Raw genomic sequence first — 72,089 nt, 5'->3', positions numbered from 1 at the left:
GTCCTTATTTCTTTAAATATCTACCCTGTTTCCCCAAAAATAAGACAGTGTCTTATATTAAGGTTTGCTCCCAAAGATGCACTAGGTCTTATTTTCAGGGGACATCTTATCTTCCCTGTAAGTAGGTCTTATTTTCGGAGAATGTCTTATTTTCGAGGAAACAGGGTACTTCATAAGAACATAAGCGCCTTGCAGGCAAGGACCATGTTATAAATCTTTCTATGTCCTGGACTTAGCCTAATGCCAGGCCCAGAGGATGACTTTCTCATACATGATTTAAAAGTTGTACCTGGAGAAGAGAAAGGTCCTTGTGAATTTACTATGCATGCCAAGTAAATAAAAGACCAAGAAACAAGAAAGATTGATTCTTACTTTGTGAAGCGCACAAGAAGAGCCAAGCTTGAAATTGCAGCAAGAGGGAGTCCAGTGAGACTTAAGAAAGAACTTCCTGACACAGATGCTGTAAATCCTGAGAGTGGAAAAACAGAGATAATAGTGCCCCTCTTGTTTGTTCACAGGTGCCTCCCCTTTGGGGACAGAACCTAATACGCCAAAATGAAGGCCTCAGGGACAAAAGTTTTTCTCTGAACTTCTGTTTTCTTTCTGTCTCTCGGTCTCATTGTCCCCTGAGGCTAGAAACTAATCTCAGTCCCACTCTCCCCTGAGCTGTAGAAACTAATCTCTATTCCCCAAGGTAGGTCTTAGAAACCAAACCCCCATTCCTCAAAGCCATCCGTAAAACCTCAACGGGCCACTCTAACTTTCCCTCTGCTCTATCTGTGTGCAAACTGGCTGGCAAGAAATTATCCGACCCATCTTGTTTGACTGTAGGTGATAAGACCCCCATTCCAGAGATGGCCCTGCCCTTTACCAAGAAGGGAGGAATGCTGCTCAGAGAGGCCAAGAAGAATCCAGACAGACAGGCCCTGCTGGGTTTCCCCACTCATCTCTTAGCATTAAGTCACATCCTCCTCACCTAGTCCTATTTCTAGATGGCTGTTCATACTTTGTTTAACTTAAGCATAAAACTGGACAATTTCCACTGTATCTTTGGGTCTTCTTTCTGGAGGCTCCGTGTATACACATTAAATACATTTGCACACCTTTCCCCCCAATTAATTTGCCTTTTGTGAGTTGGATTCTTCAGCAAAACTGCAGAGGCTGACCTTCAAGCTCCTGTCAACTCCCTTTGAGACTAAATGTGTTTTCCTCACTTACTGCAAATCATTGCTGTTATTTTCTCTTCTGGTGAAAGCCTTGATAATTTTTTTGTTTTTAGTAGATTTCAAAGCATTTCGTAGACTGTCTTCATGATCATGGCTTGGTGTGCATTTCTGTATGGTAGAAACCCCAGAAGCTCTAGAGTAGAGGCTGAGCAAAGGGTTCAGCTTTCCTGGTGATTCCGAGACTGAGCAAGCTGGGACACTCCTCACAATCCGGGAGCTGTGCTCTTTCAAAGATCATATGAGTGTTATAAACGAAACAAACAAAGAAAACTTGTTTTGCTCTGAAGGAAAAAAAACAAAAAACAAAATAAATCCAAACCAACAGCAACTTAGCCTGACCTTTCCAGCCCCTGTAAGCCTCAGAGCTGTTGGCTGTACCTTATAACAATTCTGATCTTTCCACTAACAAAGAATGCGATCAGCCCAGCTTTGCTAACCTCCATTTGTTATCCTGTTGCTAAGTGATTGCTAATGATTAGAGAGATCATAGGTGAATGGAAATTTCTACTCTGTGCTTTTGTTTGGAAAAGTAGTTTAGGGCATTTGAAGAAAGAAACTACGCCTTTGGCTCTTGAACTGGTTTTTGTTTTGTTCTGTTTTATTGAGACAGAGTCTTTCTCTGTCACCTGGGCTAGAGTTCCATGGCTTCAGCCTAGCTCATGGCAACCTTTAACTCCTGGCTTCAAGCTATGCTCCTGTCTCAGCCTCCTGAGTAGCTGGGACTATAGGCTTCACTACCATGTCTGGCTTATTTTTCCTATTTTTAATAGTCACGGGGTCTCACTCTTGCTCAGACTGTTCTTGAAAGCCTGGCCTTAAGTGATCCTCCTTCCTTGGGCTCCCGGAGTGCTAGGATTACAGGTGTGAGCCACCATGTCCAGCTGCTTGAATTATTTTTAAAGAGCCTTTTTGTGTCCCAACGAATGTGAAGAGGCAACAAACATGGTTTTCTGAGGTTCCCAAGCGCTCTCAACCTTGGCTTCTTTCTTGTTCTTATCATCATTTCTTCAGCTGGGGATAATAACTGTCCACTGATGCAAGAGCCCTGAGACAAACCAAAAGCTTCATCTGCTCCTTTACTTCTCTAATCCTCACTCATTCATCCATAAAATAGGGCAAAACAATAGGATTGATCCCTAGGATTGGTGTGAGAATGAGATCAGACATTAGTATGAGCCGTGCTCAGCGGATACTATTCTTGCTAGTGTTACCACTACCACGGTGACTAGGCATCAGATTCCCTGTACGCGTCAGAGTATTACCATTCCGAAGGGAATCGTCCATTGCCTTTCCTCTCTTCGTGACTGCCTGCGGCATAATACTTTTGGTCAGGGTGAGACCCTGAGTGACCTGTCCACTGTGCCTGAGAGCTTTTCCTGCGCACACGTGTGTTAGAGCCCATGAGCATCACCTTCGATCTGCTGAGAGCTTTTCCTGCGCACACGTGTGCTACAGCCCATGAGCATCACCTTTGGTTTGCTCATCTGAAATGTGGGCCAATAAGCCTTGAAAATGACACACAGTGTTACCAAGGTCAGATGGAGTCGTGGTAGAGCTATTCCATGTGGCACTGAATTTATCCCTGAAATTACCAAAAGTAGTGTGAGAATATCTCTGTCTTGTAACTTTAACGTGCAGAGCTGATTTTAAATGAACTCTATCGATAAGCTGCTGTTTACAATTTTTACGTATCACTTAATAAGTATCCTTACACAGACATGTTTTCATAACTGTAAGACTATCTATCTCCTGAGGTAAAATCTAGAAGCTGGGCTAAAGATTTAGAGTGACCAGAGTGGCCAGGCATGGTGCCTGTAATCCTAGCCCTCGGGGAGGCCTAGGTGGAAGGATCACTTGAGCTCAGGATTTTGAGATCTGCCTGAATAAGAGTGAGACCCTGTCTGTACACAAAGTAGAAAAATTAGCTGGGCATGGTGGCGCCAGCAGTCCCAACTACGCAGGAGGCTGAGGGAGGAGGATCGATTAAGCTCCGGAGTTTGAGGTTTCCTTGAGCTATACTGACTAGTCCTCTAGTCTGGAGCAACATTGTGAGACTCTGTATAAAATAAAATAAATAAATAAAAATAAAATAAATAGAATAGGCTCGGTGCCTGTGGCTCAAGCGGCTAAGGCGCCAGCCACATACATCTGAGCTGGCGGGTTCGAATCCAGCCTGGCCCGCCAAACAACAAACTGGAGACAGCCACAGTGTCTGTCAAAACGACAATGGACAAGTAACCACTGACAGAAAGAGATTACTAGTACACACAACCCAAATGAATGTCAAAAGCATGTGAGTGAAAGAAGCCCTATCCCAGAGTCCACACTATATGACTGCATTTATACCAAGTTCCAGGAAAGGCAAAACTGAAAAAAGTTTTAAAAATGAAAAATGTTTTGCAAAAAAAAGAAAAAGAAAAATGTTTTGCCTGTGGGGAGTGAGAGTAAAAGCTTGAACAGGAAGACACATTAGTATTTTCTGGAGTCAAGGTAATTTCCATATCTTGTGAGGGCTTTGGGTTATACAAACATTTGTCAAAACTTAGCAAATGTACACTTAAAATTGATGCATTTCATGGTATGTAATTTTACCTCTGAAGAAAAAAAATGTAGACAGATCTTGAACTCTGATTAATGACATGCATACTGATGTATTTAGGGAGGTGTATACTTATGGCTATAAAATTAATTTGAAATTCATCAAGAGAAATGAGATGGATTGATTGATGGATAACGACATAGACAGATGAATAGATACATAATAAAACAAGAATAGAAAGATGTTAATGGTGTAATCTTTGTGCTAGGAATATAAGTGTTTACTAAAAAGTATTTCAAATTTGCTGTGTGTATTAAAAGTTTCCCAATAGAATGTTGGGGAAAATGTCTATTGATGCAAGGTATGCTCTTCAATCAATTTTAATGCTATTCAGTTTAACTTTATTTCAACAAATAATAATTAACAAATAATTGTGCACCTGCCACATATAAAGCATTGTTTTATGTATGGAGGATGCAAGAATGAATAAAAACAAAGTTCTTGGCTCAGAGAACTCACAATTTCATAAAAGAGACTAGAGTGACACCCAATTATTTTGGGAACAAACATGTCAAGAGTTTTCTAGAATAGTCTAATTTCAAGTACTTTACTTTTAAATGTAAGGGAGTCATTAAGTAAATGACTCCATTTTATTTCAATTACTTTGTAAGAATTTTCACAAGTCAGGGGAAAAAAATCTTTTTGTCAAATGCTGTCTTCCAATTAGGTGTGGTGAAATGTTTTTGCCATAATCATATCTTACCTCTCTGCTGGTTCTGTGAACTTGTTGACATAACATTTAAAATGTACTTTATAGCAAGGAAAAAGGCACCAAGACCACATGGAAAAATCAATGAAAGTCAGAGGGGGAAAAAAAGAGGTTAATATGTAACGCTGGCATTGGTTGGAATTATCTTCAATTTTCCCCAACCCCTTTCTTTCAGAATCTCCTAGCTTCAGCTGGGGGTTCTTTCTAAAACCTGGCTCTAAGATTGCTCTGGTCAGAATGTTCTGTGGCTCTCTACTGCATAGTGTGGTCCCATGGCTTTAGCCTCTGTTCCAAGTCTTTCACAGGACGGTCCACCCCTACACCTTCACCCACACCTTCTGCAGCGCTCACCACCCTCCCCTGTGTGAGGTGAGCCTCCAGTCTAGCTGATCGCTCTGTTTACTAATCTACAATTTTTACTAAAAGCCCACCTTTCTCAGAAGACCTGCTAGGTATTCCCTCTCCCCTATAACTGGGAGGAATTGGGAATGATGAGGAATTAATCAAGAGATGAATTAATCTCTCCAATCAAGCTTGGCATTTTATTTCTATCTTTGATGCCTTGTTGATTACCGAATAAGCTATGTAACTACTTCCTCCACTACATTGTGAGCCCCTGGAGGGCAAGGGCTGGGTCTTGCTCATGTTTGAATAAATTTAAAGCCATTCAACAGTGTTCTGCATATAGTGAGAATTCAGCTAATGTTTGTTTAACTGAATCTGTTTTGCAGAAAAAGTCAACATCTATTCTTAAGATTAGCCCACACCAGGCTCAGTGTGTTATTTGTAAATCCACTGACCAGCGCCGTTTCCTCCAAACTGCAGCACTTTTAACCACAGGCTCAAGAATGACCTTCAAGAAAGGCATCTTGTATTTCGCCACCAAAGAGCAGTACAGGTTTTGTTGGATTTGCATAATCTGGGCCTCGTTTTCCAGGCCACCCTGAAGCATATCACATTTTGTCTGGGATGGGGACAGTTGGTGAAACAGTAGGTGAGGGCCAAGGATACATATTGGCCTTTGTGAGTTTGCATTGCTCATAAACTAAGTTACTTAATTTTTTTCCTTCTGGCTTTGATACTGGTTGACTTTGCCTAATATTCTGCATGCATAGTGCCATCTTGTGGCTATGGAGCGTATAACACCCACATTTACTCTAACGCTGCTGAGGCAATGGTCTTTCCGGTGTGCACAGGATTAGATAATTGGACTGCTGCTATTCCATCTGATTTGTGTATTCCAGAGGACCTCCACCAGAGAAACATGAATCATTACTAGGTGAATGTACACAGAGTGCACTGCTAAGCCAACTCAACCTGGGTTTCACCCAGCTGGGGTGGACCTAGAGGCATTTATGATGCTTGCATTTTGTGCATTTATCAACTTCTTTCTTTGCAGTAGCCTAGGGACTGTTTTCCCCTCCCCAACTCAGTGGTTTTTATTTGAGAAAGAAGCCGTGTAAAATACAGCATTGGTAGAAGTGGTTCTTGGAGGGCTGAGAGTGACAAAACCCGAGATTATTTCTGAAGGGTCCAACTCAGGAGGGATTGCAAGGCCAGGTGGAATGGTTCGCACCTATAATCCTAGCACTCTGGGAGGCCGAGGTGGAAGGATCCCTGGAGGTGAGGAGTTCCAGACCAGCCTGAGCAATAGTGGGACTGTCTCTACTAAAAATAGAAAAATTAGTCTGGCTTTGTGACAGATGCCTGTAGTCCCAGCGTCTCAGGAGGCTGAGGCAGGAGGATTGCTTGTTTCAGGAGTTTGAGGTTGCTGTGAGCTAGGTTGATGCCATGGCACTCTAGCCTGGGCAACAGAGTGACACTCTGTGTCAAAGAATAAATAAATAAATAAATAGGGATTGCAGGGCGGCGCCTGTGGCTCAGTGAGCAGAGCTCTGGCCCCATATACCGAGGGTGGCGGGTTCGAACCCGGCCCCGGCCAAACTGCAACAAAAAAAATAGCCAGGTGTTGTGGCGGGCGCCACAGCTACTCGGGAGGCTGAGGCAGGAGAATCGCCTAAGCCCAGGAGTTAGAGGTTGCTGTGCGCTGTGTGACGCCATGGCACTCTACTGAGGGCAATAAAGTGAAACTCTGTCTCTACAAAAAAAAAAAAAAGAGGATCACTTAAGGCTGGGAGTGTGAATCCCCAGTGAGGTATGATGGTGACACTGCACTCCAGCCTGGGCAACAGAGTAAGACCCTATGTCTCAAAAAAAAAGAAAGGGAGGGAGGGAGAGAAGGAAATAAAAATAAAAAAATCAATAAATAGGGATTGCAGAACCAAACCATCCGCTAAAAGAAACAGAAGACAGTAGGTGAGGGGCGAGGAAACATTTGGGCTACATCTCAATGTACAGCTTCAGGTAAAAGAATAAAACAAATCTTTAAATCCTTCCTACCGTCAGCATAATCTCTGACAATCCAAGTATAGGCAGTCCCTGGGTCACAAACCTGACATGTTGTTAAGTTGAACTTGTATGTAGGTTGGAACAGGTACATTTATGTTTTAGCTGTAGTAGCCTCCATCTGTAAGTATGAATCATGTGTCAGTATGATGTTTGTAACTCGGGGACTGCCTGTAACCGGAATATAGAAATTATGAAACAGAAAAGATTTTGAGCCATTGCAATGGCACCAAAAACCTCTAGGGTTTTCTTCATATCAGAGCCCCTGAAATCAGGGTGGTGCCTGTGGCTCAAGGAGTAGGGCTCCAGCCCCATATACTGTGGGTGGTGGGTTCAAGCCCGGCCCTGGACAAAACTGCAATAAAAAAAAAGAACCCCTGAAATCCTTCAGAGTCCACCGGTTTAAGACTTTACAAAGAGAACTAACTGGAATTTGGGATATGCCAGATTGAATGCTGCAAATTAAACGAATCACGTACAAGTTTAGAAAATCCACTTTGAAAATTTCATCTGGTTTTCAAAATTCACAGAAAACAAAAGCCCTCTTCCTCCTAGATAAGCTAAATCTCCCACCTCTTTCTTCCTATGACTGGCCATTTATTCCTTCAGTCAACCAACTACTTCCTTTATTGGGTGACTTTAATACCGTGAGCATAATCTCTGATAATCCAAGTACAGGCAGTCCCCAGGTTACAAACTCAACATGTTCTGTACCTTTGTTCTTTTTTTTGTGTGTGTGTGTTTTTGGTTTTTTTTTTGGCCGGGGCTGGGTTTGAACCCGCCACCTCTGGCATGTGGGACCGGCGCCCTACTCCTTGAGCCACAGGCACCACCCTGTAGCTTTGTTCTTGAGTTGAACACGCTTACTCCCTGACCTGAGTAATGAGATTACGAAGATCATAAAGACCCCTTCCTACCTTTAGTTATCTCAATACTTACTGAAGGCGTGGATAAGAAATAAGAACAGTATACAGTAACACACTGCATAATGACATTTTGGTCACCCACAGACTGTGTATACCACAGGGGTCCCATAAGCTTATAAGAAAGCTGAAAAATTCCTATTGCACACATACCATTGTGTACCATCCACTATTCAGCACAAGAACACTCTGTATAGATTTGTAGCTCAGGAGTAAGGAATAGGCTCCACCACACAGCCTGGGTGTGTTGTGAGCTTCACCATCTGGGTTTGTGTAAGTAAACTCCATGATGTTCGCACATGACGAGATCACCTAGGACACATTTCTCAGAATGTACCTCCGTCATTAAGCAACAGATACATGAAAAATTAGGGAAATACATAAAATAGTTTGATTTTTCTTATTTAATCTCTACTTTGTCTTTTTCTAATAAAGTACATGTAGCAAAATAAAATATTTTGGTAAAGTAATACTTTAAAAGTGAGGAAATTGCAGTGAAACAAAGAAAGGGCTGAAGCAGACAGTGTATCTTCTTAGAAAATCAATTCAACAGACATTGAAGGACAAGAGAATAAGTTTCCTAAGACAATTTGGCAATTTGACCACAATGACAACTTAAATTAAAAAAAAAAAAATCGATAGTTTCTGCAAGAGATAGCTGGGGGTTATGCTTGTGCTTTATGACAAAGCAAGCATTAATCCAATTCCATAAAAGGCACAAATATTTATTAGCAGACAGATGCAAAAACAGTCACAGCGTGATTTTTTTTTTTTTTAACTCAAGACATTTCTATTCTCGTCTCTAATTCTTTCTGATTAGCAGTTGATGAGGTAAAAGATGGGATGACCCAGCGTTGTAGATGGTCAGATGGCAGGATTCTTCATGATGTGGGATGTCATAAAGTGGGCACAGCCTGGCAGGACTCTAGACTTCCAATGCTTCACTGGAGCTATTAGACCCGCGGCTGCCATATTGTCAAGGTTCATTCCTGGATATGCATTGGGGGCTGTACCCATATGCCTAACCAATCACCAGTCTCAAAAACACTCATTTGGCTAATCAGATATTCCTTCTATATTATCCTTCATGCTGACTGGCAAGCCTGCTGATAGGGACTTTGATAATGATATTTGAGGGGCTATGTAACCACACCTGGAGTGTCGATTTCTGATTAGAATTTTTCAAATGCTAAAACTCCTAGGGGATAAAAAAGAATTAACTGATACACATTTTTTTTTAATCACATTTCTTACATGGAAGTAATTTTAAGGGGAATTATGTCACAGACATTATAATAGAAGTCATAAGGAAGAAAATTACCAACAGGCCAGTAAGGTGGTTGGATCATGCCTGTAATCCCAGGACTCTGGGAGGCCAAGGCCTGTGGATTGCTTGAGGTCATGAGTTTGAGATGAGTCTGAGCAAGAGGGAGAGGTGTTGTGTCTGGTGCCTGTAGTCCCAGCTACTTGGGAGGCTGAGGCCAGAGGATCACTTGAGCCCAAGAGTTTGAGGTTGCTGTGAGCTATGACACCACAGCACTCTACCAAGGGTGAAAAAGTGAGACTCTGTCTCAAAAAAAAAAAAAAAAGAGGAGGGAGACAAGATGGCGGACTGAAGCCAGCTTTCAACAGAGGCTCCCGTCCAGAAGGAGAGTTAAGGGACAGGAATTTAGTAAGTATCCTGGTGGACTTGAGCCTCACCAAGAGAGAAGGTTGAAGAACGCACATCAACACCGCTGAGGCAAGTTGTGATCACAAGGACGCAAACAAAAGGTACAAAATCCACCACCAAGCGGACGGGAGTCCCCCTCCCCCATGAGACCGACTCAAGAGCCCCACAATTAAACAAGCGGCAGAAATTAAAGGCCCTCCCACTACACTCCACGGGAGAGACCTTCTAAAAACTGGACCTACCTCCCCTACTGGGGTGTCGTGGTGTTCTCCTGCCAGGCATAAAACTGAATAAAACTTTGGGAATCCTTCGCCGGCAACCCTTCTGGCGCTCCCCTCCCGCCCACTGAGGTCTGGAGGCCTGTCCCCCAGGAGTTTGGATCCTTCGGTGATTTCTCAAGGGGAGTGGACAGTCCCCGAGTTGCGACTGGTCAGCCTTGACTCTGAGGCGCGCAAGTGAGGAGAGGGCACTGGGCTGAGGGGGAGTCACGCCTCGCGGCACTTCCCTGTGGTGCAGTCAGCAACCCTGCCCGGGCAACATTATGGGGCACAAGACTGAATAAGACTCTAGCTTCCCTGATGAGAGCTGAGAGCCCCTACTCTCACTCGGGGTCTGAGGGTCTATCCCCCAGGAGTTCGGATCCTTGGGTGATTTCTCAAGGGGAGTGCACAGTGCCTGAGCTGCGTCAGGTCAGCGCTGACTCTGGGACACGTGAGCGAGGAGAGGGCACTCTGCTGAGGGGAAATCAAGCCTTGGCGGCACTTCCCTGCGGTGCAGTGCAGGAGCCCTCCCCGGGCCGTAGTGTTGCGTAGAACTGAATGGAACTCTAGCTTCCCCCACCCCGCACTCCCAATTGGGGTCTGGGGGCCCATCCCCCAAGAGTTCTGATTCTTGGGGGATCTCTTGAGGGGTGTGGACCCAGCACAAACTGCGGCCGCTCAGTGCTGACTCTGGGGCGCGGGACAGAGGAGAAAAGGGTCGCCTGAGCGCCCACACCAGAGCAACAGTTCCCTGGAGGTAGATCAACAGCCATTTTTTCTTTAACGGCAGAACGCTCACTTCTGGATATTCTGAGGCCACACCCCCTGTCGCCCTGGGCAACCAGAGGAGGCCACCGGTGAGCGGGGGATTTCCTGACACCGCTCACAAACCCGGGAAGCTTCCAGGGTGGGGCCAACCCAGAGAGGTGTTCGGACGCAAATCTCCAGCAGCAAAGACGTTTGAACTCAAAATAGCCCGTCTTCTGTAGGCAATTTCGACAGGAACAGAGACAGAACCCCGCAAAGTTGTCTGTTCTGTTCTGTTCTGTTAGCAGCATCCATCAGGGACGGGGCTAAGCCTGAGTGAACACCTCCTTCCCATCACCTGCATCAAACACTCAAAGATGTCAGGCCCCATCTCCTCCTGCTAGATAGCGGCAGTCTGCGGGGGCCTGGCAGACTTCCTTGCGATTCAAGCAGGTGCAAACCCCTGGAGTGTCTGTTCACTGCAGGCAACTGGGTTAGCCATCTGCAGAGATACCAGTGACTTGGTCCGACGGAGGGGCAAAGTGGGGAAGGAGACGTCAACCTTCCTAGACTGCTCTGTTTGCTGGGTGGCTCCTCCTGACTCCACGCTGCACTGGGGTGAGCCGTGTCAGAGGAGTTACCAGGCCCCTGTGATCCAGTTCCCAGAGACCTCTTGAACTCTCCCACCTGAGACAAGTGCCGATTGAGACAGTTGATTTGGACCTTTTGAACTGGGCTAATAGACTGAGGACTTTTCAGGCGGTGCCCTGGGTGTGCGATTGTAGGAAGGTTTGATTCTCCTTTTCCAACTGGGGCCAGAGGTGGGCAGGCGGGGTGACTTAATTGCTGATTTTTCCACACAGCTGAGACTTCAAGCCAGAGTAGAAGTTGCAATAGGATCGAACAGAAACCAGCTGAAAACAAGACAGAACCACTTTGCTCCACCACACCAGACAGGGCCCCAGTTTCTCAGGCCACAACACTGTATGGGCCCTCGATAAAACCCCAGGGGAAAAACCAAAGGGAGTAAAATAACCATGGGGCGGAATCAGCGGAAAAACTCTGGTAACATGAATAACCAGAATAGATCAACCCCCCCAAGAAAAGATATGGCAGATGTGATTGAAGATCCCATTCATAAACAGCTGGCTGAGATGTCAGAAATCGAATTCAGAATTTGGATTGCAGACAAGATTAATAAAATGGAATTAGGAATTCCATTTGAATTTGAATTTGAATTTCGAGGAGAAATTCAAAAATTGTCTCAAGAATTTAACGAATTTAAAGACAAAACCACCAAAAACTTAGACACACTGAAGCAAGAACTTACAGCCCTCAAAGATATGAAAAATACAGTAGAATCCCTCAGTAACAGAATGGAGCAAGCAGAAGAAAGGATTTCTGACATTGAAGATAAAGTCTTTGAACGCTCCCAATCTCTCAAAGAGGAAGAGAAATGGAGAGCAAAAACGGATCACTCACTCAGAGAACTCTCAGATAATTCAAAAAAAAGCAACATAAGGATTATAGGAATTTCTGAGAACGATGAAGTGGCCTCCAAGGGCACAGAGGCCCTTCTGCATGAAATTATGAAAGAAAATTTTCCAGACATGCCTAGAGAATCTGAAATTCAGATAGCAGACAGCTTCAGAACCCCAGCACAATTCAACCCCAATAAGTCATCCCGCAGACATATCATAATTAGCTTCACTAAAGTTAACATGAAAGAGAAGATTCTCAAAGCAGCCCGGCGAAAGAAAACTATCACGTACAAAGGTAAGAATATTAGAATAACTGCAGATCTCTCTGCTGAAACTTTTCAAGCCAGAAGAGGCTGGTCATCAACTTTTAATCTCCTAAAGCAAAAAAACTTTCAACCCAGGATCTTGTATCCAGCTAAACTGAGTTTCATCTATGATGGAGAAATTAAGTACTTCAATGACATTCATATGTTGAAAAAATTTGCCATAAGTAAACCAGCTCTTCAGGATGTTCTCAGACCTATCCTCCACAATGACCAACCCAATCCTATACCACAAAAGTAAACTCACTCAGAACCTTCGGATCAAACTCCAACTTCCACACTGGTGAAAGGATTAAAAATGTCCACTGGACCTTTGAAAAACTTGATACCCAAAATTCCACCAGACTTATCAATACTCTCCATCAATGTGAATGGCTTAAACTGTCCTCTAAAAAGACATAGGTTAGCTGACTGGATACAAAAACTCAAGCCAGATATTTGTTGCATACAAGAGTCACATCTCAACTTAAAAGACAAATACAGACTCAGGGTGAAAGGATGGTCATCCATATTTCAGGCAAATGGTAATCAGAAAAAAGCAGGTGTTGCAATTTTATTTGCAGATACACTAGGCTTTAAACCATCAAAAGTAAGGAAGGACAAGAATGGTCACTTCATATTTGTTAAGGGTAATACTCAATATGATGAGATCTCAATTATTAATATCTATGCACCCAACCAGAATGCACCTCAATTTATAAGAGAAACTCTAACAGACATGAGTAACTTGATTTCCTCCAGCTCCATAATCGTTGGAGATTTCTACACTCCTTTGGCAGTGTTGGATCGATCCTCCAGAAAGAAGCTGAGCACAGAAATCTTAGATTTAAACCTAACCATCCAATATTTAGATTTAGCAGACATCTACAGAACATTTCATCCCAACAAAACTGAATACACATACTTCTCATCAGCCCACGGAACTTACTCCAAAATTGACCACATTTTAGGTCACAAGTCTAACCTCAGCAAATTTAAAGGAATAGAAATTATGCCATGCATCTTCTCGGACCATCATGGAATAAAACTTGAATTGAGTAACAACAGGAATCTGCATACCCATACAAAAACATGGAAGTTAAATAACCTTATGCTGAATGATAGCTGGGTCAGAGATGAGATTAAGAAAGAAATTGCCAATTTTTTGGACAAAACGACAATGAAGACACAAACTATCAGTACCTCTGGGACACTGCAAAGGCAGTTCTAAGAGGGAAATTTATAGCACTGCAAGCCTTCCTCAAGAGAACGGAAAGAGAGGAAGTTAACAACTTAATGGGACATCTCACGCAACTGGAAAAGGAAGAACATTCCAACCCCAAACCCAGTAGAAGAAAAGAAATAACCAAAATTAGAGCAGAATTAAATGAAATTGAAAACAAAAGAATAATACAACAGATCAATAAATCAAAAAGCTGTTTTTTTGAAAAGGTCAATAAAATAGATAAACCTCTGGCCAACCTAATCAGGAAAAAAAGAGTAAAATCTCTAATATCATCAATCAGAAACAACAAAGATGAAATAACCACAGACTCATCAGAAATAAAAAAAATCCTTAATGAATATTACAAGAAACTTTATTCTCAGAAATATGAAAATCTGAAGGAAATAGACCGATACTTGGAAGCACGTCACCTTCCAAGACTTAACCAGAATCAAGTGGAAATGTTGAACAGACCCATATCAAGTTCAGAAATAGCATCAACTATACAAAACCTCCCTAAAAAGAAAAGCCCGGGACCAGATGGTTTCACGTCAGAATTCTACCAAACCTTTAAAGAGGAATTAGTACCTATATTACTCAACCTGTTCCAAAATGTAGAAAAAGAAGGAAGACTACCCAACACGTTCTATGAAGCAAACATCACCCTGATCCCCAAACCAGGAAAAGACCCAACAAGAAAAGAAAATTATAGACCAATATCACTAATGAATATAGATGCAAAAATATTCAACAAGATCCTAACAAACAGAATCCAGCAACACATCAAACAAATTATACATCATGACCAAGTTGGTTTTATCCCAGGGTCTCAAGGCTGGTTCAATATACGTAAATCTATAAATGTAATTCAGCACATAAACAAATTAAAAAACAAAGACCATATGATTCTCTCAATTGATGCAGAAAAAGCTTTTGATAATATCCAGCATCATTTCATGATCAGAACACTCAAGAAAATTGGTCTAGAAGGGACTTTTCTTAAACTGATAGAGGCTATCTACAGCAAACCCACAGCCAATATCATATTGAATGGAGTTAAATTGGAATCATTTCCACTCAGATCAGGAACCAGACAAGGCTGCCCATTGTCTCCATTGCTTTCAACATTGTAATGGAAGTTTTAGCCACTGCAATTAGGGAAGAAAAGGCGATCAAGGGTATCCATATAGGGTCAGAAGAGATCAAACTCTCGCTCTTCGCAGATGATATGATTGTGTATCTGGAAAACACTAGGGACTCTACTACAAAACTCCTAGAAGTGATCAAGGAATACAGCAGCGTCTCAGGTTACAAAATCAACATTCATAAATTGGTAGCCTTTATATACACCAACAACAGTCAAATTGAAAAAGCAGTTAAGGACTCTATCCCATTCACAGTAGTGCCAAAGAAGATGAAATATTTGGGAATTTACCTAACAAAAGACGTGAAAGATCTCTATAAAGAGAACTATGAAACTCTAAGAAAAGAAATAGCTGAAAATGTTAACAAATGGAAAAACATACCATGCTCATGGCTGGGAAGAATCAACATTATCAAAACGTCCATACTACCCAAAGCAATATATAATTTCAATGCACTCCCTATTAAAGCTCCACTGTCATATTTTAAAGATCTTGAAAAAACTTTACTTCGTTTTATATGGAATCAGAAAAAACCTCGAATAGCCAAGACATTACTCAGAAATAAAAACAAAACAGGAGGAATCACACTACCAGACCTCAGACTTTACTACAAATCGATAGTGATCAAAACAGCATGGTATTGGCACAAAAACAGAGAAGTAGATATCTGGAACAGAATAGAGAACCAAGAGATGAATCCAGCTACTTACCACTACTTGATTTTTGACAAGCCAATTAAAAACATTCAGTGGGGAAAAGATTCCCTATTTAACAAATGGTGCTGGGTGAACTGGCTGGCAACCTACAGAAGACTGAAATTGGACCCACACCTTTCACCATTAACTAAGATAGACTCTCATTGGATTAAAGATTTAAACTTAAGACATGAAACTATAAAAATACTAGAGGAGAATGCAGGGAAAACCCTTGAAGAAATTGGTCTGGGTGAGTATTTCATGAGGAGAACCCCCCGGGCAATTGAAGCAGCTTCAAAAATACACTACTGGGACTTGATCAAACTAAAAAGCTTCTGCACAGCTAAGAACACAGTAAGCAGAGCAAGCAGACAGCCCTCAGAATGGGAGAAGATATTTGCAGGGTATATCTCTGACAAAGGTTTAATAACCAGAATCCACAGAGAACTGAAATGCATCAGCAAGAAAAAAACAAGGGATCCCATCGCAGGCTGGGCAAGGGATTTGAAGAGAAACTTCTCTGAAGAAGACAGGCGCACGGCCTTCAGACATATGAAAAAATGCTCATCATCTTTAATCATCAGAGAAATGTAAATCAAAACTACTTTGAGATATCATCTAACTCCAATGAGACTAGCCTATATCACAAAATCTCAAGACCAGAGATGTTGGCGTGGATGCGGAGAAAAGGGAACACTTCTGCACTGCTGGTGGGAATGCAAATTAATACATTCCTTTTGGAAAGATATATGGAGAACACTCAGAGATCTAAAAATAGATCTGCCATTCAATCCTGTAATTCCTCTGCTGGGCATATACCCAGAAGACCAAAAATCACAACATAACAAAGATATTTGTACCAGAATGTTTATTGCAGCCCAATTCATAATAGCTAAGTCATGGAAAAAGCCCAAGTGCCCATCGATCCACGAATGGATTAATAAATTGTGGTATATGTATACCATGGAATACTATGCAGCCTTAAAGAAAGATGGAGACTTTACCTCTTTCATGTTTACATGGATGGAGCTGGAACATATTCTTCTTAGTAAAGTATCCCAAGAATGGAAGAAAAAGTACCCAATGTACACAGCCCTACTATGAAACTAATTTGGGACTCTCACATGAAAACTATAACCCAGCTACAACTTAACAATAGGGGGAAGTGGGAAAGAGGGAGGGTGGGTAGAGGGAGGGGGATCGGTGGGATCACACCTGTGGTGCATATTACAGGGGTATTTGCGAAACTTGGTAAATGTAGAATGTAAATGTTTTGGCACAGTAACTGAGATAACGCCGGAAAGGCTATGTTAACCACTGTGATAAAAATGTGTCAAATGGTTTATGAAGCGAGTGTATGATGCCCCATGATCATATCAATGTATACAATTATGATTTAATAATAAAAAAAAAAATGGAGACTTTACATCCTTCGTATTAACCTGGATGGAAGTGGAAGACATTATTCTTAGTAAAGCATCACAAGAATGGAGAAGCATGAATCCTATGTACTCAATTTTTATATGAGGACAATTAATGACAATTAAGGTTATGGGGGGGGAAGCAGAAAGAGGGACAGAGGGAGGGGGGTGGGGTCTTGGTGTGTGTCACACTTTATGGGGGCAAGACATGATTGCAAGAGGGACTTTACCTAATAATTGCAATCAGTGTAACCTGGCTTATTGTACCCTCAATGAATCCCCGACAATAAAAAAATAAAAAAATAAATAAAAATAAATAAATAAAATAAAAAAAAAAGAAAGAAAAGAAAAATACCAACATAATTTATTTCTATAGTCCTTGATATCATTTTTTTTAAAACCAAAAGAGGAGATAGAGAAAGAATAATTTGTATTGATTTAAATTTAGAATACAAAAGAAAACCAGGAAAGGTCACCATGCTATACACAGGAGGCTCAGAAGCAAGTAGGAAAAAAAATTAATCCTTAGAATGAGTTCCAAAGGAGGGGAGCATTAAGCTGAGGAGTCATTTGTGGAGAGTGTGCTTCCAGAGCCCCTGAAGAAATTGAAAAGCTGCCTGAAGCCCAGGGCCATTGCCATTGAGCTGGGAGTGTTTGCTGCTGCCAACGATGCTTCAAGTCTATGACTTTAGGAACTAGGTAGCTAAGTGTGTGTTTGCTTTCATTACTCTTAGAGTGTCTCTAAAGGCTCACTAGATATTCTATGGTCTCTACATTCAGGATAATTTCAACTCAAGTTTAAATTTTATCATCAGGACAAGAAATTTCTACAAATAACCAAATTGTTGGGATAAAAAAAATTCAGGACTTCCATGAAAAAAAAAAATAGGATAGCTTTTCAACCTAAGGTTGTTTGTTTGTTTAGTAAATGTATGGGCTTAGTTTTGTCTCCCCCCAGAAATCACATTTTATAATCCTAAAGCCCTGTATCTCTGGCTGGGACTGTACTTAGAGATAGGCCTTTACAGAGGTAAGTAAGTTAAAAATGGGTCATTAGGGCTCAGTATGCTGGTGTCGTTCTAAGAAGAGGAGATTAGGACAGAGACAGGAACAGAGGGACGGCCCCCGTAGACGCAGGCAGAGGATACCCACCCGCAAGCCAAGACGAGGGGCCTCAGTCTGAGACTTCTGGATTCCAGAACTGTGAAACAAATTTCTGTAGTTTAAGCCACCCAGTCTGCAATGCCCCAGCGCACTAATGCCTTTAGAATTTATAAAGGGGGTTCTAATGACTTTAGAAATGAGTCATCACCCCGTGAAGCCTGAGATCCAAGGGCATGCCGCCCTTCCTCAGAGATACGGGCCAGAGGGTTGACATATGTTAACAACATACTGTCAGAGGTCTATAGGTGCTCTGCCCTGAGGGAAAGACACAGTCGTTACTTCATACTCAGTAAACTGAGTGAATGCTTGAAGATATTCTTCTATTAACTCTGTTCCTCTATGGCTGCTTTCGTCTTTGTGCCCTGCTTGGAAAACTAGTCACTGTTTAGAGGAAGGGATTTACTACACAAGTGGTTGCATTGATATGATAAATATTTCCTTTCAAGTTAAAATTCAGCTAATAGATAATGGATTAGGTGTGTACTGACTGGAAGAGTATAAAACTAAAACTTGGAATAAAGAACTTTGCTATATGCCAAAAAAAAAAAAAAGAAATGAGTCATCACTCAGCTGATGACTGCTGTGTCAGAGAGGGACTCAGGGAAAGCAGTGTTCAGATTGCAGAAGCAAGGAGAATTGATCAGATTATTTACAAAAAGTAAGGCAGGTGAGGGAAACCTCCCAGGGCAGTCAGGCCCTTGGTTATGAAGAGGCTGATTGAGGCGGGTGACGGTCGATAACAGGCCTCAAAAGCAAGGTGAGTAGGTCCTGGAACTCGGAGCAGGAGCGGTTCTGTAGAGAAAGGTACCCCCCCCCACCCCAGGTGCTGGCAGAGAGGGAGGCCGGAGAAGAAACACCCAGACCACTTTTTTTCTCTTTCTCAGCAATCTCCAGCCAATGCTCCTCACTGGCCAAACCTGACTAGAAGCAGCAATGCCCATCGAAGCGTTCATAAAGATGCCTTATGGTCTCAGAGCAGGGGGAGAAGGCTGGAAAGTGAATCCAAACAGGCAAATGGAAAACATCCAGCCCACGTCTTATCTGAATTTTTAACAGAGGAACATATTCTGAATCTTGTTTCCTCCACTTGGCTCATGGGTTGGTGGGTTTTGTAATCTACAGAACGATACAAGTCCATTTCCACCTACGCATAGGCTTAACACTGTATGTTTCAGAATATCTGTGGCAATAACACATTACAGTAGTGGGCAGGCCAGGATGGGTGGAGAGGGGACAGGAGACAACCTTTGCAAGTTTCTTCATAGTGCATGGATGTGAAGAAATCGACCAAATGGCTCAGCAGGACCCACCAAAGGAAAGCTCGAGGTTCATGTGATGGTTTGTGAAGTACGGGGTGTTCCAAAGGTCTCCATACATAGGAAAAATTGCATAACACCAGATATCTTGGAACGTGTTTGCCATGAGTGGGAGAGAAGACTTCAGGCGTGTGTAGAAAGACGTGGCCAACAGGTAGAGAATATTTTGCAAATATTTTGTAAAATTTTGTAATGGATATTTTGTAAAATTTCGTAATGAACACTTTGTAAATATTTTGTAAAATTTTGTAATGGACATTTTGTAATAAAGGTACACTTAGCTATAATTTCCCATTTTCCCTATGTATGGTAACTTTTGGCCTCTAGTAGAATATTTGAAGGTGGACTATGATAAATTAAAGATGTATATTGTAAGTATTACAGCTATGAAGACCTGAAAACCTCTCCACAATGATAGAAGTGTTTTCTATTTTGCTATCCAATTTGTAGACACTTGCCCCATAGAACATAGCCCTGGAATGTAAAAGTAAGTGTAAATCAAAAAAAGAAAAAGAGAAAGAAAAAAATCTTTAAAAAGTTGAAGTTTCTCTTGGTATAGAAAGGGAAGGAGACTTTCCTCCCCTTTTTCTCTTGCATTCAGCATTTACTTTAAAACTTGTAATTGGGGCGGCACCTGTGGCTTAAGGAGTAGGGTGCCGGTCCCATATGCCGGAGCTGGTGGGTTCAAACCCAGCACCAAAAAAAAAAAATAAATAAAATAAAATAAAACTTGTAATTGTTAATGCTTCCTCTGTCCCTTTGAGATACAAATTTTTTAAAAGCTAAGGGAGCCTTTTCCAGCTTTCTAGCCAGGAAAGTCTTTCCAGGGACCTGGGACCATGTCTTTAAAATGTAAACATTGAAGAAGGTAGCACTCCTATCTCCCCATCTCCACGGTGCCTGGCTCCAAGCTGTCACGACCTACCCGTCATAGGTTTTATTAGTCTTTGGATAAAGGCATTTGATCCACACAATGGCCACCTTACGTGAAGACAAGTTATCATTTATCTTGTGAACACATACATCCTGGCTGACTATATAAAAAGGTGATAATTTTTTCTGTTTTTGAAATTTCTTTATAGGCTGCTTGTGATGCGTTTGTTACATTCTAATTTAATGCTTATTCAATAATAACATTTTTCTAAGTAATCCAAAAATTTATACAGAATCCCAACAGAATAGCCAAAGCCATCCCAAGCAAAAAGAACAAAACTGGAGGAATCAGATCACCTGACTTCAAATTATACTTCAGAGCTGTCATAACCCAAACAGCATGGTACTGGCATAAAACAAGATGTATAGATCAAAGGAACAGAGTAGGGAGCTCAGGAATAAATCCAGTTATTTATAGGGAACTCATTTTTGAAGAAGGTGCCCAAAACATACATTGGTGAAAGGACAATCTCTATGCACACCAAGAAGAATAAAATTAGATCCCTCCTCACCATATATAGAAATCAAATCAAAATGGATTAAAGACCTCCAAATATGCCTCTGTAGCATAAAGATTGTTTTCAGTTCATCTTTTTGAGAAAAAGCAGACAAGAGCGTTCTGAGGACAGAATGTAAGCTTCCCTTTTGTAAAGCACATTTACATTTATAAAGGAAATGTTCACTTGTAAGATGGTCTCCTTTTCTGTACTAGTGAGACGACTATAAACCACAAGGCGGAAGATAGTAGCTTAAATCTGCATAGCCAATTTTATCTCTGCTTACCATAGTTTTCTAGTCCTCTTCCCATGATTTGCTTTTTCAGCCCAGAAGCCTCAAATTGGTTTTCTTTTGTTTTAGCTGAGGCTGGTATATCGTTAAGCTAAATTTGGCCTGAGGCTGCCTTTGTAGCTTGACTCCCTCTGCAATTAACTGCAACTTAGCTTGGTAAGTAAATGAACTGAAAGCCTAATTCAGGAATATATCTGTAACAAATAGCAGAGTCTCAGCTAATCACAGCAGGTGAGTCTCAGCAATCACAGGTCACTAACTGATTGGACCATGTCTAAGTTAGGCAAGGCTGAGCTGTAACCAAGCTGATCCAGTACCTCACTTCTATTTTCTGTCTATAAATACTACCTGCCCAGGTTGCAGAACAGTTCTCTGAACTTTTTCTGGTTTTGTTAGGAGTTAGCTCTCCTGAGGACAACCAGAGGCCCCAGGCCTCCATCTTGGTATCACTCACATTAGTTTTATCCCTAGTGATGGCTCACACCTGCAGAGGAGCAACTGTCCTAAGAATCTACCAATCAGAACTTAGCCTACCAACTGCAAAAGGATGTTGAAGACTCTCTAGCCTAGCAACAGGTACAGTAGAGTCTTGAAGGTGACCTATAACAGCCTTAAGCCTAATTAGCATGTCATTAGCCTTAATCTGCCCTGTGGTCCACACCGTCCCAAGGGTTTTCAGAGAGGCTCATGGAAGGTCTGCATGCGCAGTAAGGCTCTGATTCCAGGGCGACTTTTAAATCTTGAGGCAGGCCTGACGGAGCTGGTATAAAAGAGAACACCCTCCCCCATAACCTTTGCCTCTTTGCCTGCTTACCTTGGCAATGGAGGTCTGTTTGTTTCTATGACCAGTGTATTGTAAACTTTCTCAACTCTGTAAACCTTTCCTTTCCCTAATAAATTTTGTTTTACCTGTGCCTTAACTTTAAGATGCTTGGTCATTTTTCGACCAAGAGTGTTCCAAGAATCACAGACAGCTGCCCGAAACCCCAACATTTTAGGACGCAGACAGCAGCCTTGAAACCCTCAAGTTCCAGGGCTGCCTCATTTGGTGAATCATTTCATTTTAAACCCAAGTTCTAACCGCCCTTTTGAGTTATTCATCCTAGAGTTTCCTGCATGTGTGAGATGTACATGTTTGTTTTTATCTTCTACTCTGTTACAGAGCCCCCGCGAGAAACTACAAGGGTAGAAGAAAAACATTTTCTTTGTTTCTTCTTTTACAGCAGCAACTCTGATCTCTTCCCTTATAAACTATGATAAGCAATTAAAACAGCCTCTCTAGCATTGGTAGAATGATTTCATCTCTTTGGGTCAGACATGTGAGGTTTCCCCAGCCAAAGCCAACAGACTTCTGTAGGTGACTTTTTTGAGCAGAGAGACCTTCAATCCGTGCAGGGTACCTAGCTTAATTTGAAAAGTACAACAGATACTTTTTTATTGGGAGCTGGCTGTGCAATGCTGTAAGCAGATCTAATTAAATAACAAAGTCCAAAAAACACCTGCCAGTGTGGTAGGTACTCTCTCCTCTAACAACCAAGCTATCTCTATTCTTTATAGAATAAGAGCAATAAAAAGATACGTGGAAAAGGTCACTCTAAAGGCAGTCTTTTTATTTAAATATTGTATGATGAAAGACATACAAATATAATCTCCCAAGAACCAAATGTAAAAACCAATACAAATCACTTCTTTAGGAATAAAGAAAACCATTTAGAAAATGTGATCATGTTATATACAAGGGATAGGTTAGGTTTTCAAAGCTACCCAAGGAGGACACTTAAGACCAAGTTTTGTTTGAGTACGCATGTCATATTTACATTTTCACACAGTAGTTGTATACTTGGCAAAATATGATGCAGTCTATAAGGAAAAGGGAAAAAAAAACTCCACAGCTATTACTAAACAGAGTAAAAATTTCTAAATCATAGAAAAGACTTCCATCTTAGCTACAGACTTAGGACATCTAAAAATATTTGCCCTTATCTATACAGTTAGTGGGAGACAAAAACCTTCCACCACATAATTCAAGTCAACAGTATTTTAAAAAAACCAACTCTACAAAAGTAAAATTTGAAAGTTTCATTTCCCCAGCAAAATATCTTAAGAGCCCAGACAACTGTCTTTAAAAATTATGAAAACTATTGTGTTGTGGGAAACATTCATAAAAATTATTACTGATATGCACATATTATCTTGAAACATTATTTCTAGGAGCAGTGAAATACAATCTTTTGAGGAGCTACACCACCCAAATAACTTGCAAAAAAAAAAAAATTTCTATAAAGGAAAGGTAAGGGTGTTGTGCAAAATCAGGTCAATCTTTTGAGGTTTTTATAATATTTACTAGTTATGTGAGCCAGTCAGTGACTTGGAGACATCAGAATACAATCAGTTCTACACATAGAATTACAGAATTAGAGGGGTCTTTGGATATTTTTGGCAACTGTAGATAAAAGAACAGTTTGTGCAATTCGGTTTACTTCACCAAATACTTATTGTAAGGCACTGAGGGTCTATAGCAGTGAAGTAGGTCTGATTCCTACTACAGGTAAAGAATGCAGTTGGTTAATATAGGTGCACTAAATTGTAGCCATTTAGAAGATAATGGATTCTGAGTTGGTTTATTCATGGCATATTATTATAAAAAATACAATTATTTTATAATTATGAATGTTTTCCTGGATTATGCGACTGAATTTGAAGTGTGCAAAATTTTCACGACCATTGAAATGAGGAGGTATTATGCTATTTTAAGACCATAAAGAATAGGCATGTGCGTGTACACACATGCAGCTATGTGCACAGAAACACAGATGTGTGTTTTCACCGTGTCAGCATTCCAAAACTTAACCTCACACAGGTTACAAAGGTTCCAGTGTTAAGGAGAATCAACAAAACTGGAAACCCAGATTGCACATGCATCTTTGGATAAATAACTTGTCAAGTATAGAGTATACAACATTGGTGTTTAAATGTTAATGTGCAGAGAGACCCAATCAGTTTCCTGGGTTCTCCACCGGATGGCTGGTGAACTGGTTACTGTGCTAATTTGGTTATATTCTCATTAGCCAGATTCATTCTCTATTTTGTTTTGTGACTTTCGTGTGCATAAATCACTAAAAGGCGCCTAAGAGACAGCCTCATCCTTGCGTCCTTAGTAAATCATCAAGCATCTCTGAAACACATTCGTGGGAGCAGAGACAGGGTAGCCCTTTGTAGATCAGTGACCGAGAACAATTTTAAGCTGTGTGTGTGTCTCTGCATGTCTGTGAAGACTCATGAAAAGCCAGGCATACTGAAAACATGCAATCAGTCCCTGCTAGTTCAACTCTGGGTCAGTTTGTGGCTGGGTGCTGTCTAGGAAAGAATGCTGTACTGTGCTGTGCCTGGTGACTCTGGTGGAAGATGTAGTTACAGTCGAATTAGAATGACCAAGTTCCTCTAAACCAAAATTTGGCAGAGGGTCAGGGGCTACAGTTCTAGAAACCAGGGTCTGTTGGACCTTCACAGAATCGTCTACAGGAATTTGGTAACTGGATTGCAGAGTGGAAGCAGGAGCTAGCACTCTCTCCGTCACTGTCACATTCTGTCCTACTGCTATATTGGGCACGGCCAGAGTGGGCTGCACACCCGAGCTGGGGGCAAGGACCCTCTCTCTCTCCCTCACCATGATGTACTGTGCATCTTGCAGGTGCTGGGAGCCTTCCAGAGGATTAGGTAAGCCCCCGTTAGGCTGTATTACTCTTTCTGTGACTACGACTTTGCCTTCATTAGCATAATGCTGATCTACCAAAGCAGAGGCTGGCGCGTACACCCTCTCTGTCACTATTAGGCTCTGTGGCTGTCTGGGACCCAGGATCACAGTGCTTGGTGGCACGGTGGAGCCTGTGGCATAGGAAGTTTCTGTTACTATAATATTACTAGAAGCCAATGGATCAGGAAGAGGTGTAGCTACCTTTTGAGTCTGCTTAGAAGACACAAATTTTTCAGCGACTATTTCCTGAGTTATTTTCTCCCCATTTGCTTCATGCAAAGATGCTGGAACCTGAAAGCTACCGCCAGAGGAGTAAGTATTCCCCGAATCAACCACAGTTTGCTCATAGAGTGAACGTGATGCTGTGTTCACACCTGTTTCTGTGACAGGTTTTTGCCTCTGCTCAATTTCCATATCTGTATCTATTTTTTGACCCAAGCAAACTTCAGCTAGTGTCTTGAATTTCAGTCCCAAATCATCTAAGAAGAAGTCATCTAGCTCCCCTTCAATAAAACTGCAGCAGCCGATGGAACCACGGAGAGAGTCGGTTTCTTCCTGAGAATAGACCAGAAGGCAATCTTTGGCCATGTGAATCTCATCCTCCTCAGTGTAAGAGGCTGCTTTCTAAAACGAAAATAAAAAGACAAGTAATTAGCAACACCAATCCAGTTAAAAATAAGACTTTATGGGTGGCACCTGTGGCTCAAAGGAGTAGGGCACCGGCCCAATATGCCCGAGGTGGCAGGTTCAAACCCAGCCCCTGCCAAAAATTGCAAAAAAAAAAAAAAAAAAGACTTTATATTCTGATTCAAAATGTATAACCTAAATCTAATTACAAGAAAACATCAAGAAAAACAAATTGAGAACCATCCCACAATATGACCAGCCTGAATTCTTTCTTTCTCTAGGACCTGTTGTGCCCCTCAAGGAGAGGACACCATAGGCCAGTCTAATGCCTCCCCCAGGAGATCTTTTCTCTCTCCCCCCATTATGAAAGTCACACAGATGAAGCCAACTTCTACAAAGATTGTGCAGAATTGACAGAGTCTGACTTGCATTCTTAAAAAAAATTAATATGAAAAACAATGGAAGGTAGATTATTTCAGATTGAAGGAGGCTAAGGGCTCAGCGCCAGTAGCTCAAGCAGCTAGGGTGCCAGACACATACACCAGAGCTGGCATGTTCAAATCCAGCCTGGGCCTATTAAACAACAATGACAAGTACAACCAAAAAATAGTCGGGCGTTGTGGCAGGTGCCTGTAGTCCCAGCTACTTGGGAGGTTGAGGCTTTGTCTCAAAAATAAATAAATAAATAAATAAATGAGGCTAAGGTAGGCCAGGTGCGGTGGGCTCACATCTGTAATCCTAGCACTCTGGGAGGCCAAGGCAGGTGGACTGCTTGAGCTCAAGAGTTGGAGACCAGCCTGAGCCAGAGAGAGACCCCATCTCTAAAAACAGACAGGCACTGTAGTGGGTGCTGTGGTCCCAGCTACTTGGGAGGCTGAGGGAAGATCGCTTGAGCTCAAGAGTTTGAGGTTGCTGTGAGCTATGACACTACAGCCCTCTACCGGGGGTGACAAAGTGAGATTTTGTCTCAAGAAAAAAAGAAAAAAAGAAGGAGGCTAAGTTGTCATGACAGCTAAATGCAATGATGGAATGCTGGATGCTGAACAAGAAAAATAATTGCTATAAAAGACGTTATCATGACAGTTGGTTAAACTGAAATATAGACTGTGTCAATGTCAAATTTTTGAATTTAACAGTACAGTTAGTAATATAAGAGAACGGGTGTATATGGTGAGGGGGGTGAGAAAATGGAAAAGCAAATAGCGAATGTGACAAAACGTTAATGATCAGGCCGTCTGGGTGAAGAGCAGGCAGGAATTCAAAATTTCTATTATTCTCACAAATTTTCTGATAACTTTGAAACTGTTTCCAAATCTAGATTTAGTACATACACACATAACCATGACGGACGTGAGCAGCATCGGAGCAAGGAGGAAACCATCAAAATAAAACAAACAGCATACTAGAATCAAGCTTAGCAGGAAGACAGGAAAGAATGAGAACCGGTTTTCCTTGACACTAACCATAATCCCTGGGTCAGAGAGGATGGGATGCAAGAGGACGGAAAAGAGCAGAGAGTGCGAACGCACTGCAGTGATCTGCAAATTTAGAACTAGGGGACACAAGTATTATTACCTTTGTCAACGGAAGCCCCTCCCTCCCTCCTCATGGGAACCCAGGGAATTTATTCGCAGGAAAGGTCCCGGGTCCTGTCCCTCTCTTTCCTCTCCCTCCCTCCAACTATCCGTTCTTTCCTTTCTCTTTTTTTCTTACATTATCTTCACTGCCTGTAGGATTGGTAGTAATGTTCTTTATCTCATTTCTTATATCCATAATTTGTGTCTATATTCTTTATATTCCAATTCATCTGGCTAAGATGTTTATCCATTTTATTGCTCTCTTTTTTTTGAGACAGAGTCTTACTCTGTCACCCTGGTAGAGTGCTCATGGCATCATGGCTCACAGCAACCTCAAACTCCTGGGTTCAAGAAATCGTCTTGCCTCAGCATCCCAAGCAGCTGGGACTACAGGCACCTGCCACCATGCCCAGCTAATTTTTCTATTTTTAGAATAGACAGAATCTCACTCTTGCTCAAGCTGGTCTCAAACTCCTGAGCTCAAGGGATCCTCCGCCTTGGCCTCCCAGAGTGGAGCATTACAGGCGTGAGCCACTGTGCCCAGCCCATTGTATTGATCTCTTTAAACAAATTTTGCTCTTTCCCTTTTTAATTAATTCTTAGTAATTTCATTATTAATCAATTAATGCTTCATTGATTTCTGCTCTAAAATTCATGATTACCTTATTTCTGCTTGCTTTGACTTTAATTTGCTCTTCTTTTTGTAACATTTGGGGGCAACCTTAGGTCACTGATTTGTGACCTTCTAATATAATCAATTGCCATAAATTTTCCTCAAAGTATTGCTTCAGCTTTAGCGGTACCACCAAAATTTTGATAAAGTGTAATTTAATTTTCAGTTAGCTCAAAATGTTTTCTAATTTATGTTATTTTTTTATCCATAGGTTATTTAGAAATGTGTGATTTACAAATATTTGGGTATATTTTGCTTTTGTTGTTGTTTTAATTTTTTGTCATTGAAGTTTACTATATGACTTCAATTCTTTTACATTTATTTACACTTATTTTACAGACTCCTAGGATAGAGTCTATATTGAAACGAATGTGGATTCTGCTTTTGTTGCAGCGTTTTATCAATCCAGTCAGAGCCAGTCGGTTGATGGTGTCGTTACGTTTCCGGTCTCCTTACTGACTCTGTCTGCCCATTCTTTCAGGTACTTACAGAAGAGGATGCACCCTCCAACACAATTACGAATTTATCTATTTCTCTTTCCTTTCTACCAGTTTTTGCTTCAAGTTTCTGTTGTCAGGTACTGACATGTTTGGGGGTGTCAGGCCTCCTGATAAACTGACCTATTCTCTGTTATGAAATATCCCTGGTTATTTCTGGTAATAATCCTTGTTCTGAAATGCGTGGTGTTTCCATGTAACACACTTTTATTTGCAGTCCTGCTTCTTACTCCTAATTCCAGGCATCAGCTTCCTTGCTGCGTCTCATCATCTTTTCTATAAGTTTTCTCACCACTTTTTTTTTTTTGTGAACCCTCTTATAGCAAAGCCAAGTACTTTCACACAGAAGGTGAAATTCAAATGGACTTTGTGGACTGTGTTTTTTAGGTCATGTATTCTCTGCCCCTCCCTACTGGTCTTATTATCCCTACCAGGCTGCTTCTGCAGAGGGATGGAACTTTCTGACCCCTTGACATCTGTCCTGGGCACAGAACTTGCTTTGCTCAATGGATGAGTGTACAAAAGTCAAGGCTTTGAGGGCCACTGCCTGGTTTTGCCTGTTCTTTTCCCTGGGCCACAAGGAAAGCAGCAAACCAGGTACAATCTGCTCTCTTCTTGTACATCTTGGAATGAAAACAGCATGGAGCTCAGGGCAGAGTGGAGCTAATTGACAAAAACACAAATGTAAGCGAGGAATAAGCCTTTGTAAGAACTAAGACTGTGAGGTCCTTTGTTATCACAGGGTAATTTAGCTACACTGACTGATGCAATGGGTCCCATTTCTCTTCCCTTATTGCCTATAAGCATTCCCTTAAAACCCCCCAAAAGAAACAAACAAACCCCCCTGAGTCCTATTTAGATCCCAGGCAATGATTACCCTGATACCCCATTAATATGTAAATGCTCCCCCCCATTTCCCCAAAGCACTCCTTACATCAGTGAAATAACTTCTTAAGAATTCCTCGTTCAGGGCCACAGCAGCCGTTTGAGCTCCGGTCATGTCTCTGGAAGCCCCCGAGACTCTCGTGGTCCTCACAGTTTCAGCACCTAGGACAGCTCCAGCTGCCCCTGTAACCTGGGTAGCTCCCCCGGAGAGAAGGCTTCTGTGCTCTTCCCATCGTCCCTCCGCCTCAGACATCTCGTGATGCCCTTTGGTAAAGGACGCAGAGCTGCTTCCTTTCACAGTGGCTTCCTTGACTGTACCTCCAATTCCGTTTCTTACTGCGAGACTGTCCACTTGATCCACTCCCAAAAGCGGCAGCACCACCTATCAGAGCAAAAGCGGTTGGGAACTGAGTCAGAAGAATGGAGGGTCGGTACAGTCAGCAGCACAACCTGAGCTAAGTGGGCACAGATAGGGACAAGCCAGTTCCAGAGGCCAATTAGAAAAAATATGGTAGGTTGAATAACTTCGCTCTGTTGCTGAAGCTGGAGTGTAGTGGTGCAGCTCACCGTAACCTCACACTCCAAGGCTCAAGCAATCTTCCTGCCTTTTGAGTAGCTGGGCCTACAGATATGTGCCACCACACCTGGCTAGTTTTTTTTTTTTTTTTTAGTACTATTTTTGCTACATTGCCCACACGGGTCTTGAACTCCTGCCCTCAAATGATCCTCCTACCTCTGCCTTCCTGGCCACTAGGATTATAGGTGTGAGCCACTGTTCCTGGCAGGTGGAATAACTTCTATGTAGGTCACGACAAAAGTTGTGAAACAGACTGTGTTATGATCCACTATTTCATTTCCAAGAAACACAGTCAGCTTGCTGGGCTTATCGATGTTGCTGGGAGGGCTTCATTTAATCTGTCTGCATGGATTTTACGTTTCTTAATTTTTGTGTACCTAAAAACCTTTTTATTGACCTATGTATTTGTTTCTTATGAAGATCTCCCTTCTTCTACCTTCTAGTATCATAGATGATTAAGACCCAAACAGGAAACAAAGCCCAAACATTCACATATAGCCTCACCTCATTTACGCTACCGGCACCAGTGACATTTAAACCTTCCTCTAGAGTAGTGATTTTCAACTGGTGTGCCAAGGCATACTGGGCTGCCGTAGAGGATCTTAGGTGTACCAGAAAAACTTCTAAAGATCATTAATTAAATTATTTTTGAAAGAAGTTGTAAGCACAGTAAGTATATTCTTTTTTTAACCTTTTTTTTTTTTGATCAACATAATTTAAGTGTGCCACAGAAGTTTAACTATAGGTTCAAGGGCGCCATGAGATAAAAAAGGTTGAAAAACATTGTTAGAGTTTTTGATCCTTTCTTCTACTATGGTTAGAGAACTTGTAATTTTCTCTTTAGCTAGATATGTGGCTTCCCAAAATAAAGACTATATTTCTAAGCCTACTAGGTATAGCCACCCGACCAAGGTGGGGTCAATGTGAGTTAAGTAGAAATGGTGAATGCAACTTCTGGGAAGTGCGTCAAAGAGCTGTTCTTCACTGTCCTCTGTTGGCTGGAATGGGGGGAGAACAGGAATGTCTGGAACGTGAAGGTGGTGTAGGAATGGAACTCATCTGTGGAGGAGAAACAGGAAGGCAGGAGGAATTGGCTTGTGATCCTGGACTGCCCGTGTTCACATTTACACTGTTGTTGGGCAAATGACCACTTGACCCTCAATCAGATCCTATAAGAAAGGGTGCTCATGGTAGAGGGTGACGAGTTCCAATGTGAAGACGCACTAGATAGGCAAAGGGAATTGGCTCTTAAGTAGATGAGAAAAAGGATTTTGCAACATTTTGAAAGTGTCATAGGGGTTGTGGGCTCACCTCCGCCAAGCCTACGTACGGAGGGAATGGAAACGGAGCAGATCCTGGCTATGGAAGTCTCTCCCCCTTAATACTGGGACAAACACCTCTATCCTAATCCCCTACATGCTCATCTCTCTGACATATCACGGGATGGTAAAACCATCAACCATCTCAACCAACACAGAACATGTTGTCATTTGAACCCTTTTGTTTAACCAAGCCATGTGAGTGAAATTCATAAGGACCACTTCACTCACTCAGGAGCAGGAATACTAGAAACACTTCCCAAAGCACCTAAACAATCCAACAAAAAGACGAGTTATGTTGACGTCTGATGACCGGACCTTGTCTTCAGGCGGTGCCCCTTCATTATTCCAAGGATGCAGCATCTCCACCGTGCCTGGTATGGCGGTGAAGCCTTTGGCGCCCTCTCCACAATGGCACATCAGCAGTAAGAGTGGCACAACTGTACAGACACAAGGTTGTGTGCAGAGAAGGTTAATCCCAACATATTTCCAAATTTATTTTGCCCAAGTTTGGAATTTGCATAGAGTTCCCTGGAGTTGTCTTCATTTATTTTTACAGCCCTATTTTTCTTTTTTTGAAACATGGTCTTGCTTTGTTGCCCAGGCTAGAGTATAATGGCATCATCATAGCGCACAGCAACCTCAAAGTTCTGGGCTTAAGTGATCCTCTGACCTCAGCCTCCTGAGGACCTGGGACTAGAGGCACACACCACCACATCCACTTAACTTGGTTTATTTTTTAGAGACAAGGGTCTCACTATGTTGCTCAGCTGGTCTTGAATTTCTGACCTCAAAAGCAATCCTCCTGCATCAGCCTCCCCAAATGCTAAGATTACAGGCATGAGCCACTGCACCTTCATCCTGATACAACCTTATCAAGTTTGCTTTGGGTGAGTTACACTAAAGCCTGAAGGCAGGATGAGAGAGTCATGCAGATTTGAAGGCCCTCTTATCACAAAGAGGTTATCTGAAGTAAAATACCAAAAAAAAAAAAAAGAATACCAAGACTGGATTAGGTAGTATCCAAAATACTAGTACCAATTACTTTTTTTTTTTGCAGTTTTTGGCCGGGGCCAGGTTTGAACCCACCACCTCCGGTATATGGGGCTGGTGCCCTACTCCTTTGAGCCACAGGCGCCGCCCCCAATTACTTTTAAAAAAAAAACTACTGTCTATGTTTTAAAAAATTTATTGTCCACAAAATAAATGTAATATTAAAAAGATCAAAAGCTCCTGTGAATCTTAATATATTCAAATTTCTAGAATACTGAAGCTGCTCTCATACTTCACCCCAGAGTAAAATTTTGCACAAGGAACGGCTCTCTGAGGTCCTAGTTAACTTTTGAATAAACTAAGTATTTTCTAGGTAGCGCGTATAGCTCAGTTGGCAGGGCACTGGCCACATACATGGAGGCCAGTGGGTTCGAACCTGGCCCAGGCCTGTTAAACAACGACAACTGTAACCAAAAAATAACTGGGTGTTGTGGCAGGTACCTGTAGTCCCAGCTACTGGGAGGCTGAGGCAAGAGAACTGCTTAAGCCCAAGAGTTGGAGGTTGCTGTGAGCTCTGACGCCACAGCACTCTACCCAGAGCGACAGCTTGAGACTCTGTCTCAAAAAAAAAAAAAAGAAAGAGCACGTCTGCACTCCTACCTGTCACTCCCATTTGGCAGCTTCCAATGATGAACTGACCATCACCTAGATTTTTTGTGTGTAAAATAGTTGACAGCATGGTAACTAGAGCTACTGTGATAGATACAATGATTGAAATCAGCCAACAGCAATTCAAAAATTTCAACAGATTCAACCAATATCAATGAAGTATTTGTTATGTGTCAAGTGCCACATTAGACTCCAGGGAAGCTGAGATGGGAAGGCAGTGGGAGGAATCCCTAGGTAAAAGGTATAGTCCGGGCTTTAGTATTACCTACAAACTTGAAAAGCTAGGACGAGTCACTGACCATTATGTCTACACCTCTCCCCATACAATGGAGATCAAGGAGCACACAGCAAATTGTTAAGTGCGATGTATTCAACTGAATATCTACTAACGACCCTCATAGGCTCTTCTGCCCAAGTTCAGAGGTCAAGTGGAGTGGTTTTCCACGTGATCACAGATTACAGTCCCTTGCTCTCTCATGAAAGGAAACCTGAGTCTTTGGAGGTCAGACAAGACTGGTTAAGAATATCTTGTCAGTGGGCGGCGCCTGTGGCTCAGTGAGTAGGGCGCCGGCCCTATATACCGAGGGTGGTGGGTTCAAACCCGGCCCCGGCCAAACTGCAACCAAAAAGTAGCCGGGCGTTGTGGCGGGCGCCTGTAGTCCCAGCTGCTCAGGAGGCTGAGGCAAGAGAATCACATAAGCCCAAGAGCTGGAGGTTGCTGTGAGCCGTGTGATGCCACGGCACTCTACCGAGGGCAGTAAAGTGAGACTGTCTCTACAAAAAAAAAAAAAAAATTCTCTAAAAAAAAAAAAAAATATCTTGTCAGATAGCGGGGTGTGGTAGCCGGGTGGGTGGCCGCGCCTATAGTCCCAGCTGCTTGGGAGGCTGAGGCAAGAGAATCGCGTAAGCCCAAGAGTTAGAGGTTGTTGTGAGCCGTGTGATGTCACGGCACTCTACCCGAGGGCGGTACAGTGAGACTCTGTCTCTACAGGAAAAAAAAAAAAAAAGAATATCTTGTCAGGACGGCACCTGTGGCTCAGTCGGTAAGGCGCCGGCCCCATATACCGAGGGTGGCGGGTTCAAACCCGGCCCCGGCCAAACTGCAACCAAAAAATAGCCGGGCGTTGAGGCGGGCGCCTGTAGTCCCAGCTACTCAGGAGGCTGAGGCAGGAGAATCGCTTAAGCCCAGGAGTTGGAGGTTGCTGTGAGCTGTGTGATGCCACGGCACTCTACCGAGGGCCATAAAGTGAGACTCTGTGTCTACAAAAAAAAAAAGAATATCTTGTCATGCTGGAGGACCAGAGATGTGCTCAGAGGCTCTGATGATTGCTGGGTACCAGGGCAGCAGCTCTGACAATTTGTGCAAAGCAAGGAAGGATTGATTGGAATAAGCTGGGTTTGTAAAATAACTTGTATTCATAATCCAAATTTGTATGACAAATCTTTTCCAAGAGCCTGCTGTGTGCAAAGCTCTGTTCTGGGTACCAGAAATAAAACAGCGAAGAGAACGGACAATATGCTGCCCTCACAGAGCCCATCAAAATGGGGACACCAACAAGTTTAATGCAAAGGTTAGCTAAAGAGCACGCCTGACCTCAGTCATTCAAATCAGAAAATGATCCATACTTATCTAGCAAAATTCTGAGGGTCTTAACGATAAGCTTTGGTGAACTGGATCAATCAATTAATTATTGTGGCCCTATTCACCCTCAAAAGCGTTCTAGTGTGATTAAAGAATAATGGTGATGAAACCAATGGCTATCATAGTAATAAATCACTTGTAGCACACTCAAAGTACTAAAAGAGCTAAAGAATGACTTTGAAAAGACTTACGTAGCAAGAGCAGAAGGGCCAAGATCATGAGCGCAATTGCTGCGGGTCCCAGGCCCACATAGGAGTTGTGCAAAGCTTCCACGCAGCCGCTGCCGTCCAGACACTCACACACTGTGAGCGTCAGGATCTGCTTCTCAGGGCAACTGAAGCCCTGATTATCCGAAATCAAGAACTGAATTTCACTTCTCCCAAGCTTTTGCTGGCTTTGCTGCAGCAGCACACTGGTACCTATAATGGCAGGAGGCAGAAAGAAATAAAAATTTGAGTGAGTGGCCAGGCATGGTGGCTCATGCCTGTAATCCTAACACTCAGGGAGGCTGAGGTGAGGAGATTGCTGAGCTCAGGAGGTTGCGACCAGCCTGAGCAAAAGCAACACCCCAGGTGTTGTGGCAGGTGCCTGTAGTCCCAGCTGCTGAGGAGGCAGGGGCAAGAGGATGGCTTGAACCTAGGAGGTTGCTGTGAGCTAGGATGTCACAGCACTCTACCCAGACAGACAGAGTCAGACTGTCTCAAAAAAAAAAAAAAAAGATTTGAATGATTATTAAGGAAGGGGCAAAACGCAATTACAGAAATGTCCTTTAACTGCTGATAACATTTAGCTTCAGTTATAAGACCTACTCTTCCTTCTCAATGATTTCACACTGTGTGCTTGTTAAAATTTGTCCACAGATCCTATTCTGAATCTGCAGCTTAAATAGTAAAGGCTGAGATTTGGACCCCTTACTTTCATGATTAATAGTAATAAATGTGTGCGGCCTACCAAATGTCCTATTTACCGGCAATACAGTGAGGGACAAGGGGTGAGTTAAATAATATCATCATAGAATAGTTTGCCATTTCTTTTTTTCTTCTTTTATTCTTTGTGACAGGGTCTCACTCTGTCATCCTGACACTAGAGTGCAGTGGTATCATCACTTATTTTAGAAACATTTAAAAAGGCTGGATGCAGTGGCTCATGCCTATAATCTTAACATTTTGGGAAACTGAAACTCCTTGAGTTCAGGAGTTTGAGATCAGCATGAGCAAGAGAGATACCCCATCTCTGCTAAAAATACAATGATTAGCCCAGTGTTGTGAGGGCGCCTGTAGTCCCAGCTACTCAGAAAGCTGAGGCAGGAGGATTGCTTGAACCCAGGAGTCTGAACTTGCCGTGAGCTAGGCTGATGCCATGGCATGTTAGCCTGGGCAAAGGAGAGACTCTGTCTCCAAAAACAAAACAAAACACATTTAAAAACAAATCTTTAGGATTTATTCTCTAAAATTTGGATTCAGTTAAAAGGCCACACTTAAGAACCTAAAGGCTGCGTTTCCCACCTCTGATCTGGTCCCTTCCTTTTTGTTTCTAACTTTATATATGTAAAATCTAAAACAAACAAAAAAAAACCTACAGAAAAGCTGAAAGAAGATCACAGTGAATGTCAATAAACTTTTCACTAATTGGTCACAATTTTCAACACACTTTCTCTCCTACATACCCACTTTATAAAATTTTTAAGACTTTTTTTGAATTTCAGAGTAGAAGGGGTCATAGGGAAGTTTTACTTATTAATTCAGATCACTGAAATACATAAGAAGGAAACCAAACATGCTAAATCTTTAAACGCAGTTTGAAATGTTAAAGGTGTTTAATTTGTAAATAGGATCAGACATTATTTAAAGCCTCTTGAAAGTATTTTAAATATTTGGTTAAAATAACATACTAAATCTCTTTAAAACAAAATAGTTTTCTGGATAGACTTTCCTATATTTCAAACCACTCAGGAGGACACCTGTAATTCACATCAACACATCATACGATCTGTATGTCCTCATGTCCAAGGTAGGGACAGAGGGCCAAGTCCACTGGCCTGGGGGGGAAATCAGACAGATGAAGGATCTTTCTCATGTTCTAGCTTTGTGACTTGAGCAAGTTATTTACCTCTTGTCAAGCCAAGGTTTCCCCAGCTGTGATCATGGAATAATGTTATGAAGTAAGGACTAAATACAACAATATATAGGGAGGGCTAGCAGAGGGCCCGGCACATAGTCAGCACTCAGTGTTATTTTAAATGGAACTATTGTTACCACACTTAAAGATTTTTAGAAGGTATTATGATTGTTGTGCTTAGAAAGGTTTGCTACACCTCCCCTTATGAGATGAAATTACTTCAAGAGCTATTTGGAGAACACCCAGCTACTTTTAGATTTAGGTTATTTTTCTCTTTTTCCATAGGCATATAAAAGATACTAACAATACTATAAAAGATATGTGCGTCTATAGGAGCAGAAGCTGCTTTTATTAACTCCTTTAACAATTGTATTGGAAATACAATTTATGAGAAGAAAACACAACCTGCATTATAAATATTATAGATATCCTGCCTTAATATTTAGCTTTTAATGTAGTCCGGTGGTTTCGCTTACTTTCTTGGCGTACTATTTTCCATTTTTCTGCCATTCCAGGTGGTTTGTCAATGATGGAGAAGCGGAAGGGCTCGCTGTTTGGGAATCCGTCCAGGTCCTCTGCGGTAACGTTCACATACTGTAAGTCATTACAGACATTCTGCACAGGGTCCACGAGTGTAGGACAGTTGTCATTGATGTCTTCAACAGAGATTCTGACAGTTCCAGTGATGGTTCTTCTTGGATAATCTTAAAAATAGGAAAGAAAATATATGTGTACTCTCATCCTATTGCTGAAACAAATATCGTTTTGACTCTCTTGCAAATTTAGTATGAAAAAGGTAATAACCACTTAAAATATTTTCTATCCTAGAAATGTTTCCTATTTAGACCAAATAGTATCTTTTAATTCATTAAATACGTATAAATGTGAGGGTTTATCCACTAGAGGTTACGTTTTTATATATGATCAAAACAAAGTTTTCTGATTTGGAAAATAATCTACAAGACAAATATCTATTAAATAACTTACCTTCTGATATAGCTAAAATCTTTACACTGTAGGTACCATTTTTGACATATCTTGATTCAAAATCAGGAGTTTTTGCAAGTTTAATTTCAGACGTGACTGAATCCACATAGACCCAGTTGTCTATATCTTCCAGTTTTGCATATCTGTTACAAAACAAACTTAAAATTAATTTTGATTTCTGGATAATTGGGAATCCCTAACATCTACAACTCTTTGAAATTAATTTTCTTCCCATTACATACATTCTTGTTATAAGCCTGTGTTCTGAATGTTTTTAATTTCTTGAAAATTAAAAATATTTATCCTGAAAGGTTTTCTTTTTACTGCATATCACACTTACTCAGAACCTTCCTTATTCCTGTAATATATGACGCATAATCCAGGGTGATGACTCTCTGCCCTCTAAGTCTTACTTACATCTTTGATCTAGTCTCCCTTAAATTCAGAGTCAAATTTTGGGGAGTAAATTAGTTACACAACAAGGACTGGTGGAGATATACAGTCTTAAAGTCCATTGTTTATTAGAAACAAATACTGGTAAACTAGAACATTTACAGATATCAACTTTAAAAATCCAAAAATTCTAGGATATTATTATTAGGAGCAAAAACTTTCTTTTAGGTAAAATTGCTTAAAAGTGAACACAAGGCTGATAAAATGATTTTGGGGCTTCCTTCCTCAAAGCAAGGAGAATTAATGTGGAAAGACCCAATTCTGGGAAGTCAAAGAGAATATTCATTTTATGTTTTCAGAAATATGTATAATACCATTGAGATTAGCATATAAAAATAGAAATAAAACCGAATATGTGAGTACCTTGGATCAATCAGATCAATAAATAATTTATTTTTTATTAAGTGGTTGTTCAGGCATACAGGAATGAGTGGTAATTTACAGCAATATTTATTTATAGTACTATTTAAAAAAATCCTAATTACAGAACTTTCATAGATGACTACCTCCTTAAGTTGACCTAATTTTCACAGATCTGACATACACCAAGTATATTTGTGAATACAGCAGGCCTAGCTCCATCTGTTGACCACCTCCGTATGTTGACCAGTCTGCTGGAGTCCCTTGGGTGGTCAACTTACGGAGGTTCTTCTCTATATACCTGAACCTCTTAGTATTTCTGCCTCTAGACAGCAGGCTTGGTTCTGAGATCTAAGATGTAAATTTACTTCAAAAATTAAAAAATTTCATGTAAATCTAAGGTGTCACTATACAGGTGGCCACTCTAGTCCTTTCTAGCACCGTGACAGCCTCTGGCTGGCTCTCAATACATTCTGAGTGAAGATCTCTGTGATCAAAATAAACATTATAAAGGTTCGTTGATCTCTGAAACAAACAGCAAGATTTATGAAGATTAAATCCCAAGATTCATATGTAAACAAAACTGGTTTCCCCATATTAAACTACATCTCGCAACTGTAGTAGAACCTCTATAAGTTGACCACCCATGGGACTGTGACAAACTGGCCAACATATGGAGGTGGTCAATGTAAGGAACGAGGCCCACTGTATTGATTCACACGGGTGGTATGTGTCCGGTCTATGAAAATTATTTCAACTTAAGGTTGTGGTCAATGTAGGGAAGTAGTCAACTATGGAGATTCTACTGAATTGCTCTGAATAACCTTGAGTGAAGTAAAATTCGTTATAAATGTTATCTGCTACATTCTTATCCTCCAATAAAGAACTGAGACAGATTTTTATCAAGTTACTTTCTGAGCTTTCCTGAGTTGTGTTTTAGCTTTTTCTAGCCAGAACTATTTCTGCAAGTAACCCAGCTTCATTCTCATTCCCAGATGGCTGAGGAAAAGCCTTTCTGGTGAAAATTCCTCCTGGTCTCTCAGTTTAACAGGCACAACTTCAGGAAATTTAATCTACAGACCTTTGTGGGACTATCATGCTGCAGTGTGAAAGAATGAAGTGTTCAAATTTAATTACGATTTGTAAAATAATTTACAACGACGAAATGTACTCATAAGGATCTCTCACTTTACGCGCACTGGTTGTCTAGTGTCTTCATCAAAAGGTTCAAATTTTCCGATGACTTGGCCTCGGCTTGATCGATCCGTGCTCTCACTAGCGTGGACCGAGATTGTGCTGCTTCTAAAACGAATGCCTTCCTTCACATCTTTCACTTTCACTTTGATGGGAATGGATGTAGGCTTGTATTTATTCTTAATGGATTTGTGAAAAGCTGCTTTATTAGTGACAATAATACTGAAGTCAAGATTCTTCATTTCTTCATAATCTACTTCCTAGAAAGGAAAAAAACAAAGGGAATTCTTTAAAAAGAGAAAACTAGAACACATGGGATACACACATACATGGTTGTAGTGTTGGGCTTAATAATTTAACACGCAGGAAATACAGCAGCAGTGAGTATTACAACTCCTATATTGATCTCAACTAATTAAAAATTCTCTGTCCATTTGGATATTCACAAAGGGTAAGGATGTCTTGTTAGTATTCCCTTTTTTTTTTTTTTTTGTAGAGACAGAGTTTCACTTTATTGCCCTCAGTATACTGAGTGCCATGGCATCACACAGCTCACAGCAACCTCCAACTCCTGGGCTTAGGCGATTCTCCTGCCTCAGCCTCCCGAGTAGCTGGGACTATAGGCACCCGCCACAACGCCCGGCTATTTTTTGGTTGCAGTTTGGCCGGGGCTGGGTTTGAACCCGCCACCCTTGGCATATGGGGCCGGCGCCCTACTCACTGAGCCACAGGTGCTGCCCCCCAAATTATTTTTCTAAAGGTTAGAACCATTTAAAAAAATATATTCTTGGCTCAGCACCTGTAGCTCAGTGGCTAGGGCGCCAGCCACATACACTGGGGTTGGCGGGTTCAAACCCTGCCCAGGCCTGCCAAATAATAATGACAACAACAACAACAACAAAAATAGCCAGGCGTTGTGGTGGGCACTGTAGTCCCAGCTACTTGGGAGGCTGAGGCAAAAGAATGGCTTAAGCCCAAGAGTTTGAGGTTGCTGTGAGCGGTGATGCCATAGCACTCTACGGAGGGTGATGTAGTGAGACTCTTGCCTCAAAAAAAGAAAAAAAAAGTATATATATATATTCTTAAAAATATCATTTAAATAATGTTTTATTTTTGACAATCTGAGTAATTTTTTTCCTAAAAAAACATTACTACACATTCAATATAAATTAACATTTCTTAAGATGTATTCCATGAGGCTGGGTGCAGCAGCTCACACCTGTAATCCTAGCAAGTCTGGGAGGTCAAGGCGGGTGGATTGCTTGAGCTCAGGAGTTTGAGACCAGCCTAAGCAAGAGTGAGACCCTGTCTCTAAAAACAGCCCAGCATTGTGGTGCGCACCTGTAGTCCCAGCTATTCAGGAGGCTGAAGCAAGAGGATCACTAGAACCCAGGAGTTTGAGGTTGCTGTGAGCTATGATGCCATAGCACTCTACCCAGGGTGACAAAGTGAAACTCTGTCTCAAAAATAAATAAATAAATAAATAAATAAATAAATAAATGTGTTCCATGAGTTCGTTTTGTTGAAAAGGGCTATGTAAGTACTGGTGTCTCTGCCACGTCTGTCCTCTAATTTAGATTTACAGTGCACATTAACAAATCATGAACTTCTGTAATAAAGAAAAAGACAGCGATTTCAAATTTGTTCAAACAAAAAACTAACACCTCTTCTTTTTAGCTTATCTATTATGTTAATATCTGGTTTTATGTTAATTCCACAAAGGATTAACCTTCCTTCAAATGGTTCTTTGTAATATTTACAATGTCCATTTGATATAATCAGTTTATTCCTGTATACGTATTTTATGTCCCAATGCTTCCGTTTTCTTTTTATAAACATTTCCACAGTATTCTCCTTTTCCTTAACCATTTTATCATTAGGCACCTGGGCTATTTGCAATTTTTAAATATAATTAATACTGCTCTGAACATGTTTATACACCTTATTTATCCTCTGTTGATCTATATCCTATTACCAAAAGAATTACCTAAAGTTTATTTAGGTCTTGATGGTTTTTATTTAGTATCCCTGATCATGTAGATGCACTGAATATTTTTGCTTGTTTCTTCAGTACGACAGTAAACACAATAATATTTATGTGAATTATAACAAAACTGTTGAACTTATTTTTTGGATGATTCATTATGAATGTCATTTCCTCTCTGTGGGGCTCTGGATGAATAACAACTTCTGTTCTTTGTAAAATACGGATCACTGGGTTGTTGAGACACAACAGAAAATGGATAGAGAAAATATACTCTTTGTAATTACAAAATCTTTGCAGAAGTTCTTTTAAGTCACTCTTAAACTTGATAGGTTTGTTTTTAGGGTATGATGTACGCAGGATGAGAAATAAATCTCCCAGCCAGATATCATTAGTACTTGAAGGCCAAGACAATGGAAAAAAAAATGCGCTAGGACTAGGGCCACAAAAATGTTTCACAGTATTTGTCATCAATAGCTATAATGCTTCAAAATAAATGGGAAAAATCTTCAGCACCACAAGCAAGATGTCAGGGTATAGACCTCTATTTTCACAACCCTGTCAACATTTTTTATCGTTTCCATTTTTACTATTTTTTAATAGCATTAAAGATTTTAAACTTATTTGTTAATTTTTTAACAAAAACTGTGGATTTTTCTCATGTGATGATTTACTATCTCTATGTCCATAAAATATCTGTTCATTTTTTTGGTCTTTTTTTTGACAGCAATATTGAGATATAATTCAAACACAATAAAATTCACTTATTTTACATGTAAGGCACGATGATTTCTAGTATTTACAACAGTCACTACAGTCTAGTTTTAGAACAGTTCCATCACTCTAAAAAGTTCCTTCATGCCTAGTTGCTATCTAACCCCACTCACACTCCTCACCCTGGGCAATCCCTCTCTGCTTTCTATTCCCAGTTTGCCTTTTCTAGAAATTTTGCATAAAGAGAATCATACAATATGCAGTATTTTGCATCGTACATATTAAGATGTAAGGCTTCTTACATACGGCATTATGTTTTTAAGGTTCATTCATGTTATAGCATGTTATCAGTATTTCACTTTTCATTGTTCACGAGTATTCCATTGTATGAATATAGCACATTTTATTTCTCTACTTAGTAGTTGATGGACACCTGAATTGTTATTAGTAGGAATTATGCTGCAATGAATATCTGCATACCAGTCTTTGTATAGACATATTTTTATTTTTCTTGGGTGGATACCTAGGAATAAAATTATTGGGTCATAGAATAATTACTGTTTAACTTTTAAATAAAACTGCCCAAATGACTATATCATCTTATATTTCTACCAGCAACAAAGTTTCTCTGTTTTCTTGCCAATAATTGGTATAGTGAGTTTTTCTTTTTATTGCTATGGTCTGAATGTTTATAGCCCCCTAAAATTCATATACTGAAATTCTAACCCTTAAAGTGATGCTATTAAGAGGAATGTCTTTTGAGAGGACTTAGGAGTCCTCGTGAAGGGATGAGCTCATTGGTTTCTGTGGGTGCTCACTGGCTTCTCCTCTGTGAGGATATAGAGGGGAGGCTCCACGTCCGGTCAGAAGGCAGCCCCTGCTCAGACACTGCACCTGGTCTTGGACTTCCCAACCTCCACAACCACAAGAAATAAATTCCTGTTGTTTATAAGCTACCAAGATTACAGTATTTTGTTACAGTAGCCTGAATGGATCAAAACGACTTTAGCCCCTCTAGAAGATGTGCAGTGGTAGCTCTCCTCATTTTAATTTCTATTTTCCCCAGTGACTAATGACACTGGATACCTTTTCATGTGCATATTTGCTCTCTGTACATCTTCTTTGTCTAAATTCCTTTCAATGGGATCTGATTACTGTCCTTATAATTTGAAAGCAATTAGGATGACTGATAGAGGCAGTAAATTTCTAATTTTCTCATTCTGTTGCTTTCATTGTAATGTTAATTTCGCTATTTTTCTTTTAAAATCACACCCCTTTTGGTAGAAATCATGACATCCCTTTTTTGTGCTATCACAATATACTAAAAATACAACCATGCATTGCTTAATGATGGGGATACATTCTGAGGAATGAGTTGTTAGGTGATTTCTTCATTGTATGAGTAACATATAGAGTATTCTCACACAAACCTAGATGGTATGGCCTACTACACAACTCGGCTGTAGGTGTATTGCTCTAGGCTACAAGCTTGTACAACACCTCACTGTACTGAATACTATAGGCACTTGTAACACAATAGTTTTTGTGTATTTAAACATACTCAAACACAGAAACGATACAGTAAAAATATGGATTTTTTGTATTTTATTTATTAAATAAACAATGGTATACCTGAATAAGGCACTGACCATGAATAGAGCTGTAGGACAGGCGGTTGTCCTGGGTGAGTCAGTGGGTGAGTGGGGAGTGAATGGGAAGGCGTAGGAATTACTGTACACTACTGCAGACTTTATGAACACTGTATATTTAAGGCTACCTAAATATATAAAAAATATTTTTCTTCAATAATAAATGAACCTTAGCTTATTGTAACTTTTTTACTCTACAAATTTTTAAATTTTTAATGTTTTAACTCTTTTGTAATAACCCTCAGCTTAAAAACAGACATACTATACAGCTATACTAAAATATTTTTCTGTACATCCTCATTCTATAAGCTTTTTTCTACTTTTAATTTTTTTTTTTTACCTTTCTCAACTATTTTGTTAAAACAAAACCACAAACATATACATTTGTCTAGGACTACACAGGGCTGGGTCAGGATCATCAATATCCCCATGGTCCACCTCCACATCTTAGTTCACTGGGAGGTCTTCAGGGCAATAACCCGTCGTCTCCTATGATAAAAATACCTTCATCTGGAATACTTCCTGGAGGAGCTGCCTGAGGCTGCTTTACAGTTAACTATTTTTAATAAGTAGAAGATGTATACTCTAAAATAACAACGAGCACAGGATAGTAAGCACACAAACCAGTAACACAGTAGTTTATGATCATGATCAAGGACAGTAGAACCTCTGTAAGTTGACCACTCAAGGACTGTAACAAACTGGTCAATATGTGGATGGTCAGCATCATGTACTAGGCCTACTGCACTGATTCGTACATGCGGTGCATGTCCAGTCTATGAAAATTAGGTCAACTGAAGGAGGTGGTCAGTGTAGGCAGATGGTCAACTAGGGGGGTTCTACAGAATCGTGTACATAAAACAGCAACTCCAAGTACTGTAAATGTAAAAGTACTATGTGCTGTATGTAAGGGTATGTGCTCTACTTTTCTATGACTTTTAGCACAGTTGGTTTATTTTCACCAGCATCACCACGAACACACGAGTAACGTGTTGTACCACGTCTCTAGACTACGAGAAATTTTCAGCTTCATTATAATCTTAATGAAGATTTATGCGGCTTGTTATGAGGCATATGTCTGTACTTCCATTCTAACACCTCTACTATTCATCAATGTATTGACTGTTTCTCCTGATGACTTTTCTTTTTTCTGTTGCAGCAGCAGTCTGTCATCAAAGTGACTGGCTTTTATATCTCAAGCATCTGGCCTGGCTGCACCTACAATTGATGACTAAAAATTATGTCTATTTCTTTTTAAGTAGATACATTTTTTTGCCGCTGGTGACACTACCCATTTCTTCAATAATCATAAAATATGTCTTCCCTTAAAACATGAACTAATGTTATTCAATTTTTCTCTGCTTTAAAAAGGTAGTTTAAATGCATATAGTGCCTATTGGTAAGTGCTGATAGCTATGACCATGAAACTTTAAGTTCCTTCTTTCCTATTTGTTATACATGTATATTATCTCCATTCTTCTTTCCACTGTTAAGATTTTTACCTAGTTATATATGAAGTTTTTATGAAAAGTTGGAAACTTCTGGAACCAATTCTTGCTGGTGTGTAACTTAATGAAATAGTATTTTGAAAGCTATAGCTTTGCATTTTAATTTAAAATCTGGTAAGGCAATTTTTACCTAAACCATTTAAAAATGGATTGATGTTATACCTTGTTTATTTTGTTACCTACAACTCCATCTTGTAATTTTTGTTTAAAAAGTTCTGTGAGGATTATAAGATCCAGAGGCATAAGACCCATATGCTTAGGAAGACTAATCCAATTTTTCCTTCACTGATTCAATTAAGCACAAGAGATTAGGACACTTTATTTTCCAATGTGACTCATACTACTTATCTTAGAATCGTAAGTGGATTTTTGTTAAAAAGACAAGTTCCTGAGCCTTATCCAGTGAGACTTTTTGATGGGAACCGGGATCTGCGTTTTTAAAACATATCATTACTAGGTGCTTCTTGGACTGAAGTATCAAGTTATCAGTTCTTGTTTTCAGATGTTATTTGTAAGGTTTGGCTTTACTATTTTTTTTGTAGAGACAGAGTCTCACTTTATAGCCCTCGGTAGAGTGCCATGGCCTCATACAGCTCACAGCAACCTCCAACTCCTGGGCTTAAGCGATTCTCTTGCCTCAGCCTCCCAAGTAGCTGGGACTACAGGCGCCCGCCACAACGCCCAGCAATTTTTTTGGTTGCAGTTTGGCTGGGGCAGGGTTTGAACCCGCCACCCTCGGTATATGGGGCCGGCGCCTTACCGACTGAGCCACAGGCGCCGCCCTAGCTTTAGTATTAAGTAGATAAAAATAAGACACAGTAAGTGACGGGATATTCCACAAGGACAGTAAGTTATGGCGTGAGAATGCTGCTGTCAGATATGGGTGGCAAGCAAGAAATGGGGGAGGCAATGACCATGCTACTGCATGCCGTCCGGCTAGGTGACAGTCCTCAGGCCTGAATTTGAACTGTAGTGTGACCACCTTCCAACCATAACACTCGGGCAAACAGGGATGGCCCGTCTTGAACAATTGTGGTGCCAGGTAAGTTTGCAAAGCACTTGCGTTTGGGGGTCAAAATGCATCCGATTCCTCTCCAGCACCAGCTTGCCCATCCCTGTTTTTAACACTCATTACTTACCTTAATAAGGGTCACGATGCCTTCATTAGTTTGAGCATCTGTTTCTATGTGAAAGTAACCCCCTTCATTTCCAGATGCAAATGTGAAGTTGGCTAACCAGTTATCGGAGCCGACTTCATCTGCGTCAAACACTTTTATGCGCATGACTTCCACATTGACCTGATTTTCTTCAACCGCCCCTTCATACTGCAAAACATGAACATGCGATTTGTACCCTAAGGTAATACAAACTTCAGTCACACATTTTTAGTTAAAATTAAAAAATAAATAAATAGGTACACTTATATAAGAATAATATTTACCATTTCATTTTCCACTACCGGTATGTTGTCATTGACATCCAAAATACGAATCTGAACTTGAGCTTGTTTCACTGGCTTATCCGTTATTTGTCCATTGCCATCTCTTGCTTCTACCGTCAAAGAATAGCTGCTGTGTTCCTGCAATGAGAAATATCTGACTGGGGTGAACATGAATTGCTCCCCAATTTGCCTTTCTGGCTTTAGTACACTTTATCATTAGGAAATGTATCACAGCATATTTTATTCATAAGTAAGTTTCATGACCTACTGTTATTTGTGTAAAGACCCTATTTATAGTTAGAGCTTTTGTTGGAGGACAGAAAAACCTAGGGGAGTTGTTGATAGTCAAATTCTTAGATAAAGTGATATTGTCAGAAGAAAATCCGTACAAAGGAGCACTACTGAAAATCTACTTTGTTCTACTATGAACGCCATGGCAGGGATGCATGAGTTGGTTCTTTCCACCCCATACTTTATTCTCAAGTGGGAAAACCTGGTCTCAAAAAACTTGAATTGCATTCTCCAGAAATACGATTCCTAGCAAATGGGTGCTCGAGAACAATGGCTCACATTTCACTCAAGAGTGAACTCTTCTCTTCCACAAGGTCCCCTTACTACAGCTCCGCTGGGCACGGCTGGAGTTTAGGGAGGGCAGCCAGTGCCCATGCTTGAGTCCTGTGTGGACAGAACCGCTCCATGAATGGCAGGACAACCAGAGCTCTGGAGCCAGCCACCTTGGTCCCCGTTCTGGCATCGTCATTTATGACCTGTGTTGGACACATACTTAGTCCCTCTGCCCTTCGGGTTCTTTATGTGTAAAATGGGGATAAGTGGATCAGCTTCACAGGTTTCTATGTGGTTTAAATGGGTTCCACACAAAGGGTTTAGAACACCTGGCACGTGGTAAATGCCCAGGAAGCATCAGCCATCATTAGTGGCAAACTTGCCATACATCAGAGATGGCTGCTTGTTAAAAAAAAAAAGAAAATCACACTACTAATTGAAAGTAATACTTTTATATTCTAATATTAAGTGAAAAGGTATATACTTTAGGCACAATGATATATTTTTTTTTTTTTGTAGAGACAGAGTCTCACTGTACCGCCCTCGGTAGAGTGCCGTGGCGTCACACAGCTCACAGCAACCTCTAACTCTTGGGCTTACGCGATTCTCTTGCCTCAGCCTCCCGAGCAGCTGGGACTACAGGCGCCCGCCACAACGCCCGGCTATTTTTTTTTATTGCAGTTTGGCCGGGGCTGGGTTTGAACCCGCTACCCTCGGTATATGGGGCCGGCGCCTTACTCACTGAGCCACAGGCGCCGCCCGGCACAATGATATTTTTTAATTTACAAAAGTCCCAACAGAAATACTGGACACAATCCTTCCTATCTGGGCAGAGTGAATAATTTTTTCATTAATACTAAATACAATGCACTTGGATGAGGATTGATATCTGATGACAACATTTTTCTCTTGTACATTGTTAAGATCTTCATGTGTGCAGTATTTAAAAATCTTCCACCTTCCCCTTTTACTTAAAATTTTCTCTTTGAGTTAGAAATGCAGTGAAATGTTTGAGAGAACAGCCTTTCTAGAAAACCTACTCCACAATTTCCCTTCAATTTTAGATTTACAATACATTGAATTCCTTCCTTTACAATATTTTTATTCTCTAAGACCCCCCATTTTCACCCCTGCATAAGTATTAGCAGTTGGAGAAGGTGCCTGGCGTTTCATTAGAGAACCACAGACTGAGGAATGTTGCTTTAGGACTCTCTGATGAGCACAAGCCTGGTTACAGAGGCCTCAGAACAGTGTTATTTTCATGTGTTTTTTGTTTTGAGACAGGGTCTCATTCTGTTTCCTGGGCTGGAATGCCGTGGTGTCATCATAGCTCACTGTAGCCTCAAACTCCTGGGTTCAAGAGATACTCCTGCCGTGGCCTCCCAAAGTGCTTGGATTACAGGTGTCAGCCACTGTACCCAAACTACGTAATTTTATTTTATTGTATTTTATTTTTGCAGTTTTTGGCCAGGGCTGGGTTAGAACCCGCCACCTCTGACATATGGGGCCGGCGCCCCAGTCTTTGAGCCACAGGCGCCACCACAGCCTACGTAATTTTAAATCTTTGGTAGCCACATTTTAAAAAAGAAGCTGGTAATATTAATTTTAAATGAGTACACATATTTTATTTAACTCATAAGAACCAAAATACTATCAATCTTAGCATGTGATCAACATAAAAATATTAGTGTTATTTCATATTCTTTTTTTCATACTAAATCTTTCAAATCTGGCACATATTTTACACATCTCAACATGCCTATATCACGTGTCAATTTGCAAGTTACATTTCAAGTACTCAACAGCCACATGTGGCTAATGGTTATTACACTGGACAGCTCATCCCTAAAAGAGAACAATGCCAAGAGTTAGCTTTGAATGATGAATGCAGAAGAAAATAAGGAATTTAGAAAAGAATAATACAGAGGCTGCAAAGGATAAGAGAGAGTTTAAAAGACAGGTAACAAAAAATATTAACTAACCTCTCTGTCCAAAGTAATACTGGTTGTGTAAATCTCTCCTGTATCTTTATTCAGGTAGAACACTGGAGGGTAAGCTGGCTCCTGAGACACGATTCTGTAGGAAATCTTGGAATTCATAGTATTGGGCTCATCTGCGTCTGTGGCATTGATCTTCATCACAAGTGTATCTGGCATCAGAAATAAAGGTGTCCAAGATGAAACTCAACTTTCAGCACACCTATTTATGTTACGTGTGTTATTTTATTAATAATTTTGGCTTGTTCCGAAAAAGGATTTCAAGGGCTTATCAAAATCACATGCAGTTTACCATGATCATAAATTTAGCTAAATGAGGAAGTAAGAGTGTACAGGATTAGGAAAAAGAAGATAAGGGTAAGGCCAGGGTCAGGGTCAAGTCCTGAGAAAGTGCTATAGGAGGGCACAGGTTTGTTTATAATGATACTAACAGCCAATACAAAGAAAAACACGAGCAGATACATGAACCTGGTACTTATTAAGATACAAACAAATCAAGAGAAGCATAACTATTCTCCCTTATGATTCTTTTTTTTTTTTGGTAGAGACAGTCTCACTTTATCACCCTCAGTAGAGTGCCATGGCATCACACAGCTCACAGCAACCTCCAGCTCCTGGGCTTAAGCGATTCTCTTGCTTCAGCCTCCCGAGTAGCTGGGACTACAGGCGCCCGCCACAACGCCCAGCTATTTTTTGGTTTGCAGTTCAGCCGGGGCCGGGTTTGAACACGCCACCCTCGGTATATGGGGTCGGCGCCCTACCGACTGAGCCACAGGCGCCGCCCCCTTCCTTATGATTCTTTATAAATCTCTCCCTTGAGTCCTAAAATAGAGCACTGTATCAGACAATGTTGTCAATAAATTTCACAGTAAAAACAATATAAGTCGGAAGTTAGTACACCATAGTTAGAGAGCCAAAGCCGGCCAGCCACCTGTTCATGGAAATAAAGTTTTATTGGAACACAGCCAGGCTCTTTTGTTTACATACCGTCCATGGCTGCTTTCCTGCTACAGGGCAGGGCTGAGTAGCTGCTACAGACTCCTTACCTGTCCCCTCAATCTACCGCATCTGCTCCAAGGGTAAAAAAGGTGACATGTAGATAAGCAGTTCTGAACCTAGAGCAATAGGTTTCTTATTATTTGTCCTGTGGGTAAAACTCAATTTGCATTAAGATGTGAGATTTAGTGTTCATTTACCCAGTGGGGATAAAATGACTTTGGGCGTTTATTCACAAAGAAATAATAGACTCTTACGTGCTGTACTCAACTCTGCAACAGACCCAACAAAGACGTCCTGCGTGAACACCGGCTCATTGTCATTGATATCAAGAACTCTAATGCGAAGTTCTATTGGTTTCTCTAGGTTGTTTCCTCTCTCATCCAAAGCATAACCTACTAGCTGAAATCATGACATAAATAATAAATAAGGTTAGCTGTAAGCTAATGTAACGGAACTACCATCCTATAAAAAAATAACAAAACAAATTATACCTATCGCCAAAGAAAAACCACAAAAATGTAGAACCATTCTTACCAAAAAAAATGGTGTTTCTTCTCGGTCGAGGATGCTGGTAACATTCAATTCTCCAGTGTCTTTGTTAAAGACAAATATACCAAAAGGTGGCTCTGTAATCCCTTTTCCAGTGTATTTGTATGTAATTTTTACTCCTCTTTCCTCTGCGATATCAGAATGTATCTAACACAAAAATAACAGAGGAATGTTTCAGGTATGTCCTGAAAAGAGCTTAGATGGGCCTGGAAAATTTTTAAAGATCATTAATTAAATTATTTTCAAAAAAAGTTCAAAGCACTTCTTTGTAAGCAAGTATATTCTGTTTTTTACTTTTTTAAATCAACATAATTTAAGTGTGCCCAGAAGTATGTCTGTGGGTTAAAGTGTACTGTGAGATTAAAAAAGGTTGAAAACACTGCTCTATAATTTACTACACTTAATCTCAGCCAAAATGTCGAGAGGTGAGTCTCTATAATTTACAGGTAAATATTTTTATTTGACAATTTCCCTTAAAGTTGTCAGGCTGTTGATGGGAGGAGACAGCTTAGCACAAGTGCATGTGCTGGTTCAGAGAACTTGGGTGCTAATCCTGCCTCAGCCACGCACTAGTTGTGTGACACTGAGTTAGTTAACCTTTCTGGTGCCTCAGACTCCTTCTGTATAAAATGGAGAAGATAATACTACATACCTGTTAGCATTACTGTGAAATTAAGACATAGTTGGGGGACCTCTTAGGGGAAGGGAGTAGATTTTAAATTTAGCATGTAAGGTAAAAACTGCAGAGTGAAAATCACCTTCATAAATCTATCCAGTGGTCTGCAAAGTATAAACTAGGCTGTTTCCCACAGAAGGACTAAAACAGTCAAATGCTTTCTCTGCTTGGAAGCCATCAGCCAACTAATAATGTTTACAATCTATTGGGTCTTCTATACTTATATGTTATCCTCCACAAACAATTTTATTTGGGTCTCTAATTCTTCACTAGTAAATATTTCTGTGGCCCCTGTTGGTCCCTCTACTTCTTCCTTCAGACGCCAAACTATCACTCCCTCCCTGCCCAGCGAGTTCTAACTTAAGAATCAATTACATGTTCTTCCCACTGCTTCTCAACCATCACTGGGACTGAGGCTGATGCTAGGAAAAACTGAGGGAGCAGCAGATGGGGCCTCCGACCTCCGGCCTTGCCAGCTCTGCTCCTAGAGTGGAATGGTGGATCTGGGACCGCCACGTGGTTACGTTTCACTGGATTTCTGACTCTCTTTCTGTGTCAAACTCATGCATCTACACATAAGTTAGAAATAAAACAGGAACTGAGTGTGGACAGAACTGTTGGTTCATATATGCATATGCACGCAAGCATACACACACACACACACACACACACACACACACATATGCATACATTTCCTAAGGTCTGGAAGATAGGCAACTATTGACGATTCTGCTCTAGGTAGAGAATTCGGAGAGTTGGGAAAATTTAACAAGATCTTTTGCTTTTTGTATAAATTTTACTCTTAATAACTTAATTAAAATGATACATAAGTCAAATCTACTAAGTGTTGAGTATAAATGTCATAACGCAATAATTAAGAAAGGGCGGTGAAGGCTATGTTAACCAGTTAGTTGCAACTATTTCAAATTGTATATAAAACCAGCACATTGTACCCCATAAATGCATTCATGTATACAGCTATGATTTAATTAAAAAATTATATATAAAATTAATTTTATATATAATTAAAATTAGTAAGAACAACAGCTAACACTTGTTAAACTCTAAGGAAGCAATGTATTTTAGGGAAATCTATGGGTCAGGTATCTCAAAAGGGCAAGCCAAAGCAAAATAAAATGTAGTTACTTCAACACATACTGTTATGTAAAGCTAGGCATAAAACATCTGGATTTTTGAAGGCTTTTATGAAAAAAGCATGTTGCTGGAAAAGAAAACTGTTGTCTTGTCCTCCATAGCTACTATTTTTTCAAAAAGAACGGAATGATGGGGAAACACCTGCATGTGAACACGTGTTCATCCCCACAGTTATTTACTGCGCACCACGCAGCATCTGAGCTGTGAGTCCTGAGGAGTAAACCCCGCCCTCAACGGGCTTATCCTACTGAGACGGAACAAGCAAGCGATACACAGCGTGATGTCCAGTAGCAGAATCTGAAGACAGAAGTAAAAGCAAGGCAGGAGGAAGGAGATGGCACTTGAGCAGAAGCTCGATGATGTGCTATCTTACAGACACCTGGGGGGAGAATATTCCAGGCAGAAGGAACGCCAGGTGTGAAGAGGTGGTGGCTGGAATGAGCTTGTGGTCAGTTTCTGGGATGTAGTGTAAACAAGGGGAGTGACAGGTGCCAAGGTCAGAGAGGAGGCCAAGGCCAGCTGATCATATGGGCTCTTGCAGGCGAGAGTAAGTTTACTTCTTCAGTTAAACTGGGAAGCTACCGAAAGCGTCTCACTAAGGGGTAAACGTGCTGTGGTCTGTCTGCACTCCGGCTCCTACTGTAGAGTGGACTTTGTGTGTGGCAGAGGTGGGGAGCTGGCAAAAGGGAAAGCAGGAGACAGGGCAGGGGCTCTCGTGGTAACAGATGCAGGTCAGAGACGATGCTGGTGACGTGGACCAAGGCCACAGCCATGGAGTTGAAGACACCAGGCAGATCTGGATTATGTTTTGGGGTATCGCACAATTTATCAAAAAGCTGGACATTTTGAGAGTGAAAGCACAGATAGTATAATAATTACTAATCCAGGCCTGTCCTGGGTCAATCATCACCCTACCTATGAGACATCAGTTCAATTTGAAAACAGCATTTTATGACAGCATCTTCTTTTGAACACTGTAACACTGTCTTAAACCAAGATTAAAATAGTACCAGATACTTTGACTCTTGGTTGAATCAAAACTCAAAATTTATATATATATATATATATATATATATTTGTCAATGGTACTGCATCTTCTGGAATGGGAAAGAACATCTTAAAGCTGACACTTTATGCTAAAAAGTAATCTCTGCTAATTTTCAGGTACATTCCTTAAATTTTATAGCGAACATAAAAATCCTTTCACATCATATTTTAATCCCATGCATATTTCACGTTCCTCTTTAGAAGGTTACCTTGGCGATTGGATTCTTTTTGGACAGATCTTCTCCCTCCCGAAGAGCCACCGGGGCTGTGATCCAGGCCCGCTTTTGCCGCACTAAGTGAGCATGCTTAGGAGGTGACTTATTTTCATTGCTTGTGTTTAAGGCCTACAACAATAAAATATTACCCCACAAATTATTATGTATCATAAACATAAAACATCAGTATGGTATCCTATAATTTGCTAAACTTCAAAAATAGTGCAAATTTTAAGGTAGGTTTCATATTTCTTATCGGGTTTCCTTTGCAAAGAGGAAAATACAAATATTCTAGCACGCTCAGTAAGTGTTCAAGAGAATGTCTCCAAACCAGTAAAGCAGGAGGGTTTTGTTTTTAACAGTAAAGAAATACTTCCCAAGGTGAAGAGTTTAAAAGGCTTAAGAGAAATTTAGTGGCCTAACAAACTGGCAATTTAAAACAGACCATGTCAAAATTTTTTTAACTAATTAAAAATGAAATTTCAATTACTGTGGTTGTTGATAGTTTAAAAATGAATTATCAAATGTTTTAAGCTAAATCTTAGTAACCTGTTGATAGAAATTTGACAAAAACTGGTAAAATTGCCAGTTAATAAATGTATTATTTTCAGGATTGGGTAAAGGATTAAATTTACAATCTTTTCTTTATATAACCCTGTGAAAAGTTTCTATAGAATTACTGGCTGGATTGTATAGGTAAATATATATTTTATCCAAGGAAAACTTCAATACAGCTGACCTAAGTATTTTAAGATTAGACCTGATTATTATACTAGGTTTATTTATTACTCATTTTGTTGTTTACATATTTTTAAATTTCAGAATATTTACACTGGTTATACTAGGTTATTAGTTTTTTAGCTTTTCCTTTCTTTTTTTTTTTTAACTAAGTTACCCAGGCGGGAGTGCACAGTGGCTATTCATGGGTGCAATCATAGTGTGCTACAGCCTTGAACTCCTGGGCTCAAAGGAGTTCAAGCAATATTCCTGCCTCTGCCTCCCAAGCAGCTGGAACTGTAGGTACATGCCACCATGCCCAGCAGCTTTGTTTTTATTTGAAAAACTTTTTCTATAACTTAAATTTAAGTTATATAACAAAACCCTACTAACATTAAAATTTATGATATAAAAATAGAAAACTTCTATTTTTTTACTCATACATATTTTGGAGTTCACTGTTAGAAGCTTGACGATTATCTTTTCTCATCTTAACTACTTACACATGTATACACACAGAAATAGATATTTTTCCTACGAAATGGACTTAGACTATATATCTTGTTCTGTTTCTTAATTTTTTTTTTTTTTACATCATGCCCATTCTTTCCTATACTATAAATCGTTTAACATTCTGCTAGTAAACATTCAGTTTGTCAAAAATACTGCATCGAATATCCATGGATATATTCCTCTGCACGTATTTGAATGAAACTGCTGGGTACAAGGCAATGTTTCTTATTGTGGTAAAGCACGGCCAACCTGACCACCATAAAATTAAACCTCTGAGTCCAAATTATAGAAATAATACCCTTGGCTTCTTTTTTTTGTTTGGAAACAGTCTCAACCTGTTGCCCTGGGTAGAGTGCAGTGGCGTCCCAGCTCACAGAAACCACAAACTCCTGGGCCCAAGCGATTTTCTTGCCTCAATCTCTCAAGTAGCTGGGACTATAGGTGCCCGCCACAACGCCCGGCTAGTTTTTGGTTGCAGCCATCATTGCGGTTTGGCAGGCCTGGGTTGGATTCAAATCTGCCAGCTCTGGTATATGTGGCTGGAGCCTTAGCTGTGTGAGCTACAGGCGCTGGCGCCAAGCCATACCCTTGGCTTCTTACCTCGAAGTGAAGTCCATTTCCAAAGTTAAAGCAGATCTGTAAAACAAAATTATTTAGTTGATTTTTAATACAAGCTATCATTCAATTCAGTTGAAAATAATTGTGAGTGAACAACCTCGCCTTAAATATCATAGACACCTTTTTAAGAAAAAGGGATTAACCACCACTATCTTTGGTCAAAAGAAACAAACTTTGATTTTCCTCTTTGCCTTCCCCTAACACCCACAGCCAGAGGAAGACTCTGCATTCTCCTTGATTCACACTGCCTTTTCCAGAAAACAACTTGCATTTTTTTTAAAAAGCAAAATAATCTGCCTTGTGAAATCTTTTTTTTTTTTTTTTTTTGGCCGGGGCTGGGTTTGAACCCGCCACCTTCGACTTATGGGACCGGCGCTCTACCACTTTGAGCCACAGGCACCGCCCCTGCCTTGTGAAATCTTAAAGACGTCCTCCAAACCTTTGCTCCTTACCCTGTGGTTTCATCTTGTGTGTGTTCAGGACCCACTTACCCCTCCTCAAGGTCCTTGGTAGGTGTGCCCTCACCCCCTACCAAATCTCACCATCGCCACGGGTCACACACACACAACTGCCCATGTTCTGACTTCTCCGTTCCTCACCTACCTCAGTCCCACCAACCACCACCCTCTTTGGTTCTTTACAGGCGCTGTCACCACTGGACTTCCTCATTTCACAGCACTGTTCTAAATACAGTCAAGTGTATTATGAAATCTGTTGAATAAACTCCTATCCTGCTTCTTGATATTTTCAGTTTATGAAGATTTAGTTAATACACTTGGGATAGATGCCATTTTCTGTATCTATGTTAAACTAAAAAGTTAGAGAAATGTTTATCTTTAAATCGAGGGTGTGGTGCCATCTACAGAACACAGCACAGCACCCACTGCAGTAGCCTGAGGGGAGAAGTGAGGCAAAACTGCCCCAGGTGAGAACTTCTGGTCTAAATTAAGACCGTGTTCTGTTGAGATAGAGTCCCATGGCAACAATTATATACTTCATAACAGAGTGAAGATGGTAACTAACTCCAATCAACAAACAGTTCCACAGTTGACAGAAAGTTGGTGCAATTCTCTGGGGATTTTTTTTTTCTATTTTTATTTATTTATTTATATATTTATTGTTAAATCACAGCTGTGTACATTCTCTTGGGCATTTTTATTGTACAATGAACACAGAGCAAATATTTCAGTCCATCATTCCTCTGCCAGTAGGAGAAATGTTTCCAGAAATTTTGGGTTTTCAAAACAGGGCTGAGGTGGGGGGTAGGGACTGCAGATGAGCGCCACTGGCATCAGTGCGTTGAGATCAGAGATGTTGCCAAACATTCTACAATGCACAGGGCAGCCCCTACCGCCGAGCAGCATTATCTGGTCCCAAAGGGCACGGTGCTGAGGTTATGAAGCTCTGGCCACATTTCTCTGATTGGAAATTGTTGTATCCATCAGGGTCGGGATGGTCACACAAGTACCTGAGGACCAGGGAGATGAAGCACATTTCCCACTTGGTGGTCTACACTGGGAGCATGAACAGAATAAGACAACACGCTCTGCCTTCAGTCCCCCTTCCCTCTCCTGGCTCTTCCCTTTGAACATGTCCATTCTGTGAGGTTGAGTGACCTGGGGCTGATGTAAAGGTGTTTCGAGCACTGGAAGGGTGCCTGGACAAGGTGACCATTATGGTTTCTTCCAATACTAAAACTCAGACTCTTTTTTTCTCACTTGGAACTTGGGGACAGAAAAATGTCATGTGTAACATGCCTGTAAGACTGAAGGGAAAAATAAGCTGCTGGTTCTTGTACTCAAAGAAGTAATGTTTTCAGATGAAACAGAAAAACCCTTCAGAAGTTTTTTCTATTTATTAAATGTTAAAAAAGAAATTGGGGGGGGGCGGGGAGCTGGGTGTGATGGCTCACGCCTATAATCCTAGCACTTAGGAGGCTGAGGCAGGTGGATTGCTTGAGCTCAGAAGTTCGAGACCAGCCTCAGCAATAATGAGACCTTGTCTCTAAAAACAGCCAGGTGTTGTGGCGGGTACCTGTAGCTGCTTTGGGAGGCTGAGAAGTGAAGTACTTGACCCAGGAGTTTGAGGATGCTGTGAGCTATGACACCATGGCACTCTACTCAGAATGACAAAGGCTGTCTCCAAAAAATGTCTACTGTTGGATCCTGTACATCCTGTAAAAACTGGACTTCCTGGCAAGAAAAAGATTTTTTTTTGGCAGAGGCATAAGGGAAGGTCAAATATCACACTGCAAAAATACATCAGTCAAAGCACTCTTTGTTCCTAAGGTTGGCCCTTTTAGAAGGGACTTCCTGTTCTGAAGTCACCTTGATGAGTTTCAACAAGAAGAATCCAGGAAGACTCCTGACTCTGGGGATGACAGCCGCTCCAGGTTGACAGGGCCTCTGTCGGAAGTCTCCCTCTACAGCAGAGGACCCCACGCTTTCTTCTGTGGTTCTATGATTCTATGGTGAGGTGACCTCTTCAACTTTCGTATCTCAGAATAAACAATGTTATTAATGTTATCACAGATAGGATGTAGAGAGATAGCAAATAGTTTAAAACACTGTTTCAATCTCGAGGCATTTTAATGGCTTATTTTTCCATTCAGTCTGAAATAATTTTATAGAGAAGGGAAGGAGTGTGGTCTGACAGGGCTCAAATAGAGAAGCTCTAGCACTTGCTGGTTGTTCTTTAACTCACGCCCACCTCAGGGCTGTTATAGAACACTTGTGCTGTTCCCCTTTCTAAAAAACCCTCCTGAGCAGGCAAAATGTTTTTAAATTCTTGGTTTCTCCCTTCTGCCCTGAGGGTTTGAGGGTCCTTGGTTTACCCTCAATCCCTTCATAAAGTGTTCTCAGCTTTAGCTGAAAAAAATCAAATGAGATAAAATCAAGGAACTAGAGCCACTAGTGTATTTCCTCTGGTCATACATCCTGATTTTTCGATTTGTATCAACAGAGCTGGAGGTCCTTAGCGGTCTCTGTCACCACAGAGGTGGTTTTGGCAGGATCTCTACAGTCGTAGAAACTTAAACATTCGGACGAGTTCAGGTGACTTAGCACAGATCTCCACATGATCTTGGTGAGCTGCTCTGGGGGATTTCACCTCCCATACTCTTTTCTTAGTCTTACTTTGGGGAAAGGGGAAGAAAAGGTAGTCTTTATAAAACTTTTCTTTTTTTTTTTTTTTTTATGAAATTTCTTAATTTGCAGCTAAACGTCATGATTAGAAAAATCACAACTTATAAATGGCCCAGACACTTATACGTTCTTATAGCAGCCTCACTCAACAGCTGATTTAAATATATAATTATATTTTTTCACAGTTGCTAATTAAAAAAGCAATAACCAAGAAAAGCAACATTTTCAACCCTCCTTTTTAAATTTTAAGTTTTCAATTGATAATTTATCATAACATTTCACTTGCTTTTCAGATGTTCCAGCCAATCTTAATGTAACAAGTATGATTTTAAGTGAGTCATAGTGAAGTTAGCTACAAAGAAGACATTTCCTTTGAAAATGTTGACTCATAGAATTTTAAAGTATGGATTTAGTGATGCTAGGCTGCACTTGACTCGTTAGATCATGTTGTGAATTATGATTCCAAGTAAAATTTTGTGTATTCATGGATAGCATCTATTCTTTTCTTTCTTCTTCTTTTTTTTTTTTTATCTTGGCATAGACAAATAAATTGAAGGCCCAGAAAAGTCAACATTATTTTATTCAGTGTCAAGTCCCTTGGCTAAACCATTAAAAAAAAAGTTGTTACCAATAAAGTAGGCTTTTTAATATTTAATCTTTTCTACTCCAATATTTTCTCACCAGCATGTTATTAACAGTGATTCTCAAACTTGAATGGCATCAGAATTGAGCTCCAACCCAGAATTTCTAATTTAATAGGTCCAGGGTTGGGTGCAAGAATTTGTATTTCTAATGAGTTTCCTGGTGATGCTGATGTTGCTTGGTCCTGGGATCACAGTTTTTAAACTCATTGTGAAATCACACATTATCAAGGGAAAAGGAAGAAGGGAGCCTGGGTAATTTACAAACTGGATAATGATCCCTTAAGTACAGAGAGACGTGTGAAAAGATGTATTCTAAATCAGGAAATACAGTAGCTGTGAGTTATTCCTACCACAAAAAAGATTTTTCACTTAGCTAAGGATTAATCAGCTAAAGGATTATTTTAAAGTGTCTTCCCCTGCTCCTCAGCTCTGCTAGTTTAAACTTTACTGGTCTCTGAGCATTTGTCGTTTCTAAAATATTTTACCATTTTATTGGTATGTGTTATCTGTTAACAGCCACAAACGCTTTTAGAATAAGGCAAAAAATATAAGTAGATCTGACTACTACATTTCATATAACTTGACAGACAAAAAAATGTAGTCTATTTTCACTTTTTTTGCTGAAATGTATTCTTGACAAGTACACTAAAAAGTGAAGTGAAGAACAACAGATGTTTCCACTGAGATGTTTAAGAAAACCAAGAATGTCAAATTGTCACTTTTCACCATTAGATGGCACTGCTCTGTCAAAAAGCCAAAACTTCAGGAGGCACCAACAACTGACACCAAGGTCGGCAGCGGAAACACGCATTTTCAAATGACCTCAAAAATAAACGCACAAACCGCAAACAGTTAAAATCAAGGGCTTTAGAAAGCTGTATGGGCACTTTTGCAGGACTGTATCTGTGAAGTTTACATTTCTTCTTTTTTTCCTTTCTAGAATGATTTTAGCTTGCCATGAAAATGAACTAATTACCCAGCTCCAGAAGTTCAGACCTTGTTAATAACTATAGCAAACTAGCATACGGGCAACTCGTGGTGATGCCTCTGGATTGACAGGCACCTGATGTCAGGTGAACTTGGGTTCTATTTAGCTTTGCCCATTAACTTCCGCTAAATCCAGGGACTGGAGACTTAAAATCTGTCAGGTTCTCTTCCCTACATTCATTCCTCTTTACCCCACTGTAGGCTCCGAGATCCTGGGACAGTCCATGGGCACCTATAGCAATGCTGGGCACATAGTGGAAGTGCAATTTGTGATTGTTCAATGTACGGGGTGGACATCAAGTTCATGTACAAATCACTGTTAAATTATTTAAACTGCACACGAACTTTATGTCTAGCCCTTATAAAAGTTAAATGAAAATTTACTACTCAGCTTATCTGGGCATTAAATATTTCTCTTCAATATGTGAAATTCAGATTATTATTCCAATTTTTCCAAACATAGAGACTGTAATGCTCATATGTTTAAAGAACATTTATTTCTATGTCTACAGCATTTAGCTAGTTTATAGGTAAAAGGGTACAAAGATCCTGAAGATGCTTATACTTTAGTAGGAGAGATAAAGTGTACATAAATTACTATAATACTAAGCAGCCTCCGTAGTCACAGGAAAATAAAATTACTATGAGGTAGTACACATTAATAGGGTAACTGACAGCTACAAAAATAGTTCTGGGGAACTCTGAGAAATCAGAAATAACTTTCTCCTGGGGAAGGTTTAGGGAGGAACTGGCAACGGGCTTGGCCTGGGAGAGCGGACAGAATCTGCATCTGTGCAGGTAGAGGAAGGAAAAGGCCAGAACACAGAGGCTCTGAGGGCCAAGCACGAGGAGCAGTCAGTCTGGCACTTGGACTGTGCCACAACAGTGAGTAGGAAATAAGCACAGAAAGTTGTGCTGCGCGTCTCCACTGGTCTCCCAAGGAGTGAGCCGTCACTGCTAGCCTCTGATCAGGACGAGTAGGACACTAGTGCTTCTGGAAGATTTGCTGTGCAAAGATAAATGGCAGGAGATGGCCCAAAGATTAAAGTAGAGAAGAGCCAGGGAGATGTACTGAGGACCAGCACCAGGGGAACAGCAATGAGATAGATGGATGGGGGCAGGGGCCTTATGGAGACAAAACTGGTCCTCGGCAATGCCCCATATGTGGACCAGAAGGAAGGAATTAGAGGGTGCAAAAGTTTTAAGCGTGGCTAGAAAGATCCTGGTGGCTAGGAGGATGCGGTTCCCAGGGCACAGGCTATAGAATCCAGGGAATGTTTCTGAGTAGACAGGAGAGATGCTGAAGAGGAGGCAGAGCAAGGCAGTGGGGCTCCCTAGCTGGCAAGGCGGCCAGGCAGCCACACACACACTGCCCTGAACACGGCACCCGTGGCCACTGCTGCCGCCACCACCCTCCTTCCTCACCCCTCCCACTCCTGCAAACTCTCCACTGTGCTTGTTCAAAAATAAAAAAACGGGGGTGAGAACCACTATGGAGTTGAAAGGACCCTCAGAGTATTGAGGAAGCAAAGGAAGGAGCTATGTGACCGGGGAGGAGATGAACAGTGTTAAGAGATGACCAGGCTAGGACTCTCGTCCAGTTTCTTCATAGCACTTCTGAGGTCTACGGAGAGTGAATCACTAAGATGAGGCAGTGGGTATGGGGAATTTATTTTCACTTTTTAGTTTGCCTTGTAGGGGACTTGAAAGAATAGTAAGATGGAGATGTTTCTGGGGAAATCTGAACTGTCTCATCTCTTCTCATTTCTGTCCATCCCAATCTGCCCTCTCAGTCCCCATTCAGCCAGGCAGCAACTGCCGGACCGAGGAAAATAACTCACTGATCACAGTAATTCACAGTAAGGTGTGATTCTAAGGCAAGATCTAGAACTCTGTTTGCCAGAGTAGGTGCTGAACAGTATTTGTTAAGTGAATGAATGTACCAAGGCTTAATTAGCCCCAGAGCATTTGCCATTTATTTATTTAGAACAGAGTCTCACTCTGGGTCGAGTGCCACGGCGTCTTATCTCATTGCAACCTCAAACTCTTGGGTTCCAGTGATCCTCCTGCCTCAGCCTCCCTTAGTAGCTGAGACTATAGGTGCCTGCCACTACGTTTGGCTAATTTTTCTGGTTTTAGTAGAGACAGAGAGAGGTCTTGCTCTCACTCCAGCTCCTGAACTCAACGAATCCACCCGCCTTGGCCTCCCAGAGTGCTAGGATTACGGGCGTGAGCCACCTCTCCTGGATGGCATTTGCCTTTTAAATAAAAAGATGGAGATAAGTAAAATGAGTCCCTAATGAGAACGTCTTAACTATTTGCCCATCACTGTTTCTCAGTGTGGGTGCTGACAGCACTTTGAATAGGAAAATTCTTCAGAAGAGACCAGTTGTTCGTGGAAGCTCTGCTGATGTGGGAGGCTGGGATGCCAGTACTTGGCCAGCGGCTCCTTCCGCAGGCTCCACGATACCGTGTGTTTATCACTAGTACTTCTCTTATGGTTGCACATTTGGAAGTTAGCCATTTGCTTGTTGCACCATCCTAAACTGTGAGCTCCATGCAGGGAGAACACGTCTGGCTTTTTCTTTTTCTTTTTTTTTGGGTTTTTGGCCGGGGCTGGGTTTGAACCCGCCACCTCCGGCATAGGTGACCGGCGCCCTACTCCTTGAGCCACAGGCGCCGCCCACGTCTGGCTTTTTCATAACCCTCCAGTGTCCAGCTTGGGGCAGGGATTCACCAAATAGCGGTCATATGTGGTGAGTTTCTTTCCTGTGGGTACTTCTAACCTCACCATTAGATTGCGATAGAAATCCTGGTGTTCCAGGTTTCCTCACTGTAGTCACCAAGCCTTGCATACGATCAAAGTCAATACATTTTGTTAATAATATGAAAATTTTTAAAAATTACAATGCCGTATATGACATACTTCTGAACTTGAACTAAATTAAGACACTCTTTCATCACATAAAGACTACACATTTATAAGGCATTATCAGAGCTATTAAAATCTGTGGCCCATAGAAAGGGGGAATAAAACCCTAGGATTAAGAAATGTTCACATACACCTAAAGCTCATTTATGATTTCAATTGAGGTTTCTGATTTTTACTATAATTTACAAGTTTTCAAAAACACCAATCCCTATTCAATGTGCATTTTTCCCCCATAAATATTTGTATGTTTTACTCATGAATGAACTACTTTGCAAAATTTAGGCCAGTAATTCTCATTCTCATCCATGTTTCATAATCACATCAACTGGAAAGTTTCTAACAATAAATATTCCAAGATCTTAGCCTTGGAGATTTTAATTTAGCTGTCAAGTATTTTTAATGATCAGGGAAAATTTAGACCAATGAATGCTCATGTCTTTTTGTAAAATACTTGCCTGAAGTTTATAACTAAAGAAAATTTCTCTCGAGTCACCATTTTCCCATTACCTACTAATCTTTAGAAACAAAAACACAACAAGAAATCCTATGTTTCTAAAATCCCTGGATGTGATAATGGACTATTCTTATGGCTTCAATATTTACCATCTAATTTTTACTTAAATTGATCTTTAAATCTTTTTTATTAAGTTACATATAAGAACATTAAGCGTAACTGTATTGTTATGGATAATTTGTAGATAGTTGAATCTACTTGTTATGGGCTAAATTTTGTCGCTCAAAATAAGATCTATCGAGGTGCTAACCACCAGTATCTCAGAATTTGGAAATAGGGTTTTCTTGTCAAAAGGGGTAATTTGGGACATGGACACAGACGGGCACCAAAGAAAGACAGTATAAAGGAAAAGAAGCGAGAACAGCACATGCATACGGAGGGCTGGAGATGCATCTAGAAGTCAGGGAATGCCCCACATTGCCAGCAAAGCACCCAACAGTAAGAGGAAGGGGGAGGAGACCCACAGGTTTCAAAGGGAGACCGGCCTGGCTGACCCTGTGATTTGGACTTCTACTCTCCAGAACTGTGAGAGAATAAACTTCTGTTGTTTTAAGCCACACAGTTTTTGTACTTTGTTAGAGCCACCCTATCAAATGAACGCACTGCTAAATATCCCTGCTCACTGTATGACTTGCTGCCACTGAATCCTGAAAATGTACTTTCACTTTAAAAGACAAGTGTCATTAGTGCAAAATCGAGGCAACCATCAGTAGATCTCTCCCCCAACTGTCCTTCTTGGCAATCGGGCAAAGCCTATGAATCCCTTCTAAGAAAAATGTTTTTCAGTTTATAAAGTGAAATATTCTGGATTATGAATGAGCCCAATTATATTTAAATATTTATCAGAATTTTTTTAAAATATCAATTTGTTGTAGATGACACAAATGAATAGAAAAACATCACGACGTTCTTGGACTGGAAGATGTAATCTTATTAAAATGACCATATTGCTTAAAGCAATTTATAGGTTCAACATTTTCCTATCAAACACCAATGTTGGTTTTTATTTTTTGTTTTGTTTTTGTTTGTTTGCTTGAAACAGAGTCTCACTTTGTCACTCTCAGTAGAGTGCCATGGATGGCGTAGGGGCTCACAGCAACCTCAAACTCTTGGGGCTCAAGTGTTCCTCCAGCTTCAGCCTCTGAAGTAGCTGGGACAACAGGTGCCCACCACAACACCTGGCTATTTTTAGGGATGGGGTCTCACTCTTGCCCAGGCTGGTCTTGAACTCATAACCTCGAGTGATCCACCTGCCTCAGCTTCCCAGACCACTAAGATTACAGGAGTGAGCCACGACGGCTGGCCACCAATGATGTTTCTTACAGAACTAGAAAAAACAATTTTAAAGTTCATGGAACCAAAAAAGAGCCTGAATAGCCAAAGCAATCTTGAGCAAAAAGGACAAAGCTAGACATATGGCATTGCCTGACTTCAAATCGTATCATAAGGCCACAGAAAACAGAAACAGCCTGGGGCTGGTAACAGACATATAGATAACAGAATAGAAAGCCCCCAAATAAAGCACTAATTACCGTCAACTGATTTTGACAAAGTTCATAAGCATATACACTAAGGATATCCTTTTTTTTTTTTTTTGTAGAGACAGAGTCTCACTTTATGGCCCTCGGTAGAGTGCCGTGGCCTCATACAGCTCACAGCAACCTCCAACTCCTGGGCTCAAGCGATTCTCTTGCCTCAGCCTCCCAAGTAGCTGGGACTACAGGCGCCTGCCACAACGCCTGGCTATTTTTTGGTTGCAGTTTGGCCGGGGCCGGGTTTGAACGCGCCACCCTCGGTATATGGGGCCGGCGCCCTACCGACTGAGCCACAGGCGCTGCCCAGGATATCCTTTTTAATAAATGGTGCTGGGAAAACTGAGTCACCATATGCAGAAGAATGAAACTGTACCCTACATATAAAAATCTACTCAAGATGGATTGAAGACCTGAATGTGAGACCTAAAATTAAAAAATTACTGGAAAAAAACCCAGGGAAAAGTCTTCTGGACATTGGTTAGGCAAAGAATCTGTGATTATGACTTCAAAAATATAGGCAACAAAAACAAAAATAAACTACAAAGCTTCTGTACAACAAAAGAAATAACAAGAATGACCAGACAACCTACAGAACAGGAGAAAATATGAGTAAAGTATACATCCAACAGGGGCCTAATACCCAGAATTTACCAGGAACTCAATTCAACAACTTTAACAAGCCAATTAAACAGGTTTTTAGTTAATTATTAAAAAGTGGGTTAAGGGGTGGCGCCTGTGGCTCAAGGAGTAGGGCGCCGGTCCCATATGCCGGAGGTGGCAGGTTCAAACCTAGCCCTGGCCAAAAACCAGGAAAAAAAAAAAAAAAAAGTGGGCTAAGAATAGGAACAGACATTTTTCATAAGAAGACAAACAAATGGGCAACAAGCATATGAAAAAATGTTCAACATTACTAATCATCAGAGAAATGCAAAGGAGAACCACAAGGAAGTATCATGTTATACCGACCCAAATGACTACTATTAAAAAGACAAAAAATTACAGATGTTGGCGAGGATGTGGAGAAAAGGGAGAATGTAAATTAGTGTAACCTCTATGAAACACCGTATAGAGATTTCTCAAAAAACTACAAGTAAAACTTCCATAGATGATCCAGCAATCCCACCTCTGGGTATCTGCTCAAAGGAGAATAAATCAATAACCAAAAAAGATACCTGCACTTGTATGTTTATTACAGCACAGTCACCATAGCAAACATAGGGAATCAATGCAAGCATTCATAAGTGGAGTTATTAGATAAAGAAAATGTGTTATACTATAGAGCTATAAAATACTATTCAGCTATAAAAAAGGAATGAAATCATGTCTTTTGCAGCAACACGGATGGAAGTGGAGGTCATGATCCTAAATGAAACAGACACAGAAAGACAAATATCCACGTTTTCACTTGTGAGAGATAAATAATGCACACACAGAAGCAGACGGTGGAGCGACAGACAATGGAGACTTGGAGCAGGGAGGGTGGCGAGTGAGGGAGGTTGCTTGGTGGATGCAACGTGCATTGCTTCAGGGATGGATGGATTGAAGGCCCAGACTTCACCACAATGCAATAATATATCCATGTACCAAAACTGCACTACAGACACGAATATATACAAATATAAAATAAATGGAAAAAAATACCAATTTGTAATGCAGCAAAATCACATACTTCATTAACATATTAAAGATCTAGTAGGAAATCTATTAATGTCTTAGTGATGTTCTGAATAAATGGTATATTGAGATGTCACATATGAAAATAATTGTGGATTCTACTGTGTCACATTGAGATGTCACAAATGGTATATTGAGGTGTCACATATGAAAATATCTGTGGATTCCATTGTGACAAAGTCACAGGCACTGTCATACACTATTGCAATGTCTTTCCTACACTTAATTTAAAGAAATACTAAACTTCAGAGAGGTTAGTGAAAATACTTATGTAATTAATCCCCCCACCATCTTTAGGAACTCCATGAATTCTATCTATAGACCATTTGAGAGTTGATTGGTTCCAGATAAAGAACTCTTGAAGAGGGAACATGATTTGGTTTGATTCAGAAAATTGTCTGTTGTATCCATTTTGACACATTCGTCCTAAATGTATGATAGCTATGTGGGTGACGCTCAAGTTACCTTCTGCCTCCCTATACTCCGAAGGACAGCTAAAGACCACAAATCATAGATTCCTTTGCAGGCTCAGTTCTGAAGGTGATTTGGGTTCAAGCAGTATCTGGGTAAAAACTAAAAGAAGGAAGTGAAGCAGAAGCTCTGTGCCTGCTGTTTTAGCTGGCAAGCGCAGATGTGGATATAGCTGGGTTTCTTTCAGCAGTCTTACCATGGCTATACTACCCTGGATTCATGAGTGCCAAGAGGCGAGGCAGAGATATTCATGCTGTTATACGTCCTAGCAGGTGCGCGTCATGGCTGAGAAAATAATGCCGGAACACAGCAGTTTCCAGATGGTGGGAGCCGCAGTGTGGTTTCCGATCACAGGAGAGGAAGCAGCTCCTTAAGTGGTTGGGTTCTGCTGTGTGGTTCTGAAGTTAATACTAACAGTTCGAACTGGAGTCTGTCTTCTCAATCCTTCCAACAGTTACACAGTCAACTTAATGCCCCGAAATAAGCCTCTTCTTGCTTTAACTAGCTAAAGTAAATTCTTTTATCTGCAACCGACCTCTGACCCAACAGACTACAATTTATATTCCTTCCTATAAAGGACCTGTTTCCTCAGGAACCATGTCTGTTATATGAGTTGCTTTCCACTTCTTTTTTCTTTTTAACCAAAGAATACACTTTCAATTTTAAACACAGTGGGGGGAGGAGGAGTGAAATCCTGAACGGCTCATTGTTCTTTGAGCAAAAATAAACATACTCAAATTTATATCACAAATAGTGTTATAGAAAATATATAAAAGAATCCAAGAATTTTGCTCCTGTTCAGTTGATTATAGTCACTTGTATCATCTTAGCTCACAACAACTCAAAACTCTTGGGCTCAAGGGATCCTCTTGCCTCAGCCTCCCCAGTAGCTAGGACTCCAGGTGTGTGCCACCAAACCTAATTTTTCTATTTTTAGTAGTGATGCGGGTCTCACTTTTGCTCAGGCTGGCCTCAAATTTCTGAGCTCAAGCAATCTACCCACCTCCGCCTCCCAGAGTGCTAGGATTACAGGCATGAGCCACCATGTAGGCCCACGATAGTCACTTTTAAAGTCTATTACTGCCCAATAAAGTAAAAGTATATTGTTAAAGTGAAAAATATACCTAAATTGTTAACTTGATTCTCTGTAAGTGTACAAATTGGCCAGATCGCTATGCTATTTGAAGACTAAAGGTAATTTCTTTTCTAATATGGAAATGTATTATTTAACCCTCAAAGGGAGCCAGGTGCTTTCTTAATGTGTAATTCTTAACCAGGAAACATCAATTGCTCCGATGTTCCCGAGGCCAAAAACGAAGCCCCAGATCATGTCTTAGAAAAGTTTTATTAACAAGATGAATTTGCAGGGAAAGTTACCTTAATATCATGGGCAAAATGAAATGGATAAATACAGCATGAAAAAGAACTATGTGCTGAAGTTCTGGAGGTCCTAATTATCATGCTGTTCCAAATGAGGGCTCACTGAAATCTCTGGATTGGATTTAATCATGCTTTTTTCTGTTCGGCTTTATTTTATATATATGTATATATACATATATATTTTTTTTTCTTCCCCCTCTCACCACACTCTGGAATAGATGCTTTTAATACAGTATATATATGTGTTTTTAGTTTTAATCATTATGAAAGAAATGTGACTATAATTTGTATCAAATATCTCCAAGCATATATTTGTGAAATCTCCGTAAGGTGAATCCTCACCTATACACAGGGTAACTTTCACTTCATCAAAATCAATTTAGCATACCTCTATAAGCCAGATATGTTTCTTAATTATGTGCAATCTCTTTTAACAAACAGAGAAACCAAGGGGTTAAAATTCAGGTTCAATATAGAAACCAAGCCTAAGAAATCTAGACCCAGGGCCTGAATGTCTCCTCGTGGGTGAAACCCTTTTATTTAGAGGGTGATCTCTGAAAATCTCATTACACGGTGAAATGAGATTTAGTTTTCTGTAACTTTTTAACTGAAAAAGTCTTCCAACTATTACATATGTTTATTATCTTTAGTACTAGGAAATTGTTTTAAACCATGAACTTTGGGAACTTCATTTAAAGCTTTAACTATCGTGTGGGTGATTCTCCTAACATCAATGAATGTAGCTTTAACATACAAAAAAGTTAACCTTTGTAGAACACCTTTAAAAAAAAGAAACTATTTTTAGCCCATTTTTGCACTCTAAGAAATACAGGTATTTTCCTGGTTTCCCCAGCTCACTGACGCGCACCGGTGGTGGCCACAGAACCTGGGGAATGGAGGGAAAACGCTAAGGACCTTGGAAGAAGCCACGGGAGTCGCTCCCTTCTGCCTCCATGTTTCCCGTCGGCGAAGGCTGCAAACAAAGCCCGATCCCCAGGAGCGGTGTTCCTCGCCCCGGGACTCCCTGCACCTACACATCACTGAGTAAGAGGGCCTATGTGTTCCGAGAAGAAAAATAGAACTTCGACAGGTTCCAACCCTCCTCGGCTCCAGCCAAGAAAATTTTCCGAAGCCCCAGGTCCGATCTCGCCGCAGCCTGCCCAGCTCCGTCCCACCTTGGGGCGCCAGGAGGGCGCGCCCGGCAGGCTGGTAATTCACCGACGCAGCGGGCAGGTCGCGGCGCGAGCCTGGCGCCAGCCAGTGCCCTCCCCGCCCCTGGGCTCCGCTTCTCGACTCAGGGCACTTACCAGGAGAAGCAGCAGGACGCACCGGCGTCCCGGGCTCCGCGCCATCGCACCCTCGCCTCCGGCCGCTCGCTCCACTCCGCGCCGCCGCTGCCCGCGTCCCCGCGCGCGCGCGCCCGACGCCTCCAGGTCCCGGGCTCCTGGCCGTCCGCGCGGCGCTCCCTCCCTGCCTCCCCGCCCCGGGGCCGTCTTCCCTGCTCCAGCCGCGCGGCCCGGCCCAGAGGCACGGTCCCAGGCGTGGTCCCTGGAGAAAATGGAGCCAGGGGCTCGTCTGAGCTGCTAGCGCGGAGGTGGGGAAAGCCGCCGAGGAGGGAGGCGCGGGTTGGACTCCCGCCCCCGTCGCACAAGCACCTGGGTCCGTGACGTCCCAGAGTTGGGGACCGTGGGTGGCAGGCCCCGCCCTGCCGTTTTCTCCTTCCCGATCCCCTCCTCCCTGGAAAAAGGCTGGGAGGAGGGAGCCTCCGGCGAAGCTCGGCCTGCTGAGCCCCAGCCCAAGGGCAAACCTTGCCCTAAGCATCGGATCCCGCGGGGTTGGGCCTGGCCTCCTACTACCGCCGAAAGGGTGAGAGGTCCGGGACTTGGTGACTGTGCGTTAGGCCCCAGCGCAGGTGGCGCGGGGAAGAGACTGGTGACATATGGACCTGCGTCCTCACGGCAGCTACGGCCACGGTGCGTGGACTCCGCTCCCGGGATGGCTGTCTCCGCAAAGGCTTCTCACCTCTTCCCAGGGCTCTTTCTTCCAACAGTTTTGCAACTTATCTGGCTCAGGGAGAAACCAGAATCACCGGAAGTCAAAACATAACAGTTGTTTGAACCTTTGTTGGCTGGACAGAGCTAGGAAAAAACTACAAGGTGTGAGGAAATACATACTCTTCCTTATGACTTAGAAATTCACTTAGAGTGCACTCCTAGTGATCAGAAGTTCTGCTCCAAGAGCTGGGTGGAGGGGGCCTGGCTATCTGTGCCTCAGTTTCCAGATCTGTCAAACAGGGTTAATAGCGCTCAACACAGAGAGATGTTAGGAGAATTAAATCAGAAAATCTATATGGAGTGTTCTGCAGTGTCTATCACTTAAAGGTTCACTGAATGATGGTTAAAATTATAACAATATTATTGCAAGGTAAAATGCTAAATTGACCTCTCTTGAAAAGCAGAAAGTGTGCATGGGCATCCAAACACTAAAATTAGCCCTAGATTAAAGAAGGAGGGAGGGGTAGGGAAAGGAAAAGCAAAGAGAGGGAAGGAGGGAGGTGGGTGGGGCCTCGGTGTGTGCTACACCTTTTGGGGGCGAGACACGATTGCAAGAGGGATTTTACCTAACAAATGCAATCAGTGTAACCTGGCTTATTGTACCCTCAAAGAATTCCCCCCCCCCAAAAAAAAAGAAAGAAAGAAAAGAAACGTCTAAGAGGCTTGGAGCCCGTAGCACAGTGGTTGCAGCACCAGCCACATACACTGAGGCTGGCGGGTTCGAACCCAGCCTGGGCCAGCTAAACAACAACTGCAACAAAAAATAGCCGGGTGTTGTGGTGGGCGCCTGTAGTCCCAGCTACTCAGGAGGCTAAGCCCAGAAGTTGGAGGGTGCTGTGAGCTGTGATGATGCAGTACTCTACAGAGGGCGACATAGTGAGACTCTGTCTAAAAAAAAAAAGAAAGAAACGTCTAAGAAAGGATAATTGGTTGAAGTAGTGGGAGAGCCTGTATAAAGGGTTATAAAGAGAGATTTTGCATTAAATTTGGCCAAGATAGCAGAGTTCTGTGTAGGGTCCAAAGTGCCTCCCTCGCCCTTCTTGAGTATCTCTTTTCTCTCCGCAGTTCCAA

At 41.2% G+C, this 72,089-nt stretch overlaps 1 protein-coding gene and 1 non-coding gene across 2 annotated transcripts; both read right to left on the bottom strand.

Moving 5' to 3' along the window:
• Positions 1-22,609: 22,609 nt before the first annotated feature.
• On the bottom strand, positions 22,610-70,777 carry DSG2 (desmoglein 2). The gene is made up of 16 exons (XM_053571668.1): positions 70,620-70,777; positions 70,272-70,512; positions 55,667-55,702; positions 53,831-53,965; positions 50,729-50,890; positions 50,449-50,593; positions 49,181-49,347; positions 46,635-46,772; positions 46,333-46,518; positions 39,333-39,598; positions 37,332-37,474; positions 36,821-37,048; positions 34,418-34,645; positions 31,241-31,362; positions 29,076-29,408; positions 22,610-25,391 (listed from the first exon to the last, which is right to left on the bottom strand). The coding sequence occupies exons 2-16, from the start codon at positions 70,314-70,316 to the stop codon at positions 24,333-24,335; spliced, it is 3,393 nt and encodes a 1,130-aa protein (XP_053427643.1). The 5' UTR covers positions 70,317-70,512; positions 70,620-70,777; the 3' UTR covers positions 22,610-24,332.
• Positions 25,677-25,814, bottom strand: LOC128572195 (small nucleolar RNA SNORA64/SNORA10 family). Its single transcript, XR_008376103.1, has one exon. It is a non-coding gene; the product is annotated as a small nucleolar RNA SNORA64/SNORA10 family (small nucleolar RNA).
• Positions 70,778-72,089: the final 1,312 nt, after the last annotated feature.

Source organism: Nycticebus coucang, chromosome 19 (assembly GCF_027406575.1).
Source record: "Nycticebus coucang isolate mNycCou1 chromosome 19, mNycCou1.pri, whole genome shotgun sequence".
In the NCBI taxonomy this organism is placed as follows: Eukaryota; Metazoa; Chordata; class Mammalia; order Primates; family Lorisidae; genus Nycticebus; species Nycticebus coucang.
This window is presented reverse-complemented; position numbering and strand designations above follow the sequence as displayed.

Excerpts from the sequence above, each read along its gene's own strand:
- DSG2 (XM_053571668.1), bottom strand. The coding sequence starts at position 70,316 with ATGGCGCGGAGCCCGGGACGCCGGTGCGTCCTGCTGCTTCTCCTG. Across the intron at positions 31,363-34,417 it reads GGCCCTTCTGCTCTTGCTAC|TTGTGCCACTCTTACTGCTG; the intron begins GTAAGTCTTTTC and ends GTGTCTGTACAG. Across the intron at positions 29,409-31,240 it reads GGGCACCGCCTGAAGACAAG|GTGGTGCTGCCGCTTTTGGG; the intron begins GTCCGGTCATCA and ends TTGCTCTGATAG.